Consider the following 68,855-nt stretch of genomic DNA (forward strand, 5'->3'; position numbering starts at 1 on the left):
AAATATCTTGATAGTTTAAAAGGCTAAAATATTAGTGATGATAATTCAGGAGATTATTTAGAAAACGGCTGAAACTGTAATTTTTCAAAGGTAAAAGAAGAAAAAGAAAAGTGAAACACAAACAGAAGTCAGGAGATGCTGTTGTGGCTGCGAACTGTCTCGTGGTTTTCGAAGAAAAGTGAAACACAAACAGGAGATGAAGTTGTGGTTGTCAACTCTTTTGTGGTTTTCGTGGTGGACATATTAAATAGTATATACAAAAGTTAAATACAAACCGGGACCGAGAGATCGAGCGAGAGCATCTAAACAATCGCCGTGCGTAGTGCCAAGCACAAGCCCTCCATTACATCTCCCGATTCTCACCGATTCCATCGCTAATAAATATTCACAAAAGTGTTATAACATACGAATGCGCGCAATAGAACCTAAAGTACTACATAGTTATGATGAGATGATTACAATACCACCGAAATTCAACAAAGCAACATCAGATATAAGTACAACGTCAGCAGGGACATCATCGTCGCTCCCCTGAAAACGCTTGGCTGTTAGTTGACTTTACAGCCAGTGTTCCCACACCCAAGAGGCCATTGCGTGTGGGCGTGCGTGTGCTGGCGTCTGTGGGGTCGCCCAGCTCTTGGAAAAAGAGTAAGAGTTCTAGAAACCGTTGAACAATCGCCTGGAATCGTTTGCAACGATTCTACTCCTACCAGATTCGGAAAGAAAGCTCGAGTATTCTGAGGTAATATACAGTATATACTACAGCTGGCTCTTTGGTGTTTGGAGGAGGGACAAGTTACAAGTACAAGGCTTTTGAAAGCAAAGCAGCTTTGTGGAGTTCAGTCGTTCATGTTCCTGTTTCTCAGACAGCTTTTCTTTGGGTATTTCTGGAAACGTACAAGTACAAAGGGAAAAGGGAAAAAAAAAAAAAAAAAAATACACAAATAAAAGCCCCCACTTAGGTATCTCCTAGAATCTTTACAAATTATTATTATTCCTTTTCTTTTCTCTGGTTATCTTTTCTTGATTCTCATTTGTTGTTGTGTTTTGCGGGGTTGAAAACCTAGCTTAGTTCTGATCTCATGGGATGTGATTTTTTTTTAAAAGAATTTATTGATGGAAATGAATTTTGGGACTTTATTTTCTTTTGTTTAAAGCTTGTATCTTGGGTATATGTTGTGAAAGGCATTGACTGACCATCTTGGAAGAATATTTACAAAGTGGGTTCTCGTTTTTTTTTATGCTTTTCTTCCTTTTTTGATTTGCATCATTATTTGACGCAACTTTGATGGATATGGTGGTTTTGCAAATGAGATTTGACTGATTTCTGCTAGTTTGATTTGTTAGTGAAAAGAAGATGCCCACTCTTCATAAAATATTTACATTAATCTTCTTTCTTTTTTGTGCAAGTGAAGTTACCTGGCCTTCATTCTCTGAGAAAATTTGTTTGTTATATCTCCTTTAATTCTAGTTCTCCAAGAGTCTTCTTGGTGATGATGTTTCACCAATTTGGACAGAGTAGTGTTTTGAACTTGGAAGAGTGGAGACTGGAAATGTTCCCGGAACTACTCTTGGATATTTTTAGTTCGCTTTAGATCAGCTTTTGAACTTCAAACTTCGAAAATTCAGAGGAAAAGGATCAAAAAACTGGTGGGCTTTTGAAGAAGGATACTGATGGAAGATGGTGTTTTACCACCCGTTACCATGCTGGATACTCTGCTTGATACAGCTACGGATTTTGACTTCATGGATGAACTTTTTTCTGATGGATGCTGGTTGGAAACAACAGATGGATCTGAATTCCTTAATCAGATTCCCTCTAGTTCTGGTGCCCTCTTAGACCCTTTACTTTTATGGCCTGCTTTGGAGACTAATGGCAGCTTGAGCGCAAGTCCATCTCAAAAGGGCAATCAAGATGAGACGCGAAGACCATCGCCTGATGAATCACAGGAAAGAAGTTTAGTCAATGCTACATCTCTTGGACAGAATACGATTACTCTTGCTGGGTGTCGTAGTGTGTCAGAAAATAATGTAATTGAAGGTTCTGAACCAGGCACAAGGTTGTGGATTGCACCCCGCGGGAATCCAGGTTCTACATCTTCTGTAACAGAGAGATTTATCAAGGCAATTGGGTATATTAGAGAAGTCACAATAGATAAAGATGTTCTTATACAGATATGGGTGCCTGTCTATAAAGGGGGTAGACGCATTCTAACAACTATTAATCAACCTTTCTCCATTGGTTCTAGCTGTCCGAGTATTGCACGATACCGAGAGATCTCTGAGAGCTTTGTATTCTCAGCTGAGAAGGATTCTAAGTACTTGGTGGGATTGCCTGGTCGGGTTTACTTGGATAAGGTTCCTGAGTGGACCCCCGATGTTCGATTCTTTAGAAGTGATGAGTACCCAAGAGTTAATCATGCTCAACAGTATGATATTTGTGGAACTCTTGCCCTTCCAATCTTTGAACAAGGCAGTAGGACTTGCTTGGGCGTTATTGAGGTTGTGATGACGAAGCGGCATATCAAGTATCACCCTGAGCTGGAAAGTGTTTGCAAGGCACTTGAGGTTTGTGTTCTTTGCTTGTTTTTCAGAATTTTGTGTTCTTGTCCTGGTTCCTCCCTTTCTTTGCGGCTAAAGACTATAAATGGCATTTAAAATTACTTCAATATTCTTACTGGCATTGGCAAATGTACTATCGTTTATAATTTATTCTATTTCAACTTTCCTTTTCTAATTTTTTCCTTCCTAAATATATTAATGCCTTATTTCTTTTTGAGTTTGCATTCTCAGATGTATTCTCTAAAATAAGTACAGCTTTTATTCTGGAACCATCAATGGATTGTCGCTTCTCTTGTATAGTTAACCTGTTTATATGCCAAATGTGAAACCGCAATGCACATTAATCCGGTGTTTCTGATTGGAGCCAACTTGTTAATTTGCAGGCTGTGGATCTTAGGAGTACTGATGCTTTGAGCACTGAGCATGTCAAGGTAACTGGATATTGTTGCAAAATAATATTAATTAATAAAATGATCCAATATTCTTTTTAATGTCATGGTTGGGGTTCTTTTTAGCAGGCATCCGACAAGATTTACCAAGCTGCATTGCCTGAGATTCTAGAGGTTTTGAGATCTGCTTGCGAGACACATAGATTGCCCTTAGCTCAAACTTGGGTTCCCTGCATTCAACAAGGTAAAGAGGGGTGCCGGCACTCTGATGACAACTACCTTGATTGTGTTTCAACTGTAGATCACGCTTGCATTGTAGCTGATCACAATATGCAGGGTTTTCATGAGGCTTGCTCTGAGCATCACTTGTTGAGGGGTCAAGGACTTGTCGGGAGAGCATTTGGGACCAATCAACCATGCTTCTCAACTGATATAAGATCCTTTGTCAAGACAGAGTATCCTTTGGCTCACCATGCAAGGGTGTTTGGATTGCGTGCTGCTGTTGCGATACACCTGCGCAGCATCCACACTGGTACAGCTGACTTTGTCTTGGAGTTCTTCTTGCCTGTGGATTGCACTGATCCTGAAGAACAGAAGAAGATGCTTAGTTCACTGTCCGTTATTGTACAGCAGGTTTGCCAGGGCTTACGTGTTGTAACAGACAATGAGCTCAAGGAGGACAGTAATTTGCCAGTTAATGGTAAACCTAGCGGAGGAGAGATTTTACATGAGAAGTCCTCAGAGATTTGGCAACATCAACATGATTCTAACCTAAAAAGAAATGCTGAGTTTGGTGAAGAGTGTTCTGCATATGATGAGGGTAGCTCCCCAAGTTTGGATATGGGTATAGCTGGAGAGAAAAAACGTACCAAGGCAGAGAAAACGATCACTTTGGAAGTTCTTAAGCAATATTTTGCTGGTAGTCTAAAAGATGCCGCGAGGAGTATTGGAGGTAAAGCTTCATTACAATTGAAGCCATATTTTATTTGATACTTGAATGTTGGTGACTTTTAAACCTAACCCCACTCTGCAAAAAAAAAAAATTAAAAGAAGAAGAAAAACAAATTAGAAAAAAAAACTACATTTCTCGTAATAAAAAAGAAAGATTGCACCCAAAAAGGAAAAAGAAAATGTTAGGCATGACAATGGGTCTGCTCTGCACCCATCCCTGGGTGGCTGGGTGCCATTATTTGCTGGATTATCACCTAGCTTGTACTAGAGCAGCTATCCTTTGTCTATGCAGATTTTGAAAATGGTGGCATTTTTTTGGGAGAATCATTAGTATCAATTTTGCTGGCTGCTGCTTCGCTTAATACTTATAAGTGCTCCCTTTAATATTTAAGGTAGATTATGTTAATATTTCCAGCATCAGGCTCTTGAGTTTAGTACTTATAGCTGTTATTTACTTTCAGTGTGTCCAACGACTTTGAAAAGAATCTGCCGACATCATGGGATTAAACGGTGGCCTTCTCGAAAAATTAAGAAGGTCGGTCACTCCTTACTGAAACTCCAAGGGGTAATCGATTCAGTCCAAGGTGCATCTGGTACTTTACAAATTAAATCCTTTTATACAAACTTCCCAGAGCTAGCCTCTCAAAACTTAGGAGGAACCAGCCCTTCAGCTTCAAAGCTCAGTGATCATCCACAGCCATCAAGCATGCAGCCTGAGGGTGGGATTTTGAACCCTCAAGCTGCTGCATCAAAATCACCCTCCTCTTCATGCACTCAGAGTTCGAGTTCAAGTGGGACACTCCAACATCCTTCTACATGGAATGTTGCTGGTTTTGACGATCCAATGGTTGGAGAAAACCTTGGTGATGGTGTGCTGAAGAGGGTTGGAAGTGAAGCAGAGCTGCAGGCCTCAAGTCAAGGACCAAACCTGCTGGCTAGATCCTGGAGCCATAAATCTCTTAATGAGCATCCTAATGCTGAGAGTCTACGGCCCTTACGGAAAAATAGTGGTCGGCTATCTCAAGAAGGGAATACTTTGAAAGTCAAGGTCACATACGGAGATGAGAAAGTGCGTTTTCGCATGCAAAACACTTGGAAACATAAGGATTTACTGCTAGAAATCGCCAGACGATTTAATATAGATGACATAAGTAGATTTGATCTCAAGTACTTGGATGATGATGCTGAGTGGATCTTATTAACATGTGATGATGATTTGGAGGAGTGTATTGATGTGTGCCGATCATTGCAGAACCAAACTATCAAACTGTGCCTCCAAGTTTCTCACTATCATTTATCTTAGGCAGCTGTGGCCCTTTGTAATTATAAAAGGCTTTGAGTGGTCTTGATGAGGTCTGCCAAGTTTCAAGTTCAAAATGCTCTGAGTGGTCTTCATTGTAAAATGCTCTGAGTAGTCTTGATGAGGTCTGCAGAGGTTAAAGTCCATAATGTATGCAATCCTTCCATTAATTTCTGGCTTGGATGTCAAAGCCTGGCTGGGAAGTTGTAAGCATGAACTCCCAGCAGAGTTGGCTGTCACAAGAATGCTTCATAGTTTAACTAGCTGGACTGCTGGACAAAGTCAGCAAAAATAAGGGGGGCTTTGGAGGGAGAGAGGTCTTTTTTGGAAGCAGTGAATCTTGGTCGTTCACTGTGGGCCACAACAGCTATGGAATCTTGATCTGATATTTCAAAATTGTACTGAAATGGGTTGTCTTAAGTTCAAGCAAAGGCTGGATTGCAAATACTGTAGTTTGTAAAGTCAAACATCATTTCTCTCTAGAGAAGAAATTTCAGAAAAAGGAACTCAATATTTTATGTTTTTTCTGTTTGATAACTTACTGGTATATTTTAATAGGTACTCTAAAATTGGAATGAAAGTGAAATTTATGTCTGATTTGGACATGTAGACGGATGCAAGTGCCAAGTGGGAATTTTTTTTTATTATTTTGTATATTGTCTATGTCATAGGTGTAGATTTCGTATGGGTATTAATTGTTGAATGTATAAGAAGGAAGGAGGATTGGGAATTAAAAGAGTAGAATATATAATGATATGGTGTGTGGAGTTATTTCACAAAAGCTGGTTCTCTTGGGGGTGTCTTGGGTAAAGGAGAAATTATTGAAGGGAAGAAATTTTTGGGAGATGAACAACACTACACATGGAGTTGGGGAAAGATCTTAGAGTTGAGAGATATTGCTAGAATTTCATAAAATATGAAGTGGGAGATGGGATGAATATATACTTATGGCTAGATTGGGGGCATCCTGATGGGTGACGGGTGTACTCTATGAACAATATGGGGCATAGGGCAGTGTATGATGCTCAAAGTAAAGTGGAGGCAAAATTATCGACTGTTTTGAAAGAGAAGAATTGGAATTGGAATTGGAAGCCAGCTAGATCAAAAGCTTTAGTCACATTCAAAGCAAACTATCAGTCAGAAGTTGGTTGGTGAAAATTAATTTGGTTTCCACTTGCAATACCTAAACAAGCTTTTGTTTTATGGCTAGCAATGAAGAACTGCTTAACAATAGGGGAAAGATTGTTGAAATGGGAATATAAGGGAGAAGTTAAGTGTTTTCTGCAGAAACTACTGCATAGAAGGAAGGGACAATTTGTTTTTTCAGTGCGGAAACAGTAAGAATATGGAGAGAAGCTATGAGGAGATGTGACATGAATGATCCGCCAACAGAATGGGAGGAAGTTATGAGTAGAGAGGCTTGCAAGAATGGAAGACTAAGAATTTGAAAGCATGTATGGAGGAATAGAAATGACATCAAGCACGGGAACCAGCCAAGAACTTAGGAAAAGCTAATGCAAACGATTATATGGGAAGTAAAAACAAGGATCTTGGGGAGGGGGAGATTTAAGGAAACAAATGAGAATTTAGAAATTTGTTTTAATTGGGGTATAAATGAAAATATATTGTCACAGTAGGGGGACAGGCTGATAGAGGAGCCCCGTTTGAAATTCACTTTCCCTTCTTCTTCTCTTCTTTTCACTTCTTCCAAAAAACATCAACTTCAAAACATTCTTAAATTTTTTTCACTTTTTATATCATATAACACTTTTTTATTACTTTTTAAATAAAAAACCCACTACAATACAATTTTTTTTTCACTCTTCCATATAAATTATTTTAACTTTATATCACATCAATCCTATTTTTCAATCATTCAAAAAAAATTCCTAAGGGGAGGGGAGGGGTGAGGAATTTTCAATGCTATTTTTCTTTTGAATAAATGTCGTATTCATCAAAATCAAAAACAAAAAAAAAAATTGTTGAATGTGACCTCGCAAGTTGTAGATGTGGAGTTTTTTGGTTTTGGCCTTTGTGTAAAGAGTAACTTGTATTTATAAATATTTGTTTCCACTCTTACGTCAAGCCCTTCAATTATGCAGCTACAAGTCTACAATAGACGTGGGTTCGCCCTTTCGATAAACCATTGCTTACACTGATATCATGTTGGTTTCTGAGCCTTTTTTTTTTTTTTTTTTTGGCTCCTTTTGTTTCGACGCAAGCCATTTTGTAAAGAAACTGTAATCACAAGAGTGATTTTCCAAGTTTGATTACACTAATTGTCATGCTAGACAAAGATTAGCGTTAAGGGTTTATCTTGAAGAAACAAGTGGGAGAAAAGGCTTTTTAAATATTAGGGATTTTACAAAGAACATAAAATTATGCTGACACATATTTGAAGAGTGGCCCACGCGGACATGATTTGAGCTCTAAGACGAATGCGATTTGCTAACAAAGGTGGAACTTTTACCGATATTCCGCAATTTCCGCGTCCTTCGCTCGACAGGCAAGTGGAGGAGATCTTGAATAGAATATGAGGATTAGCTGTTTCATCAATAAAGTTTTGCATCTCCGAATAAAATTAAACGGTCCAGGAATTGGAATGTGCGTCTACTTTTTTAAACATATTGAAAGTAGGTTGCTGATTAAAACCACTTATTTATAGTAGCAGAAAGTAATCAGGCCTGGACAGACTTCCCCTCTAAACTTGGTTAGAAAAAATTTCTTTAATCCAATCTATAAAATTGTTGTCACACGTAAACACTTTTTTTAATAATGTGACAAGTACATGCTTTTTTAATAGATTTTTTTCCCGACTATTTTAATACAATTAAAAAAGCAAGCTTAAGGAACAAATGACAATCTTATAAACTGAGTTAGAAGAACTTCCTCAGTTCCTCAGTTTAGACTTTAGAAATAAAAAATTCTTTATTGTACATACTATCTTTTGCATAAAAAAAAAAAAAAAACCCCTCTTCTTTTCGTCTTAATTGTACATCAAAAGTATTCTAATGGCAGTCTGGGTCATTGCCTGTCACCCAGTATTAGCCATACAGAAGGGAGACAATCAACCTTGATGGACCAGAATCCAAACGGAAGTTATTGATGCTCTCTTAATATGGGTCAACATTATTGAACAGAGATGTAAAGGAAGGTAAACTTTTCTTTTTTCCTTTCCTTTTCTTTTTCCTAATCAGTAGAACGTTATATACTACATGTTGGAAGCTATTCAAATATTTTCTCGCGCTAATAATACATGCAATTTCAGTATAAAAGAGAAGAAAATTAACCTACACAAAATTGACTTCCTATAGCTGTGATGGAGGAGATGGATGATTTTCTAGCTGCTCCACAAGAACACACCTAGAAGGTGGACCAAACATGCTCAAAAATACCTGCGAACATAGAAGCCACGAACAGACATGGGTACTATCATTTCTCTAGGAGGGCGTATCAATGGAAACAATTATCGTACTTCAATGCTCTGGGATACTGTTTTTTTTTTTTTTTTTTTTTTAAGGGAAATATTATGGACTTACTGGTAAGAACACAAGTCCATGCAAGAAACCAAGAAGGACCAATGCAAGGTACATTTGGAAGTAATAAACCTGCAAAACATAAGCAGAGAATATATTAAAGGCACCGGAAAGTATTGGCCCATGAAACTAAAATTTAGAGGGATTAATACCACAAAAACTTCTGTCCTTGAGAAACAAAGAACAATCACCCCAACTAGCTTTGTCAGCGTGATTCCACTGCAAAATTAGGTCAAAAGACATGTGAACTAGTTATTGTCGCTTCAAATTGACTGAAAACTTTATGCTTTTGACAGGTAAGCCCGGACAACACATATTTTGCAACAGGGCCAAGAGGACACCGATTACATTGGATCTCAAATGTCATTTATTTGATAAACCATGGTTTAAAGGTTAACCACAAAATATAAGTTTTAGACCGTGCAATGAGAAGCTGAATTCATCTATGCAACTACAGTTTTTTAAGAAAGTATAACCGTCCATTTATGTGTCAAAAAGTAGAACAAATTTCTCAGGGATCTGCCATTAAATAAAAAAAATTATACCTGAAGACAGATGCCCCCATTGTACCCAGAGCCTCCTTTGTGCGTTGTTCCTTATCTCCACTGCTTACCTGTTCAAGAAATACATAAGAATAGACTAACAGAAGGAATGTCTGTACATGGCACTACTGAAAAACTGTAAAGCCAAAAAAACAAAATGTCTCAATATTCAAAAGGGAAGCCATCAGCAACTGACTAGTGATAACTCTCAAAACAAACTAATCTTTTTTTTACAATTATGAAAAGCATTAAAAAGTTGAAAGTTGAAAGTTTCTGTTGGCACACACCTTTTCATAACTATTCATTTTCAATGTTCAAAGAATATAATTGTCACCATATCAAAAGTCAACTAAGTCATGATCCCAACTATTTGCATCATAACACATGGCAATTTTTGAGTTTGCAAAAGTCCATCAAGAAGCAATGAGAAGTGCCTTCTCCAAGCAGAGAATAGAGTGAAAAACAGAGCGATACTGACCGAGAAAGCATGTGTCATATGCACACAAAACTCAACAGCAATGCCGACTGACATAATAAGGTTAACAACGGAGACAGCATTCAATTGGATATCCAGAATTGCCATCACACCCTGAGATCAACAAATTGGGTTGATTATAAATTAATTAAGCATAATTAACATCACCATTCTAAATGACAAAATTTGATAACTATCCAGGAAGAAATTACCATGAGATCTACGACAATCATTGCCAACACCAGAAAAATAATTGCTGAATTCCAAAAACTACAATTAAGAATCAAAGAATGAGGAACGAGATCTCAGTTATTTCAGAAAGATAAAATATTACTGTCAATAAGCAAAAATTCGAAAGGCTATTATCTAAATTAATTGGTGGAAATATCAATACCAACCTGCATGTGATAATTAAACAAACAACAAACACTGCACCTGTTACAACATCAAAGAGATCTAATTAATTATTGTAAGAAGTTAAAATAACTATGAGTCGGACCATGCACAGCTATACTAGATTATTATAAAATTTACTGTAACCTCCAAAATTTTATGTAACGAAAATCAAACTATATAGGCTAATAGTCTTCTTTTTGGTAAGTTAACACAAACAATCACTAAATAGCATTCTCTTCACAATCTCATCCCAAAGCTAATCTATCTCTGATCACTTGATATTGTTTAAAGTCAGGGATCACAGAGTCAGCAATAAATTTTGTATGATTTCAAACCTCATGCTTGTGCTTTTTAACTTCAAGACCAAGACATTAAATCAGTATTCTACATGTAAAATTTACATGATGAGGAAAGAATGATGTCATAGCCTGCAATACAACATCTTCCATCAAGCACCAAAATTATAGTGAAATAGACATACAAATCCACAAAAAAAAAAAAGAAAAAAAAAAAGAAGAGGAAGTTAATCACTATTAAAGATGATGTTTCATTTCTTGTCAACAACCAAACCGCAAAACAAAAAACAAACATGTGCCCGCACACGCGCAAAAAGGAAAGAACAAGGTTATTATGGCAGTAATGTTGTAGCAGGCAATGGCATGTCGAAACTTCTAGCTGTGGAACCAAGTCTTTTGTCCAAAAAGAGGGGGTGGGGGAAAAAAAAACGAGACCATTGAAATGCTAAACTTAGTAGCATAGAACAAAGATCACAGTCAGGTGTCTAGGATCAATGCTGTCCTAAAACATTAAACGCAAGTCAGTCTTTCAGTGACAGAGTTCTCAAGTTAACTGACCAATGGCTATAGCAAGGTTGATTAGTGCTGTCCTCCATATGTCAAGGTATTGCTCAAAAAACATATAAAACACTGAATACGGAAAGATCTCAATCTGCACCAAAAAGGAAATGTCAGTGTATCACGTATTGAGAAGCGGTTCAGAATCAGATTCCAGATTGTAAAATTACCAGTACACAACGTATTCTGTAAAAATTGTTTTCTTGTTGCAAGAGAAAGGGAGCTCGCATGAAATGTTTATGATAATCTAATTTACTTTAGAGCTAGAAGTGACCAACTATCTCAGTGTTCTACTAATAATAATATTGTAACGACACAATGAAAAACGCTAGCCACATCTAAGTTATCACCCCAAAGGACTAGTCAATTTGGAGCTTCTCTAAAATTCTTTATAAAGCTTAGTTCCACCTAGTAACTAGGCAATGTGAGACTTAGCACTCATGAGTATCTTTGTAAACCACTCACTCTATGTGGGCTTCTCCCCATCTTTCCAATATGGGACCGGGAATTTACAAACTCTTCGTCTTAAACTCTTGACGTCCTTGTCAACGCCACGTCGGTGTTTCAGTACCACATGGCCTAATGTTATTAGGTGGTTCTGATACCATTTATAACAACATATAGAAAAACGTTAGCCACATCTGCACTATTACTAAAAAATGACTAGTCAATTTGGAGCTTCCCTAGAATTTCTTATAAAACTCAGTTTCACTTAATAACTAAGCAATGTGGGACTTAACACTCATGTCTATCTTTATCATCCACCCACTCTATGTAGGCTTGTAATTATCTTCCCAGTATGGGACCGGGATGTTACAAATATGTTGATAACTTTCACACAACAATTATTTTTTTTATGAATCATTTCCACACAACAATGGCACAAGAAAATATAAATATCTAACTGAGAAGCCTTTTTTCAGAATTACTTTCCAGTAGAAGGAATATTATAGTGAAAGAATTGTGAGAGATGGCACAGAAATATTACCTTCAAAGAATCAGAAACCTTTGAACTGAAATCTCGAGCAGCCCTCATTGAATTAACATAGTCAATCTGAAATATACCAAAGTACGGGTTCTCAACGCAAGATAAGAAAGATAACAAATAACAGTCAAACTCTCATGATGATAGGCACTGTCATACCTGCTTGTTGAGGGGTGTATGATACGTACGGAATGACGATGCTTGGATAACACCAGTCTCATATCCTGATCATTTGTGATTAATTAATTTAATACCAAATTTCGCATTATGGGCTCAATAAATAAATCATTAAATGTCTAAATTTACAGGTGTTAATTTCTTTAAAAAGAATAAATCATAGAAAAAGAAATATTCAATCCTACCCACCGTTCAGTTCCACACTACTAGTGTAAGCCCCATGGCCACCTTTAGCACAATCAGCAGAGGGTAGAGCATTCAGGAACCATGGAAGTTTCTCCATGAATTGCACAGTAGATGGACGATCATTATGCAAATCTGAGTGACGGAAGCACTGAACAGCTCCAAAGTGGTTAGTAATTAAGACATCTCAATTTATAACTTGAAAAACAAAATTGAATAATGCTACAAAGCATTGGACTTGAGATTCATTCTAAAGATATTTATTTAATCTACATGGTGTAAGTTACCGTGGTACAGTCTTTGCATACTCCATCCAGGCCACAAATACCTTCACTTGAAGAGCAGCAAGGTGGCTGGAACAGAAAAAACTAACTTTAGTAAATTCAATGAAATGTGCAGTAGCAACACCGAATAAATTTAATAATAATAGCTAAGTCAAGGAATTTACAGGAAAAGCGTGATCTTACAGCGTGATCATTGTTATATTCTTACTATGATGGGGTCATGCATAGGTAAACATGATAGTGGATAAAAGAGATACCCTGTTACTCAAATTCAAAAATGGAGGTCTCATCACCCTTAATAATAGAAAAAGGTCATTTCATTGTTTCAAAGTTGAAAGAAATTCTACTGTTTTGAGAATTCATTTTGACCCAAGCCCTTTATATAACTTCAATCCTTTTTAGTACAAATTCCAGTACCTCTGTGCAGACTGCGCAAGAAAGTCTAATGTCACAGATATGAATGAACCTGATCTACAACAGTCATTAAGCCGATAAATTATGCTAACAAGAAAACAGAATATATGACTGAAAAGAATGATCATAATTGAAAAAGAAAAAAAGGAACATAATTATTATGGAAATGAACCTACTTAGGCAAAACATAGCACCAGCATTCCGCATTGATGTTAGAAAAAGAAGTAAAAACTTTAAGAATGACCTGATCATCAGGAGGGCAATAACTCTCATTTGTGAACTTCCGACAGCACCCAAATGCCTCTGGAGACATCCACACAAGAAAATCATCAAGCCATGAAGCAGCTGGCTTAGCGATGTATGTTGATTCTGGTATTAAGGATGCTCTTGCAATCTACAGAAGCAAAAAGACAGATAAGTCATATTAAAGAGAATACACTTTAAGGGGACAACCAAAGATAAATAAGGAGCAAAAAACTAACAAACCAAACTAGTCATCTCACTCTTTACAAACGAGTCACATGGATATGAATGTTTTCTACAAAATTAATAGTGCGGGTTGTAAGAACAACATTGAACAACAATACATCAATCCCTTTATATTTAGTTAAACATAACTGCACTGAAAAGTATTATCTCATACAATAAGCCCTTTATATTTGTTCTAAAAAAGGCTATGAAATGTGTATTTTTCTACCCCATGAGTTCAACGTAGTCAACAATTATATGATATGAAATAACTAACTAGATGAAAAAATATATATGCTTCAATCCCCCATATGCCTTGTCTATTATTCCATTTAGAAATTTTTCCATTTTGAAAAGCAATGGACACAGTTTTTTTTTTTTTTTTTTTTTTTTTTTTGTTTCTAACTTATCCTTTACCATATTAGAAAAGTCAATACCTCTTTTTTGTCTGTTTTAATTTTTTTTGAAGGAGAGTAATTTGCAAATTGATAGCTTTTATTTAAAAAACAATGCAAAAATTGATGTCCCCTTATAACCTAAGACTTTTCTTCAACATGGGACTAAGAGAGTATATTATAACTGAACTTTACTTCAATCAATTGTTTCCCAAACTAAAGGTTAGGTATAAATTTTGGCAATCACATAAAAGATTCCTACATGTACCCAATGGTTTACGATATATAGCCAACTAATTTGCCATTAATTCTAGAGAATATCCAAATCTTTGAAGAAACTAAAGCTACTCTATTAATTAACCTCTAACAAACCACTGAAATTTTTTTGAAGAGACCTTAACTTTAATGTATATGTGGAGTTATGCATAAAAAGGGCAAAGAAAAAGGAGGCATGTAAAAGAGTGCAAATAAGAACCCATTGAACCAAGCAAACAGCCTCACTAAGTAAAATTTTGAAAAGCGAATGAGCTGGATGCATGGGAGGCATCTAGTATGCAGATCAAATAGTGCTTGAGAATTTCTATATCAAATTAAGAAGGTTTTACCTCATTTAAAAGGGAGTCTGAATCACATTGGCTGATGGAGCATAACTGGTTTGTATGTCTTGATTCTGAGCTGAGGAGAAGAGTAAACATCAGTAATGTAGTCTTAACATAGTGACAAACATGGATCAAAATCAAGGTTCATCCCCCATCCCCTCTTTCCTTGGCTCTCACAAAGACACAGTGGTGAAAGTAAGGTTAAAATTCCAGCAGTATCATGATCAAAGCTTCATCAAATCACACCAGCAAATAAAGGTCTCAAGATCAAATTGTAAAAAACCAAAATTGGCATGATTAGAAAGGGAATATAATGACACTAAGATACCTATAGTTATAGTTCTTTGCAACAAAGTATAGGGGTGGTCCAATTCTGAGATACTCTGAAACATTATTAAAATACCCCTGTAGAAAATTGAAATGGAGCCTTAGCATACCAAATAAATAGTTCTTCTCGAAACATATATGTAATGAAGTCAGGTAGTTAAACCTGAAGATAGGAGTCTCGGGGAAGAACAATCTTTTGTTCCAAACCAGGTTCAATCCTAGTGCATAATGCCTATGAGATTTAAAAAGAAAGAACTTTAATCTGAGATGCGTAGGAGGCACAAGCAGATATATTGACAATAATGTCAGAAGACTTAGGGGGGGGAAAAAAGATCATAACAACTCACAATGCTAGCCAATGCCCATCCAAGAAAGACAGAAATGACAACTATTTTGACTCCCCAAAGACTGAGGATGGGTGCGTGGATTTCCTGGAATGCAAATTGACAGTCAACTACATTAGAAATTAGGTAAGCAAAGAAACACAGATTGTTGCCAGGAAAAAGAAATTAAAATCACCATGAAAAAATGGTCCTTTTTCTTTTTTGAAGTATGAACAAATTCCCAAGTTAATAGGAATAGGAATAATGTTTATTATAGTAACCAAGACTACAAGTAATACTTAGCATGCTACTCAAAAAGCGGCACGCCCTTGCCATAACTTCCAGAGAAGATACATTATGCATTTTACAGTACGATTTAACAGTGACTTCTACTCTTCATAAAATTATTTCTTGTACAGCATGGGAAAGTTATAAACTTCTGGAAACCCAGGATGGTTCAACATGAATGCTATCAGGAATACTGGCCGAGACACAAGTAGTATCGAGACGTTAGGAACAATCTACACAAGGATTGTAAGAGGTTTAACCGCTGCAAAATTACATTATCTCTAAGATACACAATAAATTACTTTGAAATGCAAATACATTGAGCAATATAAGGAACATATTAAGAGCATTCACGGCAGCTACCTTTTGATTTTTCATAAATATAGGGAACAAAATTGCTTTTTGTTTCCTTATTCAAATACACTACACAATAGCTTCTCTTATCTTTCCTTGTACCAATTAAATATTCTTTCTTTACAAAATACAAGTTTCCTACGTACCCTTCACATTTTTTACAAAATCTCAACACAATCCCTAATGAAAGGCAAAGAGAAGAGGGAGGAAATAGAAACATTTTATGTTAAAATAATGGATAGGGAAGCTGCTGCAAGTGGTTTTTTCAAAATTTTCCTTATATTTAGAGAAGGGAAGCAGCTTTAGGATAGATGTTGTGAATGCTCTAAATGAAAAATGCACATTGAATGATCAACCAGGCATGCATAGAGTTTTGGCTTACGCTCAAGTATCTTGACAAATCTACTAAACTATACAACTAACTATATTCCATATGCTGCAGACATATTCATATCAAATGATCCAAGCACAGGGTTGCATAATCAAATCAATGTTATATCCACAATCATGTTGCTTGTTCACAGTACCAGAAAAGCCGTTTGGAGCTTTTATGGCACAATACGCATGTGTACCCCCATTAGTTTTTTTTGCTTTGGTTGCACTCTGCAAGATTATTTACACATAATATGCATTTGGAGCTTCTTTTTTTTGGCGGGGGGGGAGGTTAATCATCTGTGACATTCAACTTTCCTCTTCAGTCCCAGTCATTGAAATAAAACTGTCTTCAGATTGCAACTAGTTGCCAAATATGCTTTAGGCCATCCATATAATCGCACAAGTGATAATAGCCAAATCAGGTTAGAATAATATTTTTGATATTGCACTTGACATTGTTCAAGTACCACTGAATATTCCCATTCTCTCCTATTTTCTAATCCTTTCAATCCTACATATTTCTTTAATGAGTGGTACCATTATCTCCGAATCATACATGCAAGTCCAAAGTTACTTGAATCATTAAGATAATAGCGGTTATTTTGCAGAGAACCAAATTGAGTACACAATTTTTAAATGTAGACATGACTTCCATGGAAAATTACCTTCATATATCGAACCAGCAGTCCAGGTTTTCTCTGACTAATACCTAAGCTTCCATAAGATAGCCTTCAATTAGATTTGTGCACACGAAGAAAGGAAAAAAATGAAGAAAAAAATCATATATCGCAATGTACAATCATACGAGGCATCAGGACAATGCATCAATTGATCATAAACAATAAAAGTAAAGGAGACCTTTATCAGAGTCTGCACGTGGTGAAGAAACTTTTATACAAGGAAAGCAATCAACCCTCTTGTCCTCGGCTCGGAGAAAGTCAAAAACTATTAAAGCAACAAAAGCAGTAACTTGCAGAAGGAAGTCCAGAAAAACGGCCAATGCTGCAAAAGAATGTGCAAATGGAATTTAAACAATTGCCAAAGATAAAAGATAATGACCTAATAAAAATATAAAAACTATTTCACAGGTAAATATTGGGATGCATGGACAATTTTAACCTGCAAACATGGAGAACACGCGGCAAGCTGGCATAGGAATAAAACTTCCAACTGCAAAAGCTAAAACCTCCGAGAGACTTGCTAGGGTTATGGATGGTCCAACTTCCACAAGAGCATTACTTATCCGTCCTTCTAAAGGCAACTCTAATGGTTGCCGCTTAACAGCATGTACCAGTATGCACATATTATCTACCCCAACCTGATATGACAAAAGACCAGCCATATAAAGATATGATGTTGAACAAAGCAGTGGCAGAGGAATGGTTGAGTGCATCACCATTGATAGACCAATCATTGATTGATCTTCATAAACTATAACAAGAATGGCCCAAAGATTGCTTTTATAGATACAGCAGGACAATCAGTTAACCACGTGATATGCAGATAATTAATGAAGAAAACATATTCCAATTAACATGTGACATTCCCAATATAGAGATTAAGTACACGAAAACAGGATTGAATGTGTAACCTTCCAGTCAAGAACATGGCAATGACAACATCAGTAGGAGAAACACATTAATGGAGAAGATATAAGTGTCCCGTACTTACAGCTAGAACAAGAAATGGAATGACTTCCATAATGATCAGCGTAGATTTTACTCCAATAGCACTAAAAAATCCAACTGATCCAAGAACAGAGAACATGACAAGCATTACTCCAGAAAGACCAAGCAATACCTGGAATCCAGCCATCATATAATATCAATTATACAATAAGTAAGTTTTCCTATATAGAAAATTTAGCATTCGAAAGACTGAAGAGCATGGCTCTATAATAGAAAATAGGTCCATCAAGATAAAAGAAGATTGAAACTATGGAACAGAGCATACCTTGGATGAAATGTAAAAAGAAGACAAACACGGAGTATCGCCCAAAGTAAGAGAAATGTAAGCAAACATCACAAGATAACTTATCTGCAACAAAATAGGTAGCAAATATGGACAAAAAATTATAAACTTAATAGAAAAATAAAATTTACAGATAACAGGAGAGAAATAGCTCAGGTACAGGACTATACAATCAAGAGTTCATTATAAATGAGTTCAGAAATATTATGAAAGTTACTTCAACAAAAAAAAAATCTTTTATGAAAAGAGGGGGAAAGAAAACCCCACCAATATAGTAATGGCATCTGCAGTACTTTCTCTTTTCAATTCTTCCTCAATGGAGCTTTCCGATGAAAAAGAAAGAGTCAAATTTTTAGATTGCACCATTGGCAACAATTCATCCTGTCACGAAAAAGTGAAGAAATAGAAGAGATCAAGAGAAAATTCAGAAAAAAGGAGCTGTCATACTTAACTCACCAACAAATTAGTTCTTAACTCACCAACAAATTAGTAATGCTAAATGCATGAATACATATACAATCATATCATATGAGCAGTTCAGAATAAGCAACCCTGCTTCCTAAAGCAGGTCATCAAGATGGTATAACACTCTATCCCAATGACTTGGGTCAGCTGGATTAATCCTTTTCCACCATTTAGGGCCAGATGTTTTTATCATAGGCTATAATGGAGTTCCCTATAATCTTGACTCATTTCTTGTTGCAATGCAAAAGTTGGGATGTTTACATTTAGAATGCAGAACTGGGCTAGGTCCCCCACCTTCATATCTAATATGTGATCCAAGCTTTGTTGCTACAATTACTAGAGGCCATATTTATATTGTCTTGAAAATAAGTTAAAATAATTAAACCCAAATAAGCATGACTTTTAGGTGGATATTCTAGCTTCATATTGAAGATGACTTTGATCCACTTTCTTGCACCTCATAAATCATAAAAAATAAAAAAAAAATAAAAAATAAAAAGAAGAAGAAGAAGAAGAAGAAGAAGAAGCAATGACCTGTTCAAATGGCTTATGCTTTTTAACTAGAGACAAGAAAGGACAATTATATACTAATGGATAACATGCTTAGCCATGTGAAAAATTGTATACAGTAAGAATCACCTGGAATGTAAACAAAGACCATATAGACAATAACACTATCATTAACAAAATTCTCAGGCTAAGCAGAATGGCATAATGCAACATACTTGATGTAACCTTCCACATAATGTGTGTTTTTCTTGTAGTGAAAGCATTGCAGACAAGTCTAATACTCTTTTCTTTTCTTTTTTTTCTTTTTTTTGATACTTGAAGAGTAGTGCATAAGAAAATAACAATGCACACAAGTAAGAAACAACCACTGAAAGGACAAAAGTACTAAGAAAAAAACCTTCACTAACTGAATAAAAGCCTTCTCCCAAGCCACTGCCCTTTGAGTTACATTAACTTCTTTATCAATAGCATTGTTTACAGGATAAGTTACCATAAATGCAGAAGCCTGTCATGGAAATATCACTCTAGGGTCATTCTTCAATAATCAAATTAAGTTTCAACTTCAAAGGGATGAATAGATTACCTCAGAATAATTGTTCCCAGGGAAACCTCCTAATGCAGTGCTTGGATCTAGAGGAGCCTTAAATGCACTCATACATTTGTCTGCAGAGGAATAATGCTGAAAGAGGAGAATTACAAAGTGTCAAAACTTGGAAAAGGAAAAAGTTATCAAGTCTAGACATAGAGGCTAAATAATTTTTCATCATGGCTAGCGATCAAGAGTCTCTTAAGAGTCCTCTGGTAATGTTAAAAAAAAATAGATCAAGAAAGTAGGAGAAAAGAAACAAAAGGATATCTATAAGCACAGTAATACATGAGGTTGGTCTATTACACATTAAGCACTATCCAAACTCACGAATATCATAAATGATTAGACACTCCATCCTATATTGTTTGTCCTCCTAAAAAGATCCAACTTTTTAAGGACAGAATGTCAATGAATGGTTTTTGAAATAAAAATTTACCAATTCTTAGAAATTACTTTTTAATTTAAACTCAAATAAATCAAACAAAAACGGGCGTTCACTTTTCAAAGTAAATAATGAGTTAGGAAAGTTATAAGATTGTGTCCATTTATTTTGGGACATCCTAAACTAGAATAGTGGACAAATAGTATGGGGCGGAGGTAATGTATATAAATTACTTTTGACATCAAACATAAATGTCAATACAATTTCAGAAGGAAATTCTGCAAGAAAAAAAATCAGATTTTTCGACATACATTTCACCTAATATTAGTTGAGCATTAGATGTCAAATATGAACAGTCGGGTTGGAAACAACTGTACCAGTATCCAATCCATTATGTGCCTGTTATATGTAACAAATGCCACGCCAATACTAAGTATCCAATAGTTTGCCACTCAATATCAATCTATACAAGCAAATATATAATGGAACTCTCCAAACTAAATGAAAATTGTGCCTGAAAATTGCATTGTCTCTGGTAGCTGATTTTGGAAGTGAAAGCCCAAATCAAATTGGTAGAAAAAACTGATCAAAAAATTCTAGGCATGCAAACAGATAAAACCGAAGAGACAAGCTCTCTAGCTTTAAATAACATGAAGATGAAATGACCAATACATACCTCAAAACAATACTTCAGGTGTTCAACTCCCCCAAAATCATCATAATTGTCAAGACCCATTTTAAAATACTGTCATAAAAAAGAGAAAAGAGTTAGAAAAAACATGTTAATCTCATGAATTCAAATATACTTATCAAAAGAAAGAAAGAAAAAAATAGCACTTCAACAAAGACAATTCATTAAACAGTTGAAATTCTTAGCAAGATGAAATAACAGGTTGTAAAATAGAGATATGTTATAATTACACAATAAAAAGAGAACAAAACGGGCCATATCAGATATGCATGCCTAACAACCACACATTTGAAATGGCTGCTTTATATTTCAAATTTAAAAAAAAAAAGAAAAAGAAAAAGAAAAAAAGAAAAAAAAAAAAGAAAAAAAGAAAAAAGAAATATTAGCTCTTGCCAATGTCAATTCAAGTTTTTTTTGATAAGTTCTACATAGAATGTTGCCGCTGTGTCTAGAAGCCCCGGAAAAAAGCAAAAAAATAAAAATATAATATGCTTCTAGGTTGGTCCTTTGGACTTGGACATAGATATAAGCATAGAAGAAGCATAGGCTATTTATTACAGTATCCCGTCTTCAATTTACTCATATAAGAGTTCCTTTAAAGCCCCCTAAAAAGGCACAGGGCGTGGACATGTTAATTGCATGTCATGAAAAGAAAAAAGAAAAAAAGTTTTACAAGTTCCATCACTACATTCTACTATGTGCACCACCCAAATACAGACCACCAATTTTACCTGTAGAACACTTTGAGTAGCACAGTCTTGGTCCAGTGGCTTCATACAAATATCACTGAGACTTATCATTGATCCTGAATAATTTGCACGAAGTCCATCGACCTGAAAAATATGAGTATTCAGATTTTTTTTTTTTTTTTTTTTAAAAAAAAAAAGTAAAAAAATAGAAGATAGAGGAATCCAATGCAAGTCACATTATCAAGTTATATCTAAAACGCAATACCAGAATAGGTACCTTCTTTTGTATTTCAAACAGTAACTTAATGTTGTCATCTGTCACAATACTTGGTATTTTACCATCCACCGCATTTGGAATTGTTGCTAATATGAGCTGGAAACAAAATACCAAGCATTGTTAGCTCTTCAAAACTTAAATAATTACTACAAATCCTCTCACTGTGGTGTTGTCTCAGAAATTAAAAAAGGTGAGCCCTGTTTTCAACTTCATTGCATTTTAGCACAATTAAATTACCATTTCATACAGAACCTTGATAAAAATATTGCAATCAGTACGGTCAAAATGCATTGTGAGAGAAGGACCCTTTAAAAACCATAGATATCACACCAGTTGACAATCACAATCCCAACCCCCACCCAAAGAGGACCTTAAAATTCGCAAAAGTTTTGTTGTATAGGATTATTCTTCAATGCACGAAAGGAAATAAACAAGAGCATAGGTGTATTGGTGTTTATGCACTCAAACATTTTTTTTTTTTGATAAGTAAATGCACTCAAACATAATAATAAATAAATAAAATACTACAACTAAAAAATAAAATAATAAAATAGATTTGCTGTGCTGAATTCTACTCAAACAAGACTCTAACCTATACACCAAAAACAATTCAAGGGCAACATCCATTAATAGTACCGATAAAGACTGTATTTGGATCTCCTTAAGGCCGTAAAGGCAGTGTTAACCTCATAAACCTATTAGCTTCTAGACCAAATGAAAGTATGACAAGAAACTAGATAAGGTGACAAATAAATAAACAATAAAAAACTAGAATGAAGTAGAACCTGTTCAATTCTGTAAAAGGGAGCTAGGTGCGTGTCGAAAAATTGTTTCTCCTCTGCAGCTTTACTCCCAGGCCCTACCCATAGCTGAAACAGTGCATAAACCAAAGTTGACACACATAGGCATCACAAATAAGTAGTAACAGAAAGATACTAAGAATTGAAAGTACAGAACTGGGAAGCCTTGTGAAACCAACAGAAATTGGAATATAACACATTGATAGTGGCTTCTAACTAAAATATAATCTACTCTCTCTTAGGACAATATTTCCCCCAAACATTTTTTATCTGATTCGCATTTTTTGTTGTTGAAAATTTGTCAATCATGACTCCCAAATTTGCATTAGTATCTTGACACACATTCCCAGTAGTTCATCAAAGTTTCTGAATTCTTTCTACAAACTTTATTTAAAATTCTCATTAATAGTGGCACAAAAACCTTTGCTCTATTCCAGGAAATAGTTCAGAATAAAAGACCATGAAATGTTTTAAAGTCCAGGAACTCTCTCTTGTATACATCATGTGTACCATGGGTTGCTCCCCTTTGCGCCTTTTGAATATACTTTACTTGTCAAAAAAAAAAAAGTTCAGGAACTCTCCCTATGCTTCTTAAATGAGATGACTGGCCTTAGTATTACACAAAGTATTTTTGTACCAAATCCAATATGATCCTGGCCATGTCATGAATAAGTTTGAAGAGCGCTCTTACAGGAGCCAACCAAGATTGGATTCCTCCACAAAGAAAAGTGCAATGATGAGAAAACATGAAGACTTAATACCATGTGGCAAATTCAAGTAAATTTGAGAATGATTGGAGTTCACAATAGGGCCTTCAACAAAGCATTAGAAAGAAAAGCGAAACAGAGTCTGTTCACAAATCATACCTTCTCAGGCCGTGTCTCCACCTTGAAACGGATTAGACCCAAACAAAGTAAAAGAACCATAGCCAACGACGAACACAAAACTAAGGTTGGATTTCTTGCAACCCATGTTCCATATTTCCTGCACATGACAATATATACACAATGTCAAAATTTATATACACAATGTCAAAATTCATTCTGCCTATACCAAAATTAGCCTTAGTTGCCATGGCAGTGACCTGAAAAAGTTTGACATGTATCCTTGCACAACTGAAAGTTGGATCCCCTTACTAATTTGTGGAGCATCTTCAAGCATCTGATAATAAAAGAAACTTGTGATAAGATTAGCCAACAAAAGGAAGGAACAGAAAGTAACATTAAAATAAATAGAGTATAACTTTTTTTTGGAGGCAATGGAAAATTTTGGAATAATATTAGTATAAATATTTCAGAGTCGATGCATGTGCCAATTAATGAGAATAGCTGAGGAATAAAAAAAAAAACATATTTTGGTTCCTGACGAAGTGATTCTTCAAAACCAGACAAAAAAAAAATCAGAAAAAGAAGAGTAAAAAATCAGATACATGAGCACGGAGTGGCTGGTAACTTCAGCATCCTTTGTTTCCTTACCACCCCCTTCCCCCTCCCCCCCACGCTATGCAAAGCTATATTGAGTTCAATTACGACTTAAATAATTCATAAGATCCACATGAGGCAACATCAAGGACACTAGAAGAATTATAGGTAGAGACCATGATAAGCTTCCCCTATCAATTGTAGAAAATATATATTTCATAAAAAGGAAATCCCATATGGAAAATTATAGTCAAAAGGCACAGCTGGAGACACTGAGGAACAGCAAAATGGGGAAGGAAAGAATTAAATTAAAAATGATACAGCAGCAATACCACAACTAAAACATTTCTGAAATGCACTGGAGCCACCTACTATAACTCTAAATTACCGAGTCTAAATTTTCGAATAATGGCCATTGAATTTATTTACTTTTCCTTTCTAGCCAAAGCTAGTGACCAATGAGACTTGCACTCAAGTTGAATATTTAGATTTGATTACTATAATGAGGATAATGGTTAAATCACTGGGAATTGGTGGTAAATCAGTATGCACCTGCATGGGGAGGTTCTCATCCTTTTGCCTGTTAACAGAATGGAGTTGACCACCATTTGTGACATTCAAGAAATGTTTTGTTCTAGGATGTGGCTTCCTTTCTCTTGCACGATGAAATAAACCCCATCCTAAAAACATAGAAACCAATATGATATACAGGATTGCTAAAGCAAAGTCAATACATTTGGCCTGCAGTTGGCAAACAATGAAACCATGTTAGCAAAGCCATCTATGTTAAAGTCACACAGCTAAAAGTGCTTATGAGTATTTGCGTTGGAATGAACATATAAATTACAGCAACTGCTAAACTAGAGTACAATATGTTCTCTCACCTTAAGAGACCCAATTCTCACCAAACAAGTTCCCCTTTTATGTGAAGCAGGAGGAGCTGTATTAGAGCAGACTGGAGATGAAGGGCAATCACCACATGAACAGCCCAATGAAATATCACCACATGAGTAAGTAGAAACATTCATAGGTTTCATTCCAGATGACTCAGTAACATCTGAATGGAATCTAATGGCATATGGTGAACCCGGCACATCTAACCCTGCCCGTCTTCCAATAAAAGCAAACCACTCTGCAACAAAAGTTACAGCATGAGCACTGCAACTTATAGATATAAAAGCACTTAGCACCACAAAGACCAAAAACATTCTACCTTACCATTAAGTGATGAACAAATAAACAGATAAATAAGGAAAGGAAGGAAGGAGTCTTATTTGTCTATGTTGCTCCTATACATGCATAACGAATCAAAGATATTCCAGTTTCTTCTTAAAATCCCACACATTAGAAAACTGTGGGGAGTTTCCATCAAATTATTTTTGAGCAATCACTTCAAGGGGGAAAAAAAGAAGAAGAAGAAGAAGAAGACAAAAGAGCTATCAGAAAAGTGAGTTTTTGGTAACGTGTTTTCAAGACTGTTATCAAATGAGGCCAATCTTTTCCTAGTCATTGAGGGCTCATAAACCAAGGATTCAAAATTGTCTCTTTCTTCCTCACCCCACATTGTACTCCAAAAATCAAAATTGTCGCTTTATATTTTAAGCAATTACATAAACCTTAGAAATCATTGATCAGATAAGTCCCAATTACACTCTTTTACAATGTCATTTCTCCTGACATGATCACATTCCAACCACTCATACAGACTTTTTAAGGTCCATAATTTTATAATCAGATAAAGAATTTCATTTACTACATCTGTACTCTCCCATTTTTAGCCGTATTTCATATGCAACTCTCTAACCAAAGAATATCTCATTCCGTAACATTTAAAAAGAGACACTAAAGATGACAAGCCACTCCTTATAAGGTAACTTTAGAGAGCTATGGAACCACATATCCACTGAAGACTGAAGTTATCAACCAGGTCTTTCATGTCAGCAATTCTGAGCTCTTTCTCAATCATAGAGACTAGAGTAGTGCCTTTCCTACTAATGGTAAAGCTGAATGGAAAGCGCCTTACTAGACTATGCTTACTCTATGGAAGTGAAGGATGTCAAAGTGATAAAGGAAATCACGACTAATTGACCATCCACTTCCAAAACTCGTTAAGGAAGTTGTGTAAATTTCCAATCCAAAAGAAAGTTTTCGGAAAATCAATTCCTTCCAAAGATGGGGGTTTTACAAATAACCGCTAATCTATTCTCAAATAATCAAGTACATGGATACCCTTTAAAAGTTCATATTCATAAACATAATTTATAGGATAGACATCTTATTGGCTATTCGTTATTCCCCATCACAACGTAAAACCATCGCATATATATGTACATATAAGTGAGTGAGTGAGTGAGTGAGTGAGAGAGAGTGAGAAAGCTTTAGGTTTCAATTTCAAAGGGATCAGATTACCTTTAAAGTTTTGAGCACCAGCACCAATAAATTCTAAAGCTCGAGAATTCATGGTACCAAACTTTACATCTTTGCAAGAGTCGTATAACCCTTCACCAAAACCATCAGTTATAAAAAAATCAATCCCATCCACGGTCAAATTGTTATTAACCTGAAAAAGAATAAGTTTACATAAATAAAGTTACTATTTTACATACACAATTATGTCTGTCTCCAATGAGACATATATATATATATATATACAATTGCCTCATCAAACAATAACCAAAGCTTTAGTCTAATTCGCTCTAGCAACACCAACTTGTATCCAACAGATAATATTGCATGATAAGGGGCACAACAGAATGACAACATGAAGACCTCTCTGCAATTGTGACCAGGAAGAATAAGTGGGAATTCCTGACCTTGGAAACAGAAGTCACATTGATAAATACACTCTGATTCGGAGAGCAGGTAAGCTCACAGAACAGGTTTAAAAAGTTTCTCAAGCATGCTGGACAACCTACAAGAAAAGGAATTGCCTGCAAGAAAGTATTAATATTAAGATTATATATAATAATATTATACTGTGGGAGCTGGAAAGCTTGTAAAGAAGGAACAAGGTGAACAAAGACATCGAAATAGCTTTGAAACTCAGAAGGGCTCGCACTGAAGTCCCAAACAATTAATGAAAATCAGTAAATATACAGAGCATTTGTAACAGTAAACCAAGACTGTCCTCGGTGTAGAAATTGCTATGAAGACAAAAAATAGAAATATGCATTTACAACAAGCTTTTCAAACAAGTAAGAAATATGAATTATCATATGTAATACCATATGACGCTGGACTAAAGAAGGAACAGCCAATCTCAGCCAAAGTAACAAGAAATAGATATCAAATAATGAGACAGGATATAAATCATAGAGTTCAATAAAAATCTTACTTGCTGGACTTGTGTCCTTAACGTGTCAAATTGAGCTTCTGTACAACAAACATTGCCAGTAATTGTTGGACATAAACTTTGGATCTTTGATGAAAGCAACTCGTCCGGCTGGTAAGCATAACAATACGTTTCAGGTAACTAAAGCGTTCACAGCTTAAAAACAAAAAACCTTGAAACTAACAGAACCAGAAGCAAGGTAGACTGGTTCCTACCCTGTTTCCGAAACAGGGATCAACCCACTAACCCAACAACACTACATACGTTTGACAGCAAACCGAAACATATACAAGACAATTATAAGGATAGTAAAGTACAAGGTGTCTAGCTCAATTAGTCGAGAGCTAAAACAGAGACAGCAATAGACAATGCGAACAAAACCTTCATAGCAGGGTAACCGAAAGGACAGTTCAAAACTTTTCCATCCGTACGTTTTCCACAAATGTCATACATCGCACAATAGTCTTCAGAATGCTTTCCCCTAAACAACATAAAAAATTAAAAATTCTCAACTTCTTAAATAAAATCAAGTTCTACCAGAAAATTTAGCAAAGATATTGTCAGAAATTCTAAACCACAACAGAGTATATACAATACAGAAGCAGGGCATTACGGCATGGCAATTTTTTATGTGCTAATTCCAATCATTGTTTGTAATGCATAGCATACAGTTTGCAACGAAGCAAAATATATACAAGTATATATATAAAGCTCACCCTGATGTGGCACTGGACGTCAAAAGAAACCGCGCATCGGACCTCTCTGCGCTCACTACAGATAAGGTGACTAAGACCTGCACATATATAATACTCAAATTCAGCGAAATTAATCGAAGAGAGCGATCCATTCCCTTCCATATCTACAATTTTTTAAGTTACACGTAACGCGTGCCATCCCGAAACTCAATTTCAAGTTACTGCAAAGTTAAAACTCCTTTTGGTTACCGAGAAAAGAAAGAAAGAGAGCAAGAAAAGGCATGGCGTTTGGTCCTCTGTCATTTCCTCGCAAACCAAGCAAAAAAAAAAAAAGAAGAAAAGGGAAAGGAAAAAGAACGAAGCAAAAATCGGAGAAAAAGTTCAGACAAAAAGGAAGGAAACGAACAGAAAGGGAAGGAAAAAAGGAAATCGAGAATGAACAGCGTGAGCAGAGTTATTGCCTGGAACAACGAAACCGAAGCGAGAAACCCTAGAAGAAGGCCCATTGCCCTGCTCCAGCTCCAGATTCTCATTTGAACCCCGAGCTATGCGTGTGTCTCTGTCTCTGTGTGCGAGAGAAAGAGTGCGAGTGAAAATAAAAGGCGAGAGCCGTTGAAGTCGTATACAGAGTGTGAGAGAGTCCAAAAATCCGTATTTATAGTTACTGTAACTCCTGCGAGGGCGGTCCTCATGGACGTAGGCAACTTCCACGGCTTTCTATTTATAATGGTACTAGAATCTATTTGTTCCGTGGCATTATTTTACATTTTTGCCCTTGCTTTCGGTCCGCTTGTCGGGGCGGTCTAATTCTTTAATGTTTTTTCGGGGTAAGATAAAATTTTATTGGATTAAAAAACAAAAACAAAATTATAAAGAAAAGGAATGGAACATAGAGGGAAGTCATTTTTCAGGAAAATATTTTTCACCAAAAAAAAAATTTGGTGTTTAATGCATACGGAAAATCACAAATATTTTTTATATTTTCATTCAATTATATTAACTTATAAAAATCAATTTGTATTCACAACATAGAAATATTAATATAAAATAATATAAAAATCATCGGTGACGAGATTCCATTACTGACCAGCAGGATTCCGGCTATTGTTATCGAATTCCGATGATAAAGGCATGAATCCGAACAGTTTCGTTGGAATTTGGGTTGGCCGGATTTCGACGAAGGTGGTCGAAATATGGCCATTTGTGCCGGAATCCAGCCATTCTGGTGGTCAGAATTCATAGACAGTGACTGGACGTTGTCGGATTTCGGCACTGCCTAGATTTCGGTGGTGGTTGACTGCTTGAACGTGAAGGTCGATTGCATCATTTAAAAGATGGTCGAATACGTGCCGTCTAGGAAAAATGATGTGCTTTTAAAAAGCGGAAATCATTTTCTGAAAATTTACTATGCATAAAACAAAAATTATTTTTCAGTTGACTATTATTTTCTTCATAAAAAAAATAAAATTAATACGATGAATTTTCCAAACCCAAAGTGGTGTGGCCACCTCCTATGCTATTGGGCTTGATAAGCATTGAGGGAGGTCGCAGCCACCCCAACGATGCTCGGGGTTGGCTTTGGTCACCGCCAAATGCATCGAAGGTGGTGCAGCCACCCTCGGGTTCTGTTATGGGTGGCCGCAACGTTTCCATTTTTTTTTAAGTTTAAAAGAAAATAAATTAAAAAAATGGTCTTTCTTTTTTGAAAATCCAATTTATTTATTTATTTAATAAATGGTTATGTATTTCTTTAGAGATGTATCTTCCTCTCATTTTTCAAAAGAATATGTATTCATCTTCCTAAATGAATAATTATTATTATGAGAATAGTTATTTCTAATAATTGGCTCCTTCCAAATAAAATAATGGTTATTTTATTTCAGTGATCTATTATGGCCCTAAAGAGAAGCAATGTGTCTGTATATTAATATGTTTTTAGAAATTTATCCCATGTCTAAAATCTTAGTTGCGCCATGCTCTTTTAGAGAGCTTTTTGCTTTTTAGCATAAAAATAAAAACAATAAAAAAAGTAAAAGCTCTAAAATATAATTTTAAAACAAAACACTCAAAATTACTTTTACATTTCGATTCGTCACATATTCCTTTAGAAAGTTTTATCAAACCAACCTAAATTTTTGGGAGTTTGTTATCGTTGTAAAATAGAAAACATGGGGTAGAAACAGACCATAATGTTTCTATTGTTTTTTGAACTTGATTGTGTCTGTGTGTGAGGGTGTTCTAGTAATTTGGACTAGTCATAGCTTTGGTCAAGCGGTGCATTTAGATGTATGATCTTTTGCTATCTAAGACGCAACTCTTAATTACCTGGCTCATGTGATAAGATGATCCCTAAGCTAGTTTTATGATTTTTTTTTTCTAAAAATAAAAAATAAAAGCTGTCACGTTAGCAAAAATAGTCAAAAATTATGTCTTGGAAGGGCATTATATCATATCTCGTGCATTTATATATATACACGCATTTGTTTGACTGTTTGTGTGTGAGAGAGAGAGAGAAGTGATGATACATAGCACTACTTTGTCTCGGCTCTGTCCTCCCAAAATTGATGTGGCTCTTAAAATCACTATTGGATCAAAATCTAATAGTGATATATTTTTTATCTAGTGGTAATTTTAAGAACCACATCAATTTTGAGGGGGACAAGAGGGTGCTATGTATCATTACTCGAGACAGAGATGGTGTATATCTAATGAAAATTGCTACATTTTTCAAAAAAAATTATCTCAAATTTGCAAACTAAATGATTTGTCACAATTTTATGAGATGGTAACACATTTTTCAAAATAATAAATTACATATGATTTTAGCACATCATTTAGACTCATAGAATTATGAAACATCATTTGAACATTAAAATAATAATAATAATAATAATAATAATACTAATAATAATAATAATTGACAAGTGTAGCATCTCTCATGTCTAATTTGTTTGTTTATGATAATATGCCGTGCACGCCTGATATTATCCAAAACGAATGAGACCAAAATGTTGAGTCACACATATGGCATTATTATGGCCGCAGAGGAACTCTAAAGAATGGCTCCTTCTAGCGGATCGTGATACATTTTAGGGAAAGCTTCCAAATTTACATAGCATCTATTATCAAAGTAAACGTTCGTTATTGAGGGGGATAGTGAGGGTTTTTAAAAAAAAATTAAGGGTTTAATTTTCCCCGTTTTATTGATTTTATAGTTTTTGGTGTTTCCGTTAGGAAATACGATTCTCTATTTCACTTGAAATGAAAATAAATCATTTCGTAATTCATATTAGATTTTAAAGCATCTAATGATATACATGACATTGCATTATTTTAAAATTTTAAGTGACGTGATAATGTAGGCAATATATACATAGTTAGATGATGCAAAATTTGTTCTGAACCATAAAATAAAGAGGATCATGTTCTATCGGCTAGGCACCTAACATTTGTATCAAAGTAGGTATCACGACATGTGTTCAAATCTAAAAAGGGATGACCTATGGAAGGAGCTACTTGGTGCCTGAGTGAAGTTGGAAAAAAAAATATGTAGAAATAACTACCAAATTCATAGTGAAAGCCGCCATGAACATCGATACACAACCATGGTTTATTGTTATGATTTTGAAGGGGCCTGCTTGGGGTATGGCCCTATGGGGGCTAGATTGTAACTCTCTAGTATGGGATAAGTTTAATTAAGAGTCTAATTTTTCACATTTTATAAGCTTTTAGCGTATCAATTATAGGGCATCTGTTGTGGAAGGTTTTTTTTTTATATATTTTTCATGATTTTTTTTTTAAATATAGGGAAGGGAACCAATATAAGGTAACTGATACTAATGCTCTAGCAAACTCATCCATGTATCGGTGTACAAAACATGTAATGATAAGCCTTATAAACACTAGAAATAATATATACTACATTTTTATTTTGTTATTATGATTTATGGCAATGTTATTCAATTATTTGATTTTTGTTTTCTAACAATGCATTTTTTAAATATTGATCGACAGTGCCACATTAGCAAAACAGAATTTCTAGTATATTTCATCACGAAAACCTAATGAAATAAAGTGTAAAGTAATGTGAACTTAATTTGGATTTGAGAGAAATAGTTGCGAGGATAGGGTACAAGAGGCAGTCATCTTGGTAGTGCATGTGGTTGGTAAGCGACGGAGACACGTTCCAATGTTCCAATATTGCAAGTGTGAAAGTATTATTTAAATACCCCAAAGTCCACGCAAGATATTGACATGTAAAGTTGAAAATTGTTATTTGGACAAATAGCATTTATTTGTTTGGTATTAGATCTCAAAAATGAAAGAAAAAAGTAAAAAAAAAAAAAAAAAAAAAAAGACTAGACAATAGGCAAAGTTGATGCTATATAAATCGAATTACTGTTGATTAACATCACTTCGATTAGCCTTTTAGTGATAAACATTATTGATTTGATCCTGATGGGTGACATCTTGTTGATTTAACATTATATTTGCATTCACAACGTCCCCGTTACAAATTGCAACGGCTAGCCTGATATGCTACTAGTAATATTGAGAAATGCTATAAACCACAATATTATTTCATAATTATTTTATCTTGTTGATCGATGCTATAGGTTTTAGTAGTTTTTGATTTTATTTTATTTTTTTTTTTAAAAAAATAGATGATTCAATGACTATATATTAAACCTATGACGATATATAGTAAGATAGAATACATATAAGATAATAATGTGATTTATAACATTATTGATCGACTATTATTTTTCCCGGTTTGTGAGGACCTTTTAAAAAATAAAAATAAATAGGGTATATAGTACTAAATGAAAAATTGGAGACCCTGCCAATTCCCTTCACAGTTTTGTTTGATTATACATGTCCCATTCCACCATTTAATTATTGAAGTTTCTAAATCTTATAGAAAGCAATAATGCTAAAAATTGTACTTTTATTCTATTATTGTTTCACTCAGTTGATATGAATGAAGTAAATAATAGTGTGGTTTCTGACGGGTGTGGTGGCGTTATTCTAGTCGTTCAAAAGAAGCACCGAGATGGTGGCCGGTATTGCTTCGACCCTGTACTTAAGCCATTTCACACGATCATGATTGTCCCCAAGAAAATCACTAGGACAGTTGTCAGGGTAAGAAGGCCACTCTAGACCACAAATCACGCGCACTTAGAATCTTCTTATTGCTAGGAGATTTCTTAACACCAATTTAGAAGTGGACTAACCACCAAACCCATTTGTTTATTATTATTATTTTTTTTTTAAAAAAAAAGAAGAGACAATAGAGATCATTATCCTCTTATATTTTTCTCATTCATCCCCTAATTTTAGAGATTTTAGTTTGTTTCCTATACCGCTAACGTGTCATGTGTTCTTAATTACTTATCTGTTTAGTTTAACGTTTTCAAAACATACGACTTGAAAAAAATAATAGTTTTATAACGTGATCAATAAAATTGTATTTAAACCTTTTCGTGCGGTTTTAAATCACACCCTTTTTTGGCGGTTTAAAAATATATATTTTTCTTTCATATTTTGAAATCTCGTTTTGTTGTTTTTATTTTTAACTGCACTCTCAAACTAGACAATTATTATGATTCGGTTTAAAAAAGAGCTCTTGACATGCAAAATTATGGTGCCAGCTGACGTGCTCTCAACAGCAGGATGCTCGGTCAGTGTAGCTCAGGCAGTCGTTTCTTCTTTTCAAAATAAAGAAATAAATAAATAAACAAATATCAACTCAATCGTCACACAGAAATCTCCTTCATTTCCGTTTCAACTTCGTCATGCTCGATCTCTATTAAAGTTAAAAACATCACGCCTTCCGCATGAGTACGACATAAGTATAACCGACTGTTCAAAAAGTAGCGGCCGGAAAAAATATCACGCACTTTGAGTCGGTTTTGCTGCGATGTTTTATTCTAAAAATATATTTTTAATTAAATTTTTTTAAAAAAATTAGCTTCGAAGTAGTGTGTATTTAAAAATTAATTATTTACAAATATAAAAATTAATGTCTTCAAATTGTAAAAATAAATAGTACACGGATTACATGCATATTCAAATCTGCTTCATGCACGTTTGTTACCAACTATTTTTTATTATTATTATTTTTTTCCTTTTTCTATTAAGGTTATCTTGGCCCAACCCCATGATCGAATTAAAGCATTTATGTTCACACTTCAAACATTTAGTACCGTACAAATTTATTCTTCACATATTTTAATAGGTTTCGTGGAATTGAAATGGCGTGTCATAATGATTGTGAAGGAAGTAAAACCACACCCGCTGACGACGACGATGTTCTGGAAACATTCTCTTGAATAAATATTTGGTTAAATGATTTTCCCTTACGAAATAGATAATTGAATTTGGTCTGATGCCCGTGACCGTCCTGAGAAAACGTAGCTGATTTGCTGTTGCCTCCTACTGTCTAGCCTCATTGACCTAATTAACTCACCGGCCAGGAAGTTGGTTCAAGATAATAAATTTATATATTCATTGAGAAGAATTCAATTCTGTGTCTGAAAAGAAAGTGAGATATTTTAGGTGAGAATTTAAGAGATCTGAATCCCTTCTAATATGAATGACTGAAAGTCAAATATGGACAGTGAAATCATAAAGAGTTATTTAGATATTCCCACAGGCAACTAAAATTCATCATTGTTAGTAACTCTTTCATTTCTGGCAGACTATCATTTGTATTAGCCTTTTTTCCAAGAGCAATCTCATTGCTATCTTTCCTTAATAGATCACGCAAGGAGTGAGGAAAAAAGGGGCTAGACAGCTTCCCCCAACCCAACAGTTTTCATCAAATAACAGATTTGTTCCGTTTGATATTGCTTTTTAGAATTTTTTTTTAATGAAAAAAAATGTTATAATATGACGTAAAGATGAAAGTAACTTTGAGTGTTGTTAGCTTAGATTTTTGGATGTCCGGACTAGCGATAGATCACTTACAAAACAAAGTAAAAGCTATCGAAATAATGCCGACCGATAAGAGATCGGTGGGAAACCTCCTATACTTAAGTCAGTATGGCCTTTTTTGGAATAGAATACTAAACAAAGAGTTTTGAAGAAAGACTTTATGCTTGGTACTTGGATGTGTACTTTTTTTAATGGGAGAGGTTTCTAGTCCACCATGGTAACATCGATGTCAATGGTACATAATTTCCTTTGTAGGGCATGACTTATATACCATGCTGATCATATTAATGGCAATTTGGGAATTGATGAGGGTGTATAGTTTTCATGTAGAGAAGATCGAATATTGATTTGTTTTCCTTAGAAAGGTGATTGTAATCCAATGACCTGATTGCCTTTTACATAAAGGCTACTAAGGCGATTATTTAATTTATCACTAGCGTCTCCGGTCTTTCGAAGACTGACAGATTTTTGACTATTATTTATTCTATTTTACATGTGACTTATCGTCAGTCCTACCCTCCAAAACTTTGCATCTACAAATCTTTTGTGTTTTAAGATTTTGTTAATACTATTTTTATTCAAAAAGAGGAAACAAAACCAAGAAGAAGAAAAAGTGTAATCAAACAAATCTACTAGACATCAAATCTTTCATATATATATTAATTAGCAAGGGTTTGGTAGGAAGTGACTCAAATGAACACTAATAAAGTAGGCAAGGGAAATTAGCTAATTAATTGATTTTAGCATCTTATACTTGTGGCATGACAGCAAGTGACATGAAATGGAAAGATCTTATCCTCCTTTTGTTTTTGTTTTTTTGGATTGAAGTTAAAATGCGATGAGATAGATGATCGGATAGGACAAAGATAGGCAAGTACCCACCACCAAGGCGTTTTGACCCGAGTGATGGAGTGAGGAGAGTATGGTCAAAACAGTAGACATTCGTCAATCATTTTTAAGCTTAATGTATGATTTGTAGGGATGGGGATTAATAGTAAGATAAACAAAAAAGTTGGAGGAGACACATTGAATAGGGTACTTAGCAGTTGGGGGTTACGCGAGTGGGACTAATGATGGTAAGATGTGATGGGGTGGGGACTACCACGAGTCATTGGGGAAGAGATTCTAGACGGAGGGGGGGGCCAAAGAGACACCCACCATCCATATAACACTCCCGCGGGGGAGTTGGCCTTTAAGCCCCATTCGTCGTCATCATTGTCATTCATCTGGTGTTATCATCACCATCGGCGCCACGCCTCGATCATACAAACTGCCACACGCCAAATTGGACGCAGCAGACCTCGCCCACATGGTCTTATTAAAAGCAGATTCTCTCTCTCGAAAGGGTTTCACAGTTCACACAGTGCAGTCAAAAGTTGCATATTGCCAGGTGGGCTTTTTTGTACGTACTATATTTTTTTTTGCCAATCAAGTCGGATCTAGTATGAGGCAATGTGACCATTGATCATAGGTCCACATCTATACAGTTTGCCTAAAAGTCAACATTAATCTTTTCTTCATTTTAAAGGTAACATAGAGGACTTAAAAGGTGCGTTTGAAATTACAATTTTATATATGAAAAGTGTAATTTTAAACTAAATCGTAAAAAATTAATTATTTGAAAATTGTAATTTTAAAATACAGAAAATTATTATTTTTTTTTTTAAATCGCAACCAATGAGAGTTTTTTAGAAAACTCATAATTTTAAAGGCTAACTTACGATTTTAAAGATCAAATTACGTTTTGTCAAATGCTTAATTGCGTTTTTAAAAATCATTTTTTCAAATTGTGCATTTTTAAATCGCTATTTTTGAAATCGAAAACCCAAACAGATCATTATTTTATGAGTTAAATTAAATTTTATTGATCTACTATAACTATAGTACTGGTGTGTATGTTATCACGTTCATGGACAAACCTAAAGAACGGCTGGTGGGAGTCATGGCCCCTCCAGCGCCCTTCTTAAAAAATTAAAAAAAAATGTTAAAAAGTTTTTTTAACCTTTAAATTTGTTAAATACTTTGGCCACTAATTTTTTATTTTTTTTAATACAATATGGCTTCTTAAAATTAAATTTCTAGTTCAATTCCTCATGTTATTTAAAAATTTTAAACAACAAACACCATGGTACTACACGATTAGATGCAACAATAAAAAATCTTGATTGTTAAATGAATATTCTCAATTTTACTTAAAATAAAAGAGAATATTTAAAACTTGAAAGAAAGTATTGAGTGCACAATTAATTGCTTTGAGTATTTAATTATGTACTTCATAGTAATATTCAATACCTTCTTTAATCTACTTCTTAATAGAAGGTAAATTTATTTTTAAAATTATCTATCAAATTTACTGTCAACCTCTCCCACATCTGCTGTTATCTTTGAATACTTCACATTTTAAAACACATATTCTATATTTTCAAATGAAATAACACTTTTCTTTGTCAAACCATTAATCAAAATAACAGTTTTAGTCATGTTTGAGAGTAAATCAAAACTTAATACATAAAATATGATGAGGATATTTCGATGAGATATTATACATTTACAATTTTCGTACAATTCTAGCAATTTTTTTTAAGATCAACCATTGAATATTTAAGATTACGTGATGACAACAAATATGCCATTAAATCCACAAAATTTTTAAAAGATAGATGCATCTATTAAAAAAGATAAGGGAGTAAGGCTACCAAGGTTCTAACGGCTAGATTTTCCTTTCCTTTTTTTTTCTCTCTTTTTTTTTTTTTTTTTTTTTTTTTTTTTTTTTTTTAACATGTAAGAACTGGTTTAAAAATCTGGTATTTATTTTTTAATTTTTTATTAATAAATTTCTGCTTAGTAATTCATTCTCTAAATTAAACCTACTATTTCCTAGGATCTTAATTATCAATAAACTATTATTCTCTCCCCAAAAAAGGACCAGGGTCATTATAGGCTTGATTGAAACAAACTAGGTCTATGAAGCCAAGTCCCCCTGTGATTTTGAAACACTCATCCATTTCTAGTTCATCTAGTGAATTTTTGCATATGTCCCCACCAAAAAATTTGCAGTAGCCCATTGATTTCTTTGCAAAGATCAATTTGAAGCTTGAGAATACTCCTGCTATACGTTGGAATAGCTTGTATTACAGCTTTCAATAAGATCTTATTCCCTGATTGGGATAAAAATTTTACCTTCCAATTATTTAGCCGATTCCACACCCTATCTTTGATGCTTTTGAAAGCAAATGATTGATACTCTAGAGTTGGGAGGCCAAGATATTTTTCATATTTGTCTGTGTCATAAAATATATCCAAGTGATGTATGGAATCCGAAGGTAGGGATAAGAGGCCATTACATTATCAATTACACTATTAATTACACTTTTTTTTTTTTTCTTTCTTTTTTTGATATGTCTACACAAGAGGGAAGGAGGATTCGAACTAGTGACCTCCGCTTTATAAGGTATGGTCTTCAGCCGATTGAACTACTCCTTTGAGACTATTAATTACACATTTGCTGTCATAATTTGACGAAACAATGGCCGTCCCCCTTCTTTACTAGTGCTTTAAAGTCCTGTCCCGGAAGCAGTTCTTCGTCTTTTTCAGGTAAATTAAATGGGCGTCCTTTTATCAGTTTATGGTTGAATTTTAGACCTCATCACTGAGATCACTGTTCACCAACCGGCGAGCATGGCAAAATCAAGCACAACTGGCTGAGAATAAACACCTTGATTTTATGATTTCAACGAATTTCTAACTCAATGAGTCAATGAACCAAAAGAAGAAGATCCAAAACCCTTGAGATAGTGTCTGAAATGGCAATTACATCGCTTTCGTGTTAGTTTTGATAAATTAATGGAATATCCGACAGACCCGACAAATGATCTTGTAGTTGGACAAGGAAGTCTCAAATCAGTTCAACAAATAGGATGTCTAGCCCTTGTTACCACTTACCAGTAACTTGTACAGAGAGAGACTCTAAGCCTCATTTTCATCACGTGAATTAATTACTGGTAAGGCTAGCCGTTGGGGTATTGCTTTCAGTATTAATTTGGAGCTTCAGGTCAAATCTAGTATACATGCAAAAGAAGGGGAAGGTAGAAGCGAAAAGTCTTCCCGTTTAGGATTAATCGATTCTTTGATGTGCGGGAAATTTCTTTTCGGTTTTCATTTTCCTTCAAAATAGACTACCTTTTTTATATTTTACGTGGCCCAAAACAATCGAAGAGGAAAAAGAAAGAGGGCATTTGAATTCCTTCATAAGTGGTCTTCTTTAATTATCCTCTATGCTATTTTTTTATTTAATTTATTTTGAAGACTGATTTATCCTCCATCGTTGCTGGCAGTGGTCCCTTTATATATGTGCAGTCGGCACCATGCAGTTGGTAGCTAGAGATCCAAGAACTGGGATCCTGTGCTTCCGAAAGTTTAAAATCGTTTAACTATCTATATATCCGTCAGAGAGGCATGTGTAAATCATTACAGAAGCAACACAACTTTCTTAATAGAAGCAGGGCATGCATGTCTAGAAGCACTTATGAGTTAAATTTTGAAGAATATTAATTTTGATGATTAAATTTACTCCTCTTCTTTTTCTTTTTCTTTTTTTTTTTTTTTTTTCTTTTTTTTTTTTTATGATCGAGTTTATAAGTTTTTGAAATAATTAGTGATTTAACATAGTATCAGAACAAAAGTTCTGAATTCGAACATTATTTCAATCATTCACTTAACTTTTGAGATGATATCATAATCAGAGTACGTAGTGAGCCCGGCTACACGTAAAGGAAAGTGTCAAAATATTAATTATATGATTAAAGTCACTTATTCTTGAAAGTATTGAGGTTTTGAGTTCGAATTCTGTCTTCGCACATTCACTTGCATTTCAATTAAATATTTTACGTATTTAGCTTCACTTATTAATGAGGAAATTTGAGTCCACACATAAGGAAAAATATTAGAATATAAATGAAATGATTAAATTTATCATTTCCTATCTGTTTATACTTTTAGAATAAGTAGTGATTTTTTTTAAAAAAAAAAGTAAAAAAAAAAATACGTTACAAAGAATAAATTCATGGCCTGAAAACAAAATTATATATGAACTGGTACTCAATCTGAACTTATATGGACTATTTATTGGAGATGATCAAAACAATTAATAAAAAAAAATGCTATAAGTACTAATGAATAAACTCCACATTATCTTAATAAGCAACAATATAAATATTATATATATATATATATATATACTCCGAAGACCTAAAAAGGATGTGCCTGCTAAATCTCCGCAATACCATCAATTGATCATCATATAATCATGATTAAAGGGAAACAGGCGGCTGGCGCTTCACATTCACGCCCACTTGTTCATGTTCAGGCCGCAGCCACCAAGGGGTCCCCAATATCGATCACTGGGAATTAATATATATGTTATATTTGAGGGACTTTTTCATTTTAGTAGGAATTATGGAGAACGTACAGCACTCCTGCTAAAAGCTCAGGCTCTAGTGGAGATCAGCGTGCTGCATGTGGAATCATATTTCTTAATTGCGTTTACCGGGGATTAATTTTCATTATTAACTTTTAACTTATTTGTATTTTTATCCCCGCTTTCAGCTTTCACGTGCTGGATCATGGGCTTTACACTAATATGTATAAAACCATCTAACTATGATACGTCCATGTAATGTTTAATTAAAGTATATATATATATATATATATATATAATAAATTAGATGGTGCAAAATGAACCGATCATGGTCTCTATCTAATTACAAACAGAATCTCTGGCCTTAGTTGTCTCTCGTAGGTAGGTTAGGAAACTAGACATACTTTCAAGAGACGAAACATTTCCATGCAGCCAAAAGAAGTAATGCTTAATTGGCTTGTTTGCTGCTTTGGAGCGATTTTATCAAGTTCAGATTATCACCTATTATTTTTTTACAATATCCGTAATTTCAGTATGAATTTTACACGAAATTAACGAGTTAGAATTAAGGGTTCTAATTTATTTAATTAAATAAATCAGACTTATGGTTGACCTATATGGTCTTTTTCCATGTATTACTTTACGGTCAAGATAGAATTTATTATTTGAAAAATGATAGTAATCCATGATGACCGATTTTAAATGGTGTGATATTTTTGTGTCTCAAAATTTATAAGAATTAGATATTCAACATGTATTTACTATTGTTTTCTGTCTATTTTAAACGTTAATGGAGGAAGGCAGCAAGAACTGGGCTGACAATTTTAGGTGGGCCATTTTGTCGTCTCCAGATGGGCCCGTGATATGTAAACTTGTAAGGAGGCTGCAACTCGATCAGCAGGCAAAACTGTTTTGCACTAACAGGAGCCATGCTCAGCATTTGTTTTTGTCTCCCCCATTGTCATCTTGATGGCATTGATGTTTTCTAGTTCTTCCAAAACTTGTCCCATTGATGGACAATTTTTTTGGTCGGATTCCAGGCATCTAAGTATTAGCTGAGCTGCTTGGCATGCACCTTCTAGTGGGTAATGGGTATTGTTCACCTAGTCTTGAGTCCATTATTATTATTTTTTTTTTTTTGTGAGACATAGATGGCTTGGCGTATTGGACCAGGTTTTGACTATCACTGGTCCTATTGGGGTTGTGGGCCCGTAAACCCGTTAACATTTCCAATAACACGACGCCGAAACTATAGGCATTGCTTTTCAGGAACAAACAGCGGCCTATCGATCATGGTATTGTGCGAACGTATATATTATTAGATTTGTAAAATTTAATTTCAAATATGAAGTGAATTTGATTAAGGGTCACTACAAATAGGTTTCTAATTCAATTTCTCAATTTGACTATTAAAGAAAGGTTAATCTTTTTTTTTGTCATTGAAAAATTACGTAATTAAAATTTGATATTACCTGTTTCAGTATATATATATATTATGAAAGTCAAATAGACAGATATTATTACTTTATGATCAAGATGGAGGTCATGTTGTATAGGTTTTTGAGCAGCTGTATTATGTAATGGTCTTAGTCTACTTTGCCTGAGTGGAGGAAACTCTCACCGCTATGCCGTGACTTTGTGTATTAGGGATTCTTATAAACTCTGGACATTTGACCAGCTAGTCTCTTTTGTATACAAGAAGGGATTTTCAAAAAAAAAAAAAAGAAAGAAAGATGGAGGCCATGTTTGATAGCATGTAAAAAAAAAAAAAATGACAAGTCTAAAATATATATAGTGTCATATATATTATTTGAAAATCTTAACTTGACAAATTACATTGTGGACATAAAAGAATAAATTGTATTGGAAAAAAATTATTTTAACTCAATTTATAAAAATGTCATTGCTAGCTAAAAAAATAATGTGTTTCTCATATACTAGCTAAAATTACAAACTAGATTTGAGAAAATTTATCCAATCCCATTTTTAAAAAAATTAGGTCCATATATTATTTGAAAGGATAATAATCCATGTTGACTGATTTTAAATGGTGTGATATTTTATGTCTTAAAATTTAAAAGAATTAAATATTCAACATGTATTTACTAGTATTTTCTGTCCATTTTAAACGGAAATGGAGGAAGGCAGAACTGGGCTGATAATTTGAGGTGGGCTATTTTGCCGTCTACAGATGGGCCCATAATATGCAAGCTTTTAAGGAGGCTGCAACTCATCAGCAGGCAAAATTGTTTTTGGAGACCTGACGCTTACGTTATTTTGAATCTTTGATGCACCTTCATCTATATATCCTTTTGCTCAGACCAAAAGAAAAAGAATGGTAAAATAAAAAAAAAATTGCATCTGAACCGTTACATATAGTTTCAAAACTATTTAGTAATGTCATGTAATATAAGAGCACACTGACGTGACCCTAACGAATACGTTATTAAGCTCAATCTTTTGAAAAAAATACAGTAGGGTTTTGTGACAAATTAGAGGATTTTTTTTTTTTTTTTTTGGAAATGGAGAAAGACTAATTTATAATTCAATATTTTCTTTATCTAACAGTTTATTTTTCTACACAAAAATATGAATGCCTTTGTCATGGCATTTGGATCCTCTCCGGTTTAAATGAACGGGAGGGATCCAGTTAGTATTGTTGAAAGGGTAATATTATTTTTTTCAAAATGTAAAAAAACAATATTACCCCTAAAATAAAACTAACTGGGATTCCTTCTGGTTCATTTGAATTGGAGGTGTCATGAGACAGGCCTCTCATAAAACAGGTTGGACATGTTACAAGACTTACAAAAATATATGAAGCTGCATGCATACCAAGACCAAAAACAAAACTACAATTACTTATTAAGTTGTAGGCTTGTAGCCGGAACTAGTGATGATAAGCTCTAGCTCCAGCGCTGGAAATGCCATTCTTTTGGTGAATTGGAGACTGGTGATGGTTATAGCGATGCTGATGCTTGGTATGCTCCTCTTGGCGTCTACTGGAGCCAGGCTTTGCACTGTCTTTTTTTTTAGTCGCCTTTGGTTTCACCTTGATGGTGTTGATGTTCTCTAGTTCTTTCAAAACTTCTTCCATCGATGGACGAGTTTTTGGGTCGGAGTCCAGACATCTTAGTATTAGCTGAGCTACTTGGCACGCACCTTCGAGTGGGTAAAGTTCACCCAGTCTTGAGTCCATTATTTTCTTAAGTTTATTTTTGTGGGACAGAGATGGCTTGGCGTAGAGGACCAGGTTCTGACTATTACTGGGCCTATTGGGGTCGTGGGCCCGTAAGCCCGTTAACATTTCCAACAATACGACCCCGAAACCGTAGACATCACTTTTTACGTACAAATGACCTGTCAATTAGAGTATTGTGAGAACATATATATCATTAGATTCATGAAATTTAATTTAAACCATAAAATGAATTAATCAATTATGTTTGAAATAAAATGAAGATTCTGGTCTGATCCAATTGATCAAGGGTTACTAAAAATAGATTTCTAATTTGATTCCAGAAATTAACTATTGAAGGTTAATCTTTGTGTTTTTTTTTTTAATTGAAAATTGATATTACCTGTTTCAACGTATTCAGGAGCTGCATAGCCATAAGTGCCCATTACAATAGTTGTCACGTGCGAGTCTCCATTTATGGGGCCCAACTTTGCCAGTCCGAAATCAGAAAGCTTTACATTGTAGTCCTGAAAATATAAATTTAAGAAACAGTCAAAGCAATATTTAGCATGTGATGGTATTAAAACCCTAAGGTTAATTAAAAGTATAGAAGAGATTCTTAACAATTTTACTGTTTGGATTACTGGCAATTTAGACATTAAATGTAAGTGAACTTTTTATGGGCCCACTTGTTTGAATAAGTCTTGGGCAGTTCGCCCATTGTTGAAGTAGATGGGACTCATAAAGACTTTCATATTTGTTGTTTGAATTGCTAGCAATTTGAGTAACAAATTATTGAAAATTTGAATCCTAATTAATATGTTATAGTGCTTCAAGTCAAAAAGAACTTTACCCCATCTAGCAATATATTGGACGGCTTGAAATCACGGTAGATCACAGACTTTTCTGATGTATGTAAGAAAGAGAGGCCTCGAGCTGCTCCTATTGCTATTTTAAGCCTTATATCCCATGGAAGTGGTTCCGGAGATCCTACTGTTAATTCAGCATAGAGTTAAGCAAATGACATAATTTAATCTTCTACATTTTCCAAAAACAAAGATAAGAAAGGAAATTTGCAGGGAATTTGTTTTATTTTATTTTATTTTTTTCAAGTTGTAGATATGCTTCTTACTTCTGAAAAGGTGGTTCTCCAAGCTTCCCTTCTGCATGTATTCGTATACAAGAAGGTATTCTTTATCTTCCCAACAGTAGCCCAGGAGCTTAACCAAGTTGGGGTGAGAGAACTTCCCCAAGAATTTCACTTCTGCCTGTACCCACAAATACATGTACTCAAATTCACTTCTATCTTAACTTGTATTTATAATTGCCTTTCTATGATACAAATCCTCTATTTCTATCATAAATGTGTTAATTATCACTAGTCTCAATCATTTGTTAATCTTTGCTTTTGTATTAAAGTGTGAGCCCACATGCAAACTGATTGATTATCACTTTATTGCATTTGATTTTTATGATTTCGAAATTCAGGGTCTAAAATATTCTTTGTAACATATAAAAGATATTGAGCTGATCCTAGAATATTGTTTACTTTTTATTAGACACATAACATATCATGTATGTTTGTTAAATACATCTAATGTAAAACTAAAAGAGTAATATTAAATACTACCATTTCATTTTATTATACTGATGTGACAGTGCTTATCATGTATCATTTAAAAAAAATAATAATAATAATTCAAGGGTTGATAATAGTGACATACCAACTCATTGTAATAGAAATGAGGTTGAGATATAATATATTTATCTTTACTCTAAACCACAAATTTCTAGTTACTTTTGCATTAAAGGAAAATCTAACCCAAGCCTATATAATATGAACACAAATTAGCTACAAAGTAGTTTGTTGCTAATTTTTATAAACCAGTTAAATAAAGTGAGATTTTATTTGTATGTGTTTCTAGGCACATGCTTAGTGGCATATGTTCATTAGCATATATTATTCACATATTTTTTTTAATAATATGTATTTTTCGCATGCTTTAAAAGAACACATATCAATTTATTAAACTGATTTGTAAAATTTAGCTACAAACTTAGCTAATTTTTTACTGTTAATATATATTCAATGTGATCAGGCTCATTTGGTCAACTAGAAAAACATGTGCTTAATCGGTGGGTCTTCCAATTGTAAGTTGGACTGACTTTTTGGTACCAAGAAATAAAAAAACAAAAAATAAAAATACTGAACCTACGGACGTAGGTGCCCAAAAGCCGTAACCCTTGAATTGGCCTAGCTAGGTAGATTGGAACAAGACAATTTCATACGATGTTGACGTTGAATATGAACAAAGACAAACATGAATCATACATACCACCCATTCTTTCAACCCTTGGGGGCTATCAGGGTTCGATTTCTTCACAGCAACAGCTATTCCGACGCCGACCTTGGACGGTGCATATGTGGTCTCGTCCAGCCAACCCTTGAAAACCCTTCCAAACCCTCCCTCGCCGAGCACTGTATCCGGTCTGAAATTTCGTGTCGCACACTTCAGCTCTGCCAGTCTGAATATTTTCAAGTTTGGCGTGATCACCTTTCCGGCCTGAGGCCTTTCCTCAACGTTAACGTTGCTTTGGCCTCCCAATTCAACCACGTTTCCGTTTTGGGCTGCATTGCTGTGGCTTCTAATTGGGGTCCCTTCTATTTGTTTGCTATTGTTTCTTGATGTTTCTGTTTGTTGACATGAAGGGAGACTATAAAAAAGTGTTGCTTAATTCAAATGTTACTTCAAAAGCTTGATTATGGATGTCTAATCTCTATGATTTAGATATTTATAACAACACGAATTCTTGGACAACAAAGTGAGATGAAAAGAGAGAGAGAGAGAGAGAGAGAGAGAGAGAGAAGATTAGAGAAAGAAAAACAGAAAAACCATCTGATCGATCAGTTTGCTGTTATTATCTTTGTCTTAGTTGTGCTTGGCAATATATCCAAAAGAGAAAACAAAAGAATCCGATAGAAAATGGAAGGATAACGTACCTGGGGTTGGAGTTTTGGTGGTGCTTGGGCTATGGTGATGATTCACCTGAGTTCCAAAACAGTTTCCCATAACGGTCACTTTTTGCTTGTGCTTCGATCTTGTCTGCTTGGATGCAGATCGATATTTATCTACCCGGTCGTCTGTGCGTGGTCTCCAAGTTCCCAGAAAGAGCAAGGAAATTTCAAGCAAGAGAAAACAATAGCATAGAGGCGTGGACCTTTCCAATAGTTCTGTCTCTTTTTTAATCTTGTTTATATCGCTTGTTTTTATTCTCAGCTCGGTTTATTTTTATTTCTTGCCCCTAAATTGTGCTAAATTATTAAGAGAGAGAAAACGTGAGAAAATGTCAAATGTGGAAGAGCTCAGGTTTGTTGAGAGGAATAATTAAAGTGGCCGGATTGTAATTTAAGATCAGAGTAAACACACAGAAGTCAAGGGCAGCGTCACCAGGACCAATCACTGTACGTATAGTTCTCAAGCAGATGGGCCCATTGGTTGGCCCATACAAATGGGACGGAGGTCCAGGCTGGAATTCAAGTCTTCTGCTATTTGATATCATTTTAAATTGCTATTTATTTTTAAAGTTTAAATTAATAAAAAATATCAAATTTAATTATTTGTTGTTTAATATTTTCACAATCCCCTTAAGCTTAAGTTTATTATCAATTTAATCAATAAAATTGAAATTCAGCTGGTTTGGAATTATGATATGCGTCATTGTTATGAGACAGATTCTTATCTCATTGGGTTTAATTTCAATTAGAATTGGAGTCAAGTCAAACTCTAAACGGGACTATCAAAACTTTTGGCGTTCATAACACTTATGGTGGTTGGTATTGTTTTCAAGTGGGGGTGTAGATATGCTCGTTCTAATCTGTTTTCTTTCGTCTTATTTAATTAAAAAAAAAGAAAAAAGAAAAAAAAAAAGTAAACCTTCTACTTACTTTCACTTGCATGAGGTTCCACATGATCTATCAACAAAAAGAAATGATGCAAAGTGGCGTGCAGACATGAAACACCGTACCGCGTAGACTTGGAAATAGATGTTCTCCAGTCAAATATTTGTTGCCAAAAAGAATGCCTAAATCGAAATAAACATCAGCACGTACGTACGCTGCGTTTCACGTTCGTGGCAAAAGACATTTTCTATTCCCTTTTCTTGCACTGCATTCTATTTATACGAGATAATGAATTAACATGTCAAAACATTGTTTTCTATCAAGTAATAACGTGTTTGGCTTCTCTTATAGAAAATAGAGATATGCTTGGTGATTTTTTTTGCACGTTTCGATTATAAATTCATTATTGAATCTGTAGAATTTACGTCTAGTTTCACAAATTTAATGATGAATTTGCATTTTTTTTTGTACGGAAATAAACATAATATATATATATATATATATATAAAATCAAATAATTCTCTAAAAAATATTGTGATTGGATTGGGTCGGTTTTGTTTGGGACTGAACCCAGTAAAATTGAAACAATTTTGGCTTGTAAGTGTCTATATATATTTGGACAGAAATTTTTTATAAATTGGTTTGTAAAAAATTTTATACAACCCACATATAAGATTGACATGTGTCCCTTAGCATGTGAGAATCATATGTTTTTTTAATAGCATGTGATTCTCATATGCTTTTTTAATAGCATTGATTAAAAAACATGTGATTTTTAAATGTTTAAGTGACACATATCACTATTAAATATGGGTTATATGAAATTTCCTACAAACTAGTTTGTAAGAAATTTTTGTCCTATATATCTCAAACATATCTAATTCTAATTAAAACGGAACCAAACCTCATTGTTTTTCACATCAAGAAGATAATTGTGTAAAGTCATGAGAGAATCTAAATAATTTCATCTTTTCCAATAGTTATTGAAGTTCATATTTTACATGCCATAATTAAGAACGGAAATTGAAACTTGAACTCGTTTTGACTACGTGTGAACAAATTAAAAAGTTCATGCATCTATTGGTCCATGAACTATCTAAATCTTCTCCATAGACTTACAAAAAAATAGGAAAAAAAATCTTCCACATAGACTTTATGCATTCGGGCTTTGACAATGACTTTTATTAAATAAAAGAGAGATTGGCTACTTATTTCGCCCATTATTTTATCAGGGTAAGTCTTAAGTTTAAATTTTGACTCTATAGTTTATTCTATTTCAGTTAAATATTTCATGTGTTAGGCTTTATTTGTTGATGAAGAGTTTGAACCTACACGTGAAAGAAATTGTTAAAGTATAAGTATATATTGTCAGAAACTATATTTTTGTCCAACAATGCTGACATGACAGTCTCAAACCAGCCATTGGATCAGTCATTGTAAAAAAAAATATTCAAAGATTAATTTGGATTACCACGCTAACATTGTGAAATAGTTGTAGAATAAAAATGTGGTATATAACATTACTCTTAAAGTATTATTGAGAAAAAGTTTAAATCTACACATAAATAAGAATATTAAAATATTAATTATACGATTAAATTTATATTTTTCTATCTATTTAAATTTTTAGAAATAGTATTAATATAGGGAAAGCATACGAAAAGCGACTTCCCTGCTAAGAAATTAATAAACTTTGCGTGTGTGCGTTCCCACATACCATTTCACAGAGGTAGAAGGCCTCGTCAAACCAAATTAGCCGATTTTTTCCAACGAGTAAAAGCGTACGAAGAGGACCAACTACCAAGCGCTAGCTTGAGTAATGGCCAAGTCTGAAATGAACCTGTCAAAATTCAGGGAACAGGTCCCATTTGAGTGTTTTTCTTTCCCTAATTCAAATAAAGTATTATATTGTTGGGAAATCCACATTTTCCGACAAGGGCATTTGCCGACCAAGAATGATCCGAGCAGTCCGAGTGTCAGATGCTTCATTGACCGACAGGAGGCAATAATAGTAAGACTGATTAAATGACGCGATTAGGTAACTGACCGCCAGGAAATTTGGGATTCACTGGGAGCCCATATTTCCCCAGTGATAAGTCAATCTGTCAGTCACTATTGGGAGCGCACCCGAACACTGCTCATGCCAGAAGAGATCATATCCCTTAAAGCCAGAGTGGCTTTACCTAGCCATAATTATGACAGTCTATAAATAGCAAGATCCATGTATTAAGTTTTTTTTGGGGAACTCTCTCTCTCTCTAATACATCTGTCTAATTTGGGCATCGGAAGAGGACCGCTGGGAAAATATAATAGATACTCCATGGTTAGGGTCAATTTAGACTGTGATTAAATCTTTTAGCGCTTATTAATAGGCCTGCAATCTTGGGGGAAAAAAAATTATACACTTGAAGTTTTTGTGAGATTTTATCTAAGAAAAACTAGGCTTATTTTTTATAAACTTACATTCAAATTAATTACAATGTCTCCAAATTTTTTACAGTTTGGAAGGGACAATGGAGCATTGCAATTTGGATATTTGTTTGAGAAGAGTACGTGTAGTTTTCCCATATTCTTATTCTCTAATACGATTTCAAAGTCTTTTATGCTTATTCAAGAAACGTTTGATAGATTTAAGAATTTCGATAAAGGTAGAACAAAATCTAACCGCACTATATATGGCTCTGTTATAGGTTTTCATGTATATATGACTATGTCTTTTGAGATTAGGATTTTTTTTTATTATTATTTTTTTTGTATTTTTTTTTTTTTTTTTTTGTATTTTGTTATAGGATACATGTTTGAATCCCAAAATTTTTGGTTCTAACTTAAACTAGTCCCAAACCAAACCTAAAAATAGGTAGCAAACCTTGTCACTGAAGCGACTGACTGGCTGGCAAAAGAAGCTCTCATTCTTAAATAGAAACATGTTTTTATGAAACAAATCTTCCGGTGTATCTTGAATATTATATCTGTTGAGCGATATACTTAATTTGATGAGTAATGCTACACATCATCCTCTTGTCCTCCTTTTATCACTCCAAAATTGATGTGGCTCTTAAAATTACCATTGGATCGAAATCTAATGGTGATCTATCATAAATCTAATGGTAATTTTAAGAGCCACATCAATTTTGAGGTGATAAAAGGAGGACAAGGAGATGATGTGTAGTATTACTCTAATTTGATTTATATATTAGAGATGCTCGACTGTATTTTATTATTTTTTTTTAAAAAAAATCATTATCCTGTAGAAGTTTTTCGTGTATGATGTTTACTTAAGAGGATGTGCTTGCTTATCAAACTTACTTTTTTCTCCGTTTTTATTTTTATTTTTTTTCCTGTTTTCTGTTTAGATATTTATAGTTTTATCAGAGATATATATTTTATTTTTAATAAGTAATGGATTAGAAGTAAAAACAACAAAAAGGCCAAAAAGACGAATTTTGACGTAAAGGTAGTTTCTGGATTGACCCAGATGGCTCCAAATCAAACCTAAAAATTTATAGACCAAGGATGTCAATTGTCATGCCTCTTTAACTAGTAAATAGTTACTAGATTGATAGCAGTCAATTCTTGCTTCCTAAATTATTGATTTGTAATTTAGGTATTAACCTTGCAGGGACGGTTTTGGGCAGAGAGCGGTTACGTTCTAAGGTAACCGCCCTCCTGCAAAAGGGGCTCAGGCCGAGGAAATAGGGAAAGCAAAAGAAAAAAACTGAAGAGAAAAAAGGGCACCCAAACTGAAAAGAATAAGGGGACGTGGAGGAAATAGTTATGGCCCTGTCCATGTGTTCTACCGGCCAGTGCAGTTGAAGCCCGTTTTTCTGTTTCTTTGTTTGTTGTAATTGTTTTCTTATGCAATCTGCTCTGTTTTTTTATCTGTAAAAACTATTTTATAGTTCAGAATGTATATCCTCTCCTAGATCAAGTAGAGATTCATGTATAGTAGAGGCATCTTCTATTGTCTAGGTTATCTTTTAGTAGCTGTGGTCTGTTATGGTCTGAGTTTGACTTTGCTTAGGTGGAGGAAACTCTACCCCTTGTGCCTCTAACTTAATATATTAGGAAATCTTTGTAACCTTAGACATTAGATCGTTTAGTCTCTTTTCTATATATTGAAATGAATTTTTGAAAAAAAAAAAAAGAAAAAAGAAAAAAAAAAGACTCAATGTCCCAATCAGATTTAATGTCACTTAGCCAATCAGCAGGGCGGCATATCTTATATATTAACTTGCAATATTGAGAAAGAATTCAAAGTTATTTTTTTTTATTTTTTATTTTAGAGCTTTTTTAACTGGAGTTAAACCAAACTCAACAATAAAAGAAATCAAGTAGAGACCCTGAATCAGCCGTAGAATTCGTTTTGATATACAAGTCCACGTTGGTCTCCTTTAATGGAGATCGAAGGTGCGTATATTTTATTTATGATGAGTTAGTCGTGGAAGACTTTCAAGTTGGTAGGTAACTTAATTTCAAATCCAACAAGATCTTCAATTTCATTATTAAATTTTACAGTAAAACCCACTCAAATGGCATTTGTCGGTGACTCTTGACTTCAGCCGTGGTGAAGATAACAGACATCAAATACGCCGTCCAATATTGTACACTGTCCGTAAATGCCACAAGCAAAGCATCTTGTGATTTCTGCAACCCACAAATAAAGGGCGTACCTTGAATGTCTCTGTGGGAAGTCACGACAATTTGCACAGATAGAAACTATGGTGATTTTCCAGAAATCCAACTGTTTTGTCCACACACTTGAGAAATGATTCGGAATATTCCTATCCAGATTCAAGGTCTAGAAATAATCAGAGCCCCACCGCTCTGATTGAAGTCTCTGTAATTCTTGCAACTCTAAAAATTTACATCCTTCATGCAAAATAAACTTCTTGGATTGAGCAACGGAAGTATATATATATATATGAACAACCTTTTAAGGTGGTCTATCCACCCCCCTCACTATTAAGGTGGTGGACCTGGTGGTTAGCCATCAAAATGTATAGTTTAGGCAGGACGACACCCTCTCACCTTTTGAGGGGATACTTAGTCATCCCTAATGTATTGTTTGGGACTGCCAATTATCTTCTCACCCTTTGAAGATGGTGGTCGGCCACCCTAAGTGTATGGTGTGACCAAACCTCGATAGTTCAAAGGGTAGTGTAGTACCATTCTCTACTACGCACTACTCCTAATGGCTCAGGGGTGGTACGACAATTCCAGATAACATGGGGAGGAGGGGGGGTGCGACCACTATTCGAGCGTTTAAAGGGGTGGCTGACTAACTCTTCAAAGGGTAAAACGGTAGTAAGCGACTCCTAAGGAGTTGACCAACTACTTAAGGGGATTATAAGATCAATTTAGCTTGTACTTCTTTTCTTTGTTTTACATTGGAAAATACATGCACATAACCATTGAGCACGTGTAACATCTTAATTTTACATTAAAAAGATGAATAGTTCACATAGAATTTAATGAAAAAAAAAAAATTAATAGAGAGATGCTATTGAAAATTTTTTAAAGTTAGATACACTAAATTGACAGTTTTTTAACTTTAGGGGGTGAATGCAAAAGTGATAAAAGTTTACCAGGGTTAAGTAGAGTTTTCCCTAAAATAAAAAGATTGTAAAATAATATTTAAAAAAATTAGAGAGTAAAATAGATCTTTTGCTGAAGTTTGTGTTAAAAAATTAGGCATATAAGGAGCTCATAGGTACTAAGTCTCATATTTTTTTTATTAGGTTACACTGAGATTTATAAGAGATTTTAGAGAGTTCTAATTGGAACTTGACTATTTATTTTAGAATACGTAGATGTGGCTAACACTTTCACTGGATCGTTACATATGGTCTCAAAACAACCCAGTAATGTCATGTGATACAAAAGCACTGCATGACGTGACCCTGACAAGTACGTTATTAAACTCTTTTGAAAAAAAATACATTAGGGGTTTGTGACATATTAGAGGATTCTCTTTTTTTTCTTTTTTTTTTTCTCGGAAATGGAGAGAGACTAATTTATAGTTCAAGATTTTCTTTATCAAGCAGTTTATTTTTCTACACAAAAATATGGATGCCTTTGTCTTGAGACCAGGCCTCTCATTAAATAGGTTGGACATCTTACAAGACTTCCAAATATATGAAGCTGCATGCATACCAAGACCAAAAACAAAACTACAATTACTTATTAAGTTATAGCCGGAACTAGTGATGATAAGCTCTAGCTCTGGCGCCGGAAAAGCCATTCTTCTGGTGAATTGGAGACCGGTGATGGTTATAGCGATGCTGATGCTTGGTATGCTCCTCTTGGCGTCTATTGGAGCCAGGCTTTGCCCTAGCTTTTATCTCCTTTGTTTTCATCTTGATGGTATTGATGTTTTCTAGCTCTTCCAAAACTTCTTCCATCGGTGGACATTTTTTTGGGTCGGATTCCAGACATCTTCTTATTAGGTGAGCTGCTTGGCACGCACCTTCTAGTGGGTGAAGTTCACCTAGCCTTGAGTCCATTATTTTCTTGAGTTTATTTTTGTCAGACAGAGATAGCTTGGCGTAGAGGACCAGGTTCTGACTATCACTGGTCCTATTGGGGTCGTGGGCCCTTAAGCCTGTTAACATTTCCAACAATACGACCCCGAAACCGTAGACATCACTTTTTAAGTACAAATAACCTGTCAATCAAAGTATTGTGAGAATATATGTATAATTAGATTCACGAAATTTAATTTGAACCATAAAATGAATCATTCATGTTTGAAATAAAATGAAGATTCTGGTCTGATCCAATTGATCAAGGGTTACTCAAAATAGATTTCTAATTTGATTCCAAAAATTAATTAGTGAAGGCAAATCTTTGATTTTTTTTTAATTGAAGATTGATATTACCTGTTTCAACGTATTCGGGAGCTGCAAAGCCGTAAGTGCCCATTACAATAGTTGTCACATGCAAGTCTCCATTTATGGGGTCCAACTTTGCCAGTCCAAAATTAGAAAACTTTACATTGTAGTCCTGAAAATGCAAATTTAAGAAACAAGCAAAGCAATATTTTGCATGTGATAGTGTTAAAACCCTAAGGTTAATTATTAAAAGTACATAAGAGATTCTCAACAACTTTATTATTTGGATTGCTAGCAATCCAGACATTAAATGTAAGAGAATTTTTATGGGCCCACTTGTCCAAATAAGTTTTAGGCAGTTTGCTCCGTTGTATATCTAGTTTGGCCAACTTAGGTAGGGCCGAACTAGATGATCCACGGTGGTAATTTCTGTCACAGGTCTTGCTAATGGAATTCTCTCCTGTATGGTTACTCCCTTTAGACAGTAAACTGTCTACCCTGGCCGTGTGCTCCTCCATCATCCTTGTTTGATCATCTGATCTCTTGATCAATCCTTCCATCATAGTCACGAGGCCAGTAAATTGTTTTTCAAGCAAATCCACCAGTGGGTCAGCCATCAAACAACCTGGTTTTGACACCAAATTGTAAGAGTATTCGTAATTGATCGAGTAATACGCCCTTCAAGTGGAATAGAAGTCGTATTCAGCTTCTTATTCCGACCTATTTTGATAATTGAATGAAATAGCGATAGGAAATCATAGGTTCTTAGGCCTCTAAACACTAGGTTTGATAATTATTTTTGCATGCTTTTTGATTCACCCCAAACAAGGGTTTAAATAGGCTTACAATTCAGATCTAGGTCAAATCCCCACCCCTCCCCCACATAAGATTCGTAATACCAATATTACCTAAACTAGGAGAATAAAAGAGAATATTTCCCTACTAGTCCCATACGGCAGTGGAGTGAAATACTCTTTATTGTCTTATTTACTTACTAACCGACAGTGAAGTACAACTCCTTATTGAAATAAAAATAAAATACTAAAATGCTATTATACTTGCAATTCCCGTATCACAATCCAAAAGAGAACAAAAGAATCCAATGGAAAATGGAAGGATAACGTACCTAGGGTTGGAGTTTTGGTAGTGCTTGGGCTATGGTGATGAATCACCTGAGTTCCAAAACAGTTTCTCATAACGTTCACTCTTTTGCTTGTGCTTTGATTTTGTCTACTTTGGATGCATATCGATATTTATCTGGCCGGTTTTCCGTGACTCCCAAGTTCCAGAAAAGAAAAAAAGAGCAAGAAAATAACAAGCAAGAGAAAATTATAGCTTAGAGACTTGGACCTATCAAATATCTCTTTCTCTTTTAATCTTGTTTATAACGCTTGTTTTTATTCTCAGCTCGGTTTTTTTTTTTTTTTTTTTTTTTTTTTTTTTTTTTTCCCCTAAATTGTGGTAAATTATTAAGAGAGAGAAAACGTGAGAAAATGTCAAATGTGGAAGAGCTCCAGTTTTTAAGAGGATTTAAAGTGGATTGTACTTTAAGATAAACACGCAGAAGTCAAGCGCAGGGTCACTTGGATGCACTATGCGTATTATTATAATTAATCTCAGAAGTTTAAGATAATAAAAAATTAATAAACTATGCGTATGCACGTTCCCATTTCACAGAGGTAAAGAAGGCCTCGTCAAACCAAATTAGTCGCTTTTTTCAAACGAGTAAAAGCATACGAAAAGGACCAAGCGCTAACTTCAATAATGGCCAAGTCTGAAATGAACCTGTCAAAATTCAGGGAACAGGTCTTATTTGGGTGTTTTTCTTTCCCTATTTTAAATAAAGTATTATATGAGGTCCGATACATGACCAAATATGAGACCAATTCATATATATATTTATGTAATTTTTAGATTTTCATTACTTAATCTTAATTGTTTTTATGGTCAAGTAATCCAAGTCTTAATAGATACACTCCATGGTTAGGATCAATTTAAACTGCGATTAAATCTTCTAGCGCTTATAAATAGGCATGCAATCTTGGGGGGAAAAAAATGTTATTCACTTGAAGCTTTTGTGAGATTTTATGTAAGAAAAACTTCACTTATTTTTCATAAACTTACGTTCAAATTGCAATGTCTATAAAGTTTTTACAGTTTGAAAGAGACGTTTGCGCATTGCAATTTGGGGTGTATGTTTGAAAAGAGTATGTATAATTTTCCCATTTCCTTATTTTTTAATACGATTTCAAATTCTTTTATGCCCATTCAAGAAACGTTTGATAGATTTAAGAATTTTACTAAGCTAGAACAAGATCTAACCGTACTATCGCTCTGTTATAGGTTTTCATCTATATGTCTTTTGAGATTAGGATCTATGTTTTTTTTTCTTTTATTTTGTTATAGGCCACGTGTTTCAATCAGAACATTTTCCGTTCCAACTTAAACTAGTTCCAAACCAAACCTAAAAATAGGTAGCAAACCTTGTCACTAAAGCGGCCTACCGGCCGGTTAAAAAAACTCTCATTCTTAACGAGGAACATGTCATCCTAGAGTAAATTCTCTTGTGTATCTTGAATATTGTGTTTGTTGAGGGCTGAACTTAATTTGATTTATATGTTAGAGATGCTTAACTGTTCTATTTTTTTTCAAGAAAAAAAAAAAAAAAAAAAATCATCTCGTAGAAGGTTTTCATGCATGATGTTTACTTAAAGAGGATGTGCTTAATTGCTTATCAAACTTACTTTATTCTCCGCTTTATTTTTTTCTGTTTTCTTTCTATATATTTATATTTATATCAGAGATATTTTATTTTTAATAAGTAATGGATAAGAAGTAAAATCAATACAAAGGCACAAAAGCCGAATTTTGATGTAGACGTGGTTTTTGGCTTGATCCAGAGCATAGCTAAATGAAAGACTATTTTATTTGAATAACTATTATTTTATTTGGTAGGAATTTATTTTTAAGAATAGCTATTGTATGAGAATAATTATTATTCCCTTACAAGGAGAAATAATAATTCCTCTAAAAAATGAGAGAAATATATATTTTTTCTTTAATTTTTTTCAAAATAAACTATTTAAAAAAATAAAAAATAAAATAAAAAAAATTTAAAGAATTAGTTAGATTTGTTGGTGGCTGACCACCCTAATGGATGGCCGGCCACCCACTGCAAACTCCGAAGGTGGTCACACCATCCCTGGTGCCATCGCAATGCAAATTGGGAGTATAGCCTGGCCACCATTGTTATACATTGGAGTGGCCGCGACACCCCTGGATACTTCTGGGCGTGGTCTTGGCCACCCCCGATATCACCAGGGGTGGCCGCACCACCTTCGGGACACCCATAGATGGAACATGTTCAAATTTTTTTATTTTGTTTTTAAATATTTGAGTTTTTTAGAAATTTTGGTTCAATTCCAATTATGATATATGTTTTGTCATCAAACTAAAGAATTAGAATAATTATTCAATTTCACATTTCTTCATTCTAGTAATAACTATTCATTTTCTTAACGAAATACCTATTCCGAATCCCAAACTAGGCCTATATATATTGCGATTGATTTACTGACTCAGTTTAATAAGGAATAAAGGGTTTTTTTGCGTCTTTTTTCGTCTTTTCGTATTCCTTTCCGCACAATATTTTTGTTTGCACCAGAAAATTATCATTGCACCTAGAATTTCATGATTTGGTTTGTTTCAGTTTTGTTAGAACTGAATATGTTCAAATTGGAACATGTATTCTTTGTGTCTTGTTTTATGAGACCCATGTACTAATCCAACCTTCCAACTTAAACTAGCCTCAAACCAAACCTAAAAGTTAATAGACCAAGGTTGTCAATTCAACTGTCATGCCTCTTAACTAGTAAATAATTACTAGATAGCTAGCAGTCAATTCTTGCTTCCTAAATTATTGATTTCTAGTTTAGGTATTAACCAAGACGGTACTCAATGTCCCAATCAGATTTAATTTCACTTTGCCGGCCAAATAATTAACTCCCATCTAAACAAACCCATGCCAATCGGCAGGGCAGCATATCTTATAAATAGCTTGCAATAGTGAGAAAGAATTCGAGTTTTTTTTTTTTTTTTTCACTATAAGCAAATTTTACAGTCTTTTTTTCTTTTTTAGAAAAAAGAAAAAAGAGAGTGCTTTTTTCACTGGAGTTAACCCAAACTCAACAATAAAAGAAATCAAATTAAAGACCCTGAATCTGAATCAGGCAGAATAAAAGTTGGGGCCCCATTTGGGCCATTTATACGATTCTTGAGACCTAATAATAAACTAGCCGTAGAAGTCGTTTTGATTGATATACAAGTCCATGGTGGTCTCCTTTAACGGAGAAGGTGCGTATATTTTATTTGTGATGAATTTGTCGTGGAAGACTTTCAAGTTAATTTGTTAGGTAATTTAATTTCAAATCCAACTAAATCTTCAATTTCATTATTAAATAATTTTACAGTAAAACCCACTCAAATCGCACTTGTCGGTGACTCTTGACTTCAGCCGTGGTGAAGATAACAGACGTCAAATATGCCGTCCAATATTGTACGTAGCAAAGCATCCTATTATTTCTGCAACCCACAACTACAAGGGCGTACCTCTTAAATGTCTCTGTGGGAAGTCACGACAATTTGCACAGATAGAAACTATGGTGATTTCCCATAAATCCAACTGTTTTGTCCACACACTTTAGGAAGGATTCGGAATATTCCTATCCAAATTCAAGGTCTAGAAATAATCAGAGCCCCACCGCTCTGATTGAGCTCTTTTCATATTTAACACCTTTTTTCTTTTTCCAAGCCAAAGACCAAACTAAAATTTTAAGTGGAGCTGTCAATTTTTTTACACCGCTTATAAATTGAATATGGAGTAATTTTATTAGTACATTAAGTGTCCATAAAAAAATGAGGTGGCTTCTAAAATCATCATTTGATCAATCACATGCCTAATGGTAATTTTAAAGACCACCCTATTTTTTTATGGACACTTAATATACTAAAAGAATTATTCTTGAATATGCCCCCAATACGAAAGTAGTAGGGTTAGAAATGATCTATATATCTTTATACGCATGCATTACGATCCGAACCTGACATGCAATGTTAGGATTGATAATTTTTGACACAACCAACGAACCCAACACACACCAAACACGAAATTAGTTAGAATTGAGATGTCTAACCCGTTTAATTAAATGAATCGGATTAGAGTTGTCATATATAGTATGTATACGCATGCTTCGATTCGATATAATATGAACTCGATACGCCAATACAAATTGTGACTTATAAATTTAAAAAGATAATTTCTTTATTAAAAAAAAAAAAAATCTTTTTGAAGGGTAAAAAAATTAATTTTGATTAGTCATTCCCATTAAAAATAAACAATTTAATACACATTTTAAATTTTAGGGTCAGTAGTTATATGTTGTTCCGCCCGTGTTTCCAGCCTAGCAAGTAGCAATAACCAAGGAAGGAGAAAAGGCAACTATAAGTGGCGTGCTACCAAAAAACGAAAAAAGACGTGATTTTTCTTTGTTTTCCTTCTTTTCTTATATTTCACAATCCAGACAATAATTGCTTAGAAGATTATGATTAAGTCAAACCATTTATTTAGCCCATTTTAAGATGTTACTAGATTTTATTTTGCACGGTGATATTTATTTTATTATTGAAATTTCACCTGGCCATGAAGAAAAGAAAAAGAAAAAAAAAAAGGGGCATTGCGGCACAATACGAGGTCAAAAACAAAAGCTTTTTTTTTTTTTTTTTCCTCCTATTTTTATCATATTAAAGAATGTAGAACATAACCACTCTGAAGATAGGGGAAATTCCACATATTGTCTTGAGACAATTTTTCTTCTTCTTCTTCTTCTTCTGATCATGCTTGGTTAAGCGTAATATTACAATACGAGGTCCAAATACAAGCAAAAGCTTCCCCACGTATGATTAACTTGATTCAAATTGCAAAGGCACGAAGTGAAGCACCAACAGTGGACTCTTTCCCTTCCCCTTATTAGTCTGAGCCAAACGTAAGCACCTAACAATTTTTAATGATTTAAAAAAAAGAAAAAAAGAAAAAAAAAAAGCTACAACTCCAATACCTGGCTATATACATCAAGCATATATATAGATATACCAGTTCAGTATATGATTATAGATTACATTGGCAAATGGATTTCAACACATCTTTTCTTGAGTTTGACAAGGTAGAACACCTGCAAGAACATGTCATGAAGCAGGAATATCAGAAAGCAGATTCCATCACCATCTCTACTTCAATTACACAAGGAATTCTAGACTTATGGAAACATAAATTACATCAGAGTTATACAACTATGCAAATACAAATACCCATGAAAAAGAAAAAGAAAAAAAGAAAAAGGGAAAGTTATGTTGATTCTTCATTACCATAGCTGCAAGGCCTAAGCAAGGATGAACAAGAAAAATAAAAGGATGCGGAAAAAAATGGTTCCCTTCTTCAATAGACTTTCGCACTTTTGCTTTCCTCATTCCTCTAAAGAACAAAAAAGAGGAGAAGACAACTATCCTACACTTAAATGATAATGAGGTGGCAGTCAATAGAATGTCATTTTGATACAAAATTTGTGATTGGTGTTCAATTACCAAAGAAGACCCAGCACAGTTTGCCACATGGCAGCTAATATAAGAGGATACAGACACCAAATCATACATATGTGAAACTACAGACGAAATGCTGTTAAGTGTACCTTACTGAGTTAAAGGAGTACATACTGAAGTTAAGCAGAATGCCAAATACACTTGTTTGGGTACAATTACATAGGAAAAAACAGGTGCTAACCGAAAGATTAAGACAGAGTAAAACTTTTGCAAAAGGTTTACATAAGGTCCGAAAATGTATTCTACTTATATAACAAAATGATGAACATATAAATAAACAAGAAAAAGATAACTCATGACATGATAATTGGAATTTGAATAATTTGGCTTTTTGGGGAGGTGGGGGTGGAGGCGTAGTGGCAGTATATGCAATTCATGCATGCAGGCTTTCCTAATCATGGTTTTCAAACAGCAAGAATAGACCTTTTTTAGTTCCCCTTATTGGTATGTCTTGTAACTAAAGATTGCCAAACCAGTAGGTGCCTATTTTTGATAAGTAACTAAGTGAGTAGGTGCCTTACAGTTTATTAAAGCGTTTCAGCAGCTTCTGCCCAACAACGTTTAAACATAAGTTGTACTTGTTCTATTATCTGATTCCCGAGAAAAGACATTATTGCCTTGCTGTGAAGGTGATTGAGGTGAGGGACTGCGGACCCGGCTACTATGGAATTCGGAGGAGTAACTCTGAGAGGCCAAGTACTCGAGCGCTACAACAATATCACTAATAAGAGGACGGAAAGTTGGCTGCTCCTGAAGACACATCGCAGTAATAGCAATTGCATGATGCAAACATCGAACAGGGAAGCATCCTTGCAAAGAAGGATCCACTAATTGGACAAATTTCCTTCGGTCCTTCAAAAATGGACGAGACTGCAATTGAAAAACAAATTAAACATTACCCAAAAATATGCAACTTAAAAAAAACAGAAGTCACCAAGAGCAATATCGTTGTAATTTATATGTTATGATGTGATACAGGATTCCTAAGGCAGCAAATGCATGTTTATCACCATAAAGCAACAGCATTGGACTCCCAATCGGCCAACATGTTGGATGATCTAGAGTCTAGCAGTACAAATGGGGTCAAAGGGAAAGACCAAAGATAACATGATACAACGACAATAGTGCTTGGAAATATCAGCAATTTATTAAGAGAATCGGAAGTTAAAAAGGGAGGGAGGAATAAAAGACTGGAATGCTATGAGGGAAAAAACAAGAGAGTTCAACTTACCCAAGAAACCAGGTTCTGCTCTCCCTGCTTCTTACTGCTGTCTATTGCCCTCCGGCCAGTGATCAACTCCAATAGAACCACACCAAAACTATAGATATCAGATTTAAGAGTCAATTTGCCACTCATGGCATACTCTGGTGCACAGTAACCATATGTTCCCATCACTCTAGTTGAAACATGAGTATTGTCACCGACAGGTCCCAGTTTAGCAAGCCCGAAATCTGAGAGCTTCGGATTGAAGTCATTGTCCAGTAAGATGTTAGCAGATTTTAAGTCACGGTAGATAACAGGGGGATTTGCTTGGCAGTGGAGATACTCAAGGCCCCGAGCTGCACCAACAGCAATCTTTATTCGAGTATTCCAACTAAGTGGCTCTTTCTCACGTTGAAAATCTGAGTACATAAATTGCCTCATCAGTCCAGTCAGCCATAGTAACTCAGACAAGGTTTTGCTGCAGTGTCTAGAGTAATCTTAAAAATATCTTCCCCTCTACAGTGACGGAAGTAATACTCAAATATCAGATAAGACAGTTACTAAGAATAAAACTAACTTCTACTAAATTGCTTGCAAATGTATTACTCAATTTAGTTAGGGGAATAACACCACCTGTTAGTGGCACTGCCTGAAATCCGAATACTGCAACCAACGTCACCAAAATAGGACAAAGTTACTCGAAGTTGCACAGCTAATTGTGAAACCATGCAATTCAAAAAGCTGCAAACCTAGTCGCATGCATTTTCCAATTTTGACAAAATGAAAAGAAATTTCACAAATAAGATACGAGGCTTTGTTATATCTCCATATTAGCCTATATAGCAATTATATATCTCCAGCAGTGAACCAATCGCAAACCTCTCATCATACTTCAGTAGTGCTACCTCCACAAATGTTGTGTCTGAGAACAACTTTACAACTCATACATGAATTTAATAAGAAGAAAAACCCATGACCTAGATGATATATCCTTAAGTTTGTTGGGACATGAAGCTAGCTGATCACTAACACTGATTTTTTTCCAGAAAATTTCACCAAAAAAAAGTTCTTTGCAAATTAACCACTCTCCAATATAAGCGAAGTCAATCCAATCAATGAAATTGGGAGAAAGTCTAAAGAAACCATATGCAAGATTGTCCACAATGACATTTTCCAGTGAAAAGAAAAACAAAGAATGTCAAGTGTTGACTAAGAAAGGAATAAAGCATACTGAATTATATTAAAAATGACACATTATTAAAAGATTATTACTATTATTTTAGAAGCACTAAATGGAAGATTAATAGTTCTATTAAACAGGGAGTGCAGAACTGAAAGTAGGATAATGTAACCGATGAATATCTAAGAGACTTACCAAAGAGATGATCTTCCAAGCTACCCATTGGCATGAACTCATAAACCAAAAGTCTCTGATCTCCATCAGTGCAATACCCAATCAAGGTGACAAGATTAGAATGGTGTAACAAGCTCAACATGAGAACCTCCACAATGAATTCCTGAAACCCCTGGAGGCCATCATGATTAAGTTGTTTAATCGCAACAACCTGCTCATGAAAAACAGGAGATTATTGATAAGTATAAGCAACTGATGCCAACTCGGCAACTCAAACCCACATTCTAAACTGAAGCAGGACAGCTAATAACAAATTTATTTTGATGAAAAAGCTGTTTGATTTCATAAATACCAAATAACTCCAATGTATACAGCCATCCACAAACCAGCAATACAGTACTCTACATATCAATTTCACAAATGTTGCAGTTCGGATATGAAAAGAGAGATAAATTGGAAAAGAGAGAATCTTTAAACTAACTATGTCAGATGCTTTTCTTTAAACAAACATCAAATTTGTAAAGTGCCCCGCCTTGAACCTAATTATTTCAGAGTCATTTCTTTTCTTTTCATATCTTATTCAAGATATCTAAACCACATTAAAGCCCACAATCCTTCCATGTCTAAATTATATATTTCAATGCAAGCAAATGCAAATTCTATAACATCCAAATAATAAAACAGAGACATTGAAACTATCTTTCAACTTGCCTGGCCCGTCTCGAGGCGGCCCTTGTAAACCCTTCCAAAACCCCCTTCGCCTAATAGATTCACCTCCCTAAAACCTCTAGTGGCCGCCGCGAGTTCACGGAACGTAAAGCTACGCGCCCCACTGGATTTTGGGTCATTGCCCTTGTTATCATTCATAGCCCCCTTCCTTTTCCCATTCTCTGCAATTTAAACAAACACACCATTCAATACCCATATTCCTCGCAATTTGAAGAAGTAAAACGCAAAATTCCGAAATGGGTGTGTGAAAATTCCTTACCATTATCATGGGTGTCCTTCTTTCCCTTCCCACTACCTGCACATCCATTTCCCAAGACAAAAAGTTAGCAAATTGTTGATAGTACAATAAAATATATATGATAAAACCGCAGAAACTTTAAATTAGAACGAAACCAATCAGGCTGAGACACGAAAATCTCGCTTTTTTGGGGGTACAGACAGACGCATATATAGTTATATACCCGAGGAATCAGCAGAATGCCGAGAACTAGATCTTTTGCCATTCTCGATATCGATCCTGCGCACAACACTTCGTCGAGGACTAAGGCAAGAAAAGCAACTCATTCTCTGTCTCTTCTCTCTCTCTCTCTCACGCGCAAAGAAAACAATCAAATAATTGCTAGAATAAACACAGAACCGCCTGAAATGAATTTCTCACCCAAAATCCACCCATCTCAAATCCCCACAATTTAACATCAAAATTACATAAGAAAACTCCCTAACCCTAATCGGGAACAGAAAAAAACTCCCCTCCGAACCGGAGAGATCACGAAGCCCCCTTAAAAAAAAAAAAAAAAAAAAGATAAAAACTTTGCAAAAACAAATCCAAGCCCAGAATAAAATATTATAAAAAATAAACAAACAAACGAAAAAACGAATATATTTTAAGAAAATATAGAACTAAAAAGTTCTAGAGAGGCCGGCTCGGCACTGGCGGTGTGTCAAATTAGGAAGAAAAACGAAAGAAAGAAAGGGCAGTACAGCGAAAAACTGAAACAAAATTACGCGTAGAAAGCAAACAAAAAGCACAGTGTGTGTAGAGCTTCTTGCGCTAAATTTGGACGCAATGAGAGCGACAAACTTAGCGGCACAGTTAGCGGCGAGAATGATATGATAGCTGGATTTTTGTTTTCTTTTTTGGGTTTTTCGGAAACGTGGGCCTGAGTTTCTTCGCTTTTATGGTTTGGTTTATTTACTAATATTACTGGCATTTTTATGTTTAAGCATTGATTGTTGTATGTCGCTCTCTCTCTGCGTCCTTCTCACTCCGATTTCTTTCTCTCTTTTTCTTTTTTCTTTTTTAATTTCTTTTATAGCTGCATTTGAAGGTTCGGGTCCGGCGAGGGCGGCTGAGATTACGGTTTTAACCTCCGAGGTGAGCTGTTTATTACGAGGGTTGACACTGACAGCTTCGGATCCCAACTGAACTCAACTGATTCGGCTTTTATGCGACCGGCGTTGGATTCTGGATTTTGGATTTGGATTAAGATTTGGATGCGTGTCTGGTGGTTGTGTGGGATGTCAACGGCTTCGATACGCGTGACGCACTGGAGTCCCCCGTTATTGGTCCGCGTGGGTGTTGAATGGCTGACCGGATTCGGCGTACTGGAAGGAGATTAATTTCAAATCCACCATGTGAAATGTGAATGAGTTTTTTCTTTACCATTTAATTTCAAATTGAGTAATGTTATATATATTACATGTTTATCTGATTTATTTATTAGATTATTATATAATAATTAAGATGATGAGACAGTAAAAATTAATTTTTAAATTTTTTATTTTTTAAAAATATTGATTCAAATATTGATTTTCACTGTTACGTTATTTCAGTTGTATGACAGTCAATTTGTTAAATAATTTTACTTTTTAAAAAAAAAAAAAAAAAAAAAGTTTTGTTAAATTATCATTTCAAAAATTTAAGCTAATTAGAGCTCAAACTCTTTCTCAATAAATAAGATCAAACACTTAAAATCTTTAATTAAAACTGGTAAGTAAAATTAATCATTTACATATTATGTTAAATAAATTTAAATTGATCAAAAAATATTTTGTATTTAATTAATACTTTAATAAGTTTGTGGTTGATCTAACAAAACTCCTCAAATTAAAGAGCGTAAAAAATTAGATGATGAGGAACTAATTCGAATAGGTGTACAATGTGCATACATGTGGGGACTTTGATTTTGAATGAGATTTCCAACACTTTTTTTTTTTTTTTTTTTTTAAGAAAGAGTACCAGCTCTCATTAATAAACCCAAAGACCCAAAGGTCCAAATACATTGTTAAGGAATACAATGACTCCCTAAACAGAAAATCAGAATTAATTTCTGATTTGGGAACAAACTACCTAAAAAAACACTCAAAGATTACAAGATCATACATTGGAAGCCACCATAACCAAATAAGCATCACTACTAAAAATAAAAGATGGCTAATCTATGCTATAAAGCGAAAAACTCCAGTAATATCCGAGCATCTAAATAGGTAGCCTGCAGATATAACTAAATAACACAGCATACGACAACAGCATCCCCACAAACGAAGATGGCCAGACACTGCATCTAAACAAATCAATACAAACGATAAAACCACCAAGACAGAGGCTCGGTGTGGGGAGGGAGGAGCCGCCAGCAGGTAAGCACCAAGTCATCCAAGAACCGCCATCCGACGTGGGAGGGGAAGGCGGGAGAGTGGCACGTGGCGATCACGCGCCGATGTGGAGGGGCCGGTGGGGGACACGCAGAACATCAGGGGACTCAGAGGACGTCAGTGAACCCAATGGTGAGGCTGGTGTTGTGCAATAATGGAAAGAGAAGCGTAGATCTAGATCCAAAATTTCGATCCAAACAAACCTTCCAAAAACACACAAAACATGGCGACTTCCCTCACTAATGAACTCACCGGAAAGCCCCATCACCAAAAAAGCTCTGCTTGCACTAAGAAACAACAGGACATAAACCAAAGAACCAAAAACAACCTCCACCGGTTCAAAAAACCGGGAAGAACACAGCTCCAACATCCCTAAAGCTTGGAGAAATCCACCCTTGGAAACAAGCCAAGGAGGAACAAAAAACCACCCTTGCCCTAAAGGCTAAGGGGAGACACCAGCATCCGGAGGGGAAGGCGTGAAGCCCACCCCCCCCCCCCGAGCAAAAACCAAGCAAAACGCAACGCTTTTCCTTCTTCGGTTTTTCCTCTGGATAGAGAGAGCTGTAGATTTCCAAAACTTTTATCAGCATGTTGTATACATATTTGTTACAATATCCCGTAATCACCATTGGTGGAGAGATCGTGATCTTGATTTGAATTGGGCGGTATTAAATCACCACTTGTCTCAAAGGTAAATTTAATCATTTAATAAATATTTTAATACTCGCCCTCACATGTGAGTTCATACTCTATTTTAATAGGTAATGCCTAACACGTGAAATATTTAATTGAAATTGAGTAAATAATGGAGTCAAAGTTCAAACTCAAGACCTTTGGTTTTGATATCATGTTTAATCACCACTTATTTCAACAAGTTTAAGCTTATAGGAAGTGGTAAATTTACATTTAATCAATTTTTAAATTTCATTTTTCAAAAGCTTTTATTGATCCAAATGCTGATTTTTACTATCACATCATTTCAGCTGTATGACAGTCAGTTTACTAAATAACATTATTTTTTTTAAAAAAAAAAAGTTTTGTTAAATTATCATTTGAAAAATTTGAGCTAATTATAACTCAAATTATTTCTCAATAAATGAGATCCAACACTTAAAATATTTAATTTAAACCAGTAAGTAAAATTAGTTATTTATATATTATGTTAAATAAATTTAAATTGACAAAAACAAAATATTTTTTTATTTAATTAATATTTTAATAAGGCTGTGGTTGATCTAACAAAACTCCTCAAATTAAAGAGCGTGAAAAATTAGATGGTGTGCAACTAATTCAAATAGGTGTGAATGTATGTGAGGACTTTAATTTGATTTTGAATGAGATTGTATTATCCACACCTTTCTCAGCCTGTGTATACACAATTGTTACAATATCCCATAATCACCTTTGGAGGAGAGATCGTGATCTTGATTTGAATTGGGCTGATTATAATCTTTGGCATTGCTTGATCCACTTTCCTAGTTTCCTTTAACACGCCCCTCCAAACTCAATCGTAAAGGATGAATGTTGAGTTTGGATCGCATGGTGGCGAAGCTCGGAGAGACAAGATTCATGCTTGGTAAAAGTCTCGCCACATTGATCTTTGCTTGAGGTAAAACGGACAAACAAAGATCGAGAAGTAACTTTATCATGTGCAAAGTGGAAGTCGATTTCAATATGCATTGTACGAGCTTGAAAAACCGGATTGGCAATCAAATAAGTGGTTTCAATGTTGTCAAACCAGCTTTGAGGAAGAGTGAGTCCATGTTCTTAAAGATTGAAGCCAAATTATCTTGGCAGTAATGTCGGCCAAGGCCCGGTACTCGGCCTCAATACTAAACCGCGAGACAATGGGTTCAGGATTAAAGCCCAAGAAAATGCATAACCCACCAATTGATTTATTGTCATACAGACAATTGGCTCAATTGACATCAAAATAGGCATTAATGGCAAGGGAGTTGGACTTTTGAAAAAGAAGCCCATGATCAATGGTGTCCATAATATATACG

The 68,855-nt window shown here is 34.7% G+C and overlaps 5 protein-coding genes across 9 annotated transcripts; 1 reads left to right on the forward strand and 4 right to left on the reverse strand.

The window, feature by feature from the left end:
• Positions 1–303: 303 nt before the first annotated feature.
• On the forward strand, positions 304–5,796 carry LOC133870062 (protein NLP5-like). 4 transcript variants are annotated; one of them, XM_062307102.1, is made up of 5 exons: positions 304–962; positions 1,416–2,568; positions 2,946–2,993; positions 3,078–3,903; positions 4,364–5,796. In XM_062307102.1, exons 2-5 carry the CDS (start codon positions 1,675–1,677, stop codon positions 5,203–5,205), a joined length of 2,610 nt encoding a protein of 869 aa, XP_062163086.1. In that variant the 5' UTR covers positions 304–962; positions 1,416–1,674; the 3' UTR covers positions 5,206–5,796. The 4 variants fall into 4 exon arrangements, with proteins under 4 accessions (XP_062163086.1, XP_062163087.1, XP_062163085.1 ...); XM_062307103.1 differs by having other exon boundaries at positions 1,518–2,568; XM_062307101.1 differs by lacking the exon at positions 304–962 and having other exon boundaries at positions 998–2,568.
• A 2,315-nt stretch (positions 5,797–8,111) lies between these two features.
• On the reverse strand, positions 8,112–28,684 carry LOC133870706 (uncharacterized). Its single transcript, XM_062307898.1, has 39 exons — positions 28,460–28,684; positions 28,020–28,096; positions 27,685–27,784; positions 27,307–27,414; positions 26,786–26,902; positions 26,382–26,532; positions 24,857–25,104; positions 24,525–24,713; positions 23,636–23,712; positions 23,418–23,535; positions 22,537–22,620; positions 21,752–21,847; positions 21,517–21,618; positions 20,771–20,839; positions 19,707–19,802; positions 19,521–19,628; positions 18,416–18,529; positions 18,131–18,214; positions 17,849–17,977; positions 17,297–17,495; positions 17,036–17,179; positions 16,843–16,886; positions 15,185–15,268; positions 15,001–15,069; positions 14,839–14,915; positions 14,517–14,586; positions 13,293–13,442; positions 12,638–12,703; positions 12,357–12,501; positions 12,150–12,214; positions 11,994–12,059; positions 11,006–11,099; positions 10,154–10,190; positions 9,968–10,025; positions 9,759–9,869; positions 9,284–9,351; positions 8,891–8,957; positions 8,742–8,810; positions 8,112–8,597 (listed from the first exon to the last, which is right to left on the reverse strand). The coding sequence occupies exons 1-39, from the start codon at positions 28,529–28,531 to the stop codon at positions 8,511–8,513; spliced, it is 3,909 nt and encodes a 1,302-aa protein (XP_062163882.1). The 5' UTR covers positions 28,532–28,684; the 3' UTR covers positions 8,112–8,510.
• A 14,200-nt stretch (positions 28,685–42,884) lies between these two features.
• LOC133870520 (probable serine/threonine-protein kinase PIX13) lies at positions 42,885–46,766 on the reverse strand. Its single transcript, XM_062307681.1, has 6 exons — positions 46,530–46,766; positions 45,865–46,220; positions 44,661–44,796; positions 44,382–44,521; positions 43,932–44,055; positions 42,885–43,710 (listed from the first exon to the last, which is right to left on the reverse strand). Exons 1-6 carry the CDS (start codon positions 46,597–46,599, stop codon positions 43,241–43,243), a joined length of 1,296 nt encoding a protein of 431 aa, XP_062163665.1. The 5' UTR covers positions 46,600–46,766; the 3' UTR covers positions 42,885–43,240.
• A 6,778-nt stretch (positions 46,767–53,544) lies between these two features.
• On the reverse strand, positions 53,545–55,566 carry LOC133870423 (probable serine/threonine-protein kinase PIX13). The gene is made up of 3 exons (XM_062307547.1): positions 55,386–55,566; positions 54,308–54,431; positions 53,545–54,093 (listed from the first exon to the last, which is right to left on the reverse strand). The coding sequence occupies exons 2-3, from the start codon at positions 54,348–54,350 to the stop codon at positions 53,630–53,632; spliced, it is 507 nt and encodes a 168-aa protein (XP_062163531.1). The 5' UTR covers positions 54,351–54,431; positions 55,386–55,566; the 3' UTR covers positions 53,545–53,629.
• A 4,530-nt stretch (positions 55,567–60,096) lies between these two features.
• LOC133870422 (probable serine/threonine-protein kinase PBL21) lies at positions 60,097–65,464 on the reverse strand. 2 transcript variants are annotated; one of them, XM_062307544.1, is made up of 8 exons: positions 64,659–65,464; positions 64,457–64,492; positions 64,180–64,358; positions 63,490–63,679; positions 62,748–62,777; positions 62,142–62,533; positions 61,432–61,780; positions 60,097–60,486 (listed from the first exon to the last, which is right to left on the reverse strand). In XM_062307544.1, the coding sequence occupies exons 1-7, from the start codon at positions 64,759–64,761 to the stop codon at positions 61,472–61,474; spliced, it is 1,239 nt and encodes a 412-aa protein (XP_062163528.1). In that variant the 5' UTR covers positions 64,762–65,464; the 3' UTR covers positions 60,097–60,486; positions 61,432–61,471. The 2 variants fall into 2 exon arrangements, with proteins under 2 accessions (XP_062163528.1, XP_062163529.1); XM_062307545.1 differs by lacking the exon at positions 62,748–62,777 and having other exon boundaries at positions 64,659–65,462.
• Between the last annotated feature and the right edge of the window lie 3,391 nt (positions 65,465–68,855).

The sequence above is a fragment of the Alnus glutinosa genome, chromosome 6 (genome assembly GCF_958979055.1).
Source record: "Alnus glutinosa chromosome 6, dhAlnGlut1.1, whole genome shotgun sequence".
Taxonomy (NCBI): domain Eukaryota; kingdom Viridiplantae; phylum Streptophyta; class Magnoliopsida; order Fagales; family Betulaceae; genus Alnus; species Alnus glutinosa.

Excerpts from the sequence above, each read along its gene's own strand:
- LOC133870062 (XM_062307102.1), top strand. The coding sequence starts at position 1,675 with ATGGAAGATGGTGTTTTACCACCCGTTACCATGCTGGATACTCTGCTT. Across the intron at positions 2,569-2,945 it reads GTGTTTGCAAGGCACTTGAG|GCTGTGGATCTTAGGAGTAC; the intron begins GTTTGTGTTCTT and ends GTTAATTTGCAG. Across the intron at positions 3,904-4,363 it reads TGCCGCGAGGAGTATTGGAG|TGTGTCCAACGACTTTGAAA; the intron begins GTAAAGCTTCAT and ends ATTTACTTTCAG.
- LOC133870706 (XM_062307898.1), bottom strand. The coding sequence starts at position 28,531 with ATGAGAATCTGGAGCTGGAGCAGGGCAATGGGCCTTCTTCTAGGGTTT. Across the intron at positions 12,704-13,292 it reads ATTGCCCTCCTGATGATCAG|CCACCTTGCTGCTCTTCAAG; the intron begins GTCATTCTTAAA and ends TTTCTGTTCCAG. Across the intron at positions 12,060-12,149 it reads ATACACCCCTCAACAAGCAG|ATTGACTATGTTAATTCAAT; the intron begins GTATGACAGTGC and ends GGTATATTTCAG.
- LOC133870520 (XM_062307681.1), bottom strand. The coding sequence starts at position 46,599 with ATGGGAAACTGTTTTGGAACTCAGGTGAATCATCACCATAGCCCAAGC. Across the intron at positions 46,221-46,529 it reads CACCAAAACTCCAACCCCAG|AAACATCAAGAAACAATAGC; the intron begins GTACGTTATCCT and ends GTCAACAAACAG. Across the intron at positions 44,797-45,864 it reads AAGGGTTGAAAGAATGGGTG|GCAGAAGTGAAATTCTTGGG; the intron begins GTATGTATGATT and ends TTGTGGGTACAG.
- LOC133870423 (XM_062307547.1), bottom strand. The coding sequence starts at position 54,350 with ATGGGCACTTACGGCTTTGCAGCTCCCGAATACGTTGAAACAG. Across the intron at positions 54,094-54,307 it reads TCCCGAATACGTTGAAACAG|GTTATTTGTACTTAAAAAGT; the intron begins GTAATATCAATC and ends TTTGATTGACAG.
- LOC133870422 (XM_062307544.1), bottom strand. The coding sequence starts at position 64,761 with ATGAGTTGCTTTTCTTGCCTTAGTCCTCGACGAAGTGTTGTGCGCAGG. Across the intron at positions 64,359-64,456 it reads GAAGGACACCCATGATAATG|AGAATGGGAAAAGGAAGGGG; the intron begins GTAAGGAATTTT and ends TTTAAATTGCAG. Across the intron at positions 62,778-63,489 it reads CTTGGAAGATCATCTCTTTG|TATTCGGATTTCAGGCAGTG; the intron begins GTAAGTCTCTTA and ends CGTTGGTTGCAG.